At 41.7% G+C, this 60948-nt stretch overlaps 4 protein-coding genes across 4 annotated transcripts; 1 reads left to right on the top strand and 3 right to left on the bottom strand.

Annotated features, from left to right (window-relative positions):
- Positions 1-872: 872 nt before the first annotated feature.
- enc3 (ectodermal-neural cortex 3) lies at positions 873-23757 on the bottom strand. Its single transcript, XM_080736411.1, has 5 exons — positions 23508-23757; positions 21352-21905; positions 19829-20309; positions 18781-19560; positions 873-3466 (listed from the first exon to the last, which is right to left on the bottom strand). The coding sequence occupies exons 2-4, from the start codon at positions 21891-21893 to the stop codon at positions 18814-18816; spliced, it is 1770 nt and encodes a 589-aa protein (XP_080592537.1). The 5' UTR covers positions 21894-21905; positions 23508-23757; the 3' UTR covers positions 873-3466; positions 18781-18813.
- Positions 23758-30002: 6245 nt separating this feature from the next.
- timm13 (translocase of inner mitochondrial membrane 13 homolog (yeast)) lies at positions 30003-34588 on the top strand. The gene is made up of 3 exons (XM_080723742.1): positions 30003-30208; positions 31695-31763; positions 32645-34588. The coding sequence occupies exons 1-3, from the start codon at positions 30098-30100 to the stop codon at positions 32741-32743; spliced, it is 279 nt and encodes a 92-aa protein (XP_080579868.1). The 5' UTR covers positions 30003-30097; the 3' UTR covers positions 32744-34588.
- Positions 34589-35068: 480 nt separating this feature from the next.
- Positions 35069-50024, bottom strand: tmprss9 (transmembrane serine protease 9). Its single transcript, XM_080721214.1, has 15 exons — positions 49881-50024; positions 48990-49117; positions 48379-48446; positions 47854-48029; positions 47603-47647; positions 47031-47144; positions 45796-45961; positions 44558-44832; positions 43658-43800; positions 41410-41692; positions 40053-40166; positions 39801-39969; positions 38656-38927; positions 37469-37605; positions 35069-35414 (listed from the first exon to the last, which is right to left on the bottom strand). Exons 1-15 carry the CDS (start codon positions 50017-50019, stop codon positions 35253-35255), a joined length of 2391 nt encoding a protein of 796 aa, XP_080577340.1. The 5' UTR covers positions 50020-50024; the 3' UTR covers positions 35069-35252.
- Positions 50025-56660: 6636 nt separating this feature from the next.
- Positions 56661-59561, bottom strand: lsm7 (LSM7 homolog, U6 small nuclear RNA and mRNA degradation associated). The gene is made up of 4 exons (XM_080722188.1): positions 59539-59561; positions 59179-59269; positions 58391-58462; positions 56661-57277 (listed from the first exon to the last, which is right to left on the bottom strand). The coding sequence occupies exons 1-4, from the start codon at positions 59542-59544 to the stop codon at positions 57135-57137; spliced, it is 312 nt and encodes a 103-aa protein (XP_080578314.1). The 5' UTR covers positions 59545-59561; the 3' UTR covers positions 56661-57134.
- Positions 59562-60948: the final 1387 nt, after the last annotated feature.

The raw sequence follows: 60948 nt of genomic DNA, 5'->3' as shown, positions 1-60948 counted from the left end.
TTATTCTGCTGGAAATCAGTCTTTAAAGTAAGATCTTCAGTGGGGCTTGAACCCACAGCCTCTGTATCATTAGCTCAGTATCCTAACTCATTAAGCTACTTGCTGCTTGAAACATAATTGTCTTTTTTCTTATTAGACAAACAACAAACAAATTGTGGGAATTTCTCCTGAGGTGTCAAACTCCCAAAATTCACCAGAACACTGGAAATGACATCTACTATGTTAATTTTTTTATATATAAAGGATATTTCCGTGTCTGCAGATGTTGTATTTGATTTTGGGACTCACTTTTTTCTTGAAACCTGCCTGTAGCAGGGACAACCACTCAAGCAACCACACCATTGAGCCCTCAACAGGTATCTCCTCCTGATGCTTTTGAGTTTTTCTCTTGTATTTTAGCCTTGAAAAGACCAAAGTTCTGAACTGAGAGTCTGATCGTTAGACCACTACACCATCTCTCACTAGCGCTATATTATAGTGCTTTTGAGTAATTCTTTTGTATTTTAACCTTGAAAAGGTCTGGGATTGAACAGAATCTAGTCTCATAACACATCGCCCAGCCCTACTCTGAACGCAATCTGGAGGACAGGAGACATGTTGTTGGTAAATACTAGTAAACACTCGTAGCCTTAAATCAGTTTGGAAAGTATTCAAAGCACGCTGAAAAATACCTGTGTGATTATATGGCAGCCAAAGCTGTTTTAGTGACACAGCTGCAGAATTCTACTCATTCTTTGGAAAACAGGACAGACAGAGCAACATGTGTTTCCAAGCAGATGAAGTTTATTGACAAGTTAGAACTTGCAGAAACTGGACACGTCTATTGCAACATGAAGTAACATGTGTTTCATCAATAGCTTGGTGATACAAAATCAATAGCTTACATTTAGAACCACAGACATTCCAGAATCTATGATGCACACTCAGAAAATGTTGCTACAAAAATGCTTTGATTATTCACATTGCCCCAAGCATGGGCCATGACAATGATACAAAAATTAAGACAAAAGGAGATTTCTTTGTACAAATTATGTGCAAATCGAAGGTTTACAACAAATTAATTACAAAACCAATATACACACTATACACAAATGGTTTGTATTAACATTACAAATGCAGAGAGAAAAACATCAAATATTTTGGGGCTTTGACTTGGTCAAATTTCCATGAATGTCCAGAATAACGCTCAAGTTGTGTGAAGTTGTGTGTGCATGCATGTTTGGCAAAATGGATGTTTGATTCATGTACATGGTATTCAAATACAGTCTCGAAATTGTAGGTTGACACAAAACAGTGGTTGGCAATATCTTCAAAAGATTATTAGTGTAATTTCTAAATGGAGCCTAGTCAAAAACGTGTGTAACAATGGTACATTCACAGAAAATATGCATTAAAAAACATGAGCTTTGAGGTCATTTTCATAAAAGAAAAGACTAGGTTAGCCTACTTGGAGCAAATAAGAGGCAATGTATATCTATACAAAAGGATATAATATAACCCTGAGACACAAAACACAGAAAAAAAAGGACATGATCTGCAGCAAGATTGTGACCTAGAATAGAAAACGCATCTTCTTTTTAATCATCATGGGTCACATTCTCTCGGCCAAGTGTTTTAAGTTGAGGAAGAAGATACGGATTTAAGTTGACCAAAATTGAGGGAAGCTCGAGTCCAACTGCTAAAAATACAGAGACAAAGATTGCTTCGGTGCACAAAATCATACGCTACCCAGAAATCTCTGCCTCTGCCTATTCCAGGCACGGCAAAGGCCTTGTTCGGTCAGCAGTCTTAAGTAAATTACACCTGAGTAACAGAAGAGCGGCCAGTGTCAGGGGGAGGAGCATGAGCCACAGTAGGGGTGGGCGATATGGGGATAAATATCGTGGAGACGATACAATGTCTCCACGATATGCCTTTTCAGAGGTATCATATCGTGATACAATTGAGGGAGCCTTGTAAAAAATCCTGTTTAATCGTTAATACAGAGATTCATTGCAGAATTCAACTTAAACCTGCATTTTGGTCTAAATCAGTAGTTCTCAAACTTTAAAATGTCAAGGTCTCCACTTAACTCTGACAGTATACAAATGAAACCAAATCCATTTGGTTTCATTTGTATGCTGTCAGAGTTACATACTTGTAAAGTTCAATTTAGACCTCCCAAAAGGAACCCAGAGAGTCTAGTTTTTGTCAAGTAACTTGAAAAATAACCATAGAAACCAACGTGAAAAAGAATCGTGATAAAATCGTGTATCGTGATACAGCTTGGGAAAATATCGTGATATTGTATTTTTCCATATCGCCCACCCCTAAGCCACAACAATGCACAAGTATATACATGTATGTCTTTATATCAGGGGTCTTCAACGTTTTCAGGCCAAGGACCCCTTAGCTGAGAGAGAGACCGCCACTACATTTTCATCAATTTCATAGATAGATTCATATACTTGTTTGACAGCACTGTCATCAGTCTATTTTGGATTCATGTTACATTCATATGTATTTTCAGGCATTTAACCACTTAAATCATTGATATTTTGTAAACTTGACCTTTCACTATGTACTTGGTCTGCTCTTTTTTTTACCTCTACACCAAACCTATATAGCCGATCTACAAGCTCTCAACACCTCGCAGTGCAAGGCGTTGAGAGCTTGTAGATCTGCTATTTTTGGCTCAGGTTCTCCTCTGAATAGGGATGCTAGGGTTCAAGTTGTTAATTTAAAAGAATTATCCTATCACACAAGGATTTGGTGGCCCCCCCTGTAGCAACTCTTAAGGACCCCCTAGGGGTCCCGGACCCCCTGTTGAAGACCCCTGCTTTATATTTTTACATGGTTAGCGAAATGAAACAAAATGGCATCCTCCTCGTGCCATCGTAAATGAGTCAGTGACAACACTAAATAATGTCCTTCAAGAGTTCGACGAGTCTCAAACTCTTTTTTTTTTCAGATGTTCAGCGATTATACAGCCGGTCAGTTGAGCTGTGCTGGATCGATACGGCCAGTTCTTTCCAACAGTCTGTTAGCCCTGGGAAGAAGGCGAGAGAGAAGGTCTGAACAGCTAAAACCCCGACTCATACTTCGTCGCGGCACAGTGTCACACACCAAGAATATAACGTTTTAAAAAAAAGGTAAGGTGGTGACAGCTAACGAAATTTCCAACAAAGAGGCCTGCAAGGACGACCTGATCAGGATACAGATCAGGTGGGGAGAGTCCCGGAATGGGGGTAGGGGGGGCAAGGAGACAGCAGGCCTCCAGTCACCGAGTCACTGCTGCGCCGTCTCCCAAATCCTGTGTCTTTTTGGTCCTGCAATGCTAGAGGACATGTGATTCATGCTGTGCTGTACGGGCCCGCCAGCAGGAACACCCTCCTCCTTATCCCCCTCTGCTCCGCACCCAGGCAGAATTCCACAGCCATCGAAGGGAGACACACGCCTGCATTCCAGACACCACTGGCTGTCCGATCTGGGAAGAGAGAGGGAGAGAGAGAGAGAGAGAGAGAGAGAGAACATGGTGTTAGGCATGCAAAGAACTCTTGAAGAGCCACTCTACTATGGGAATCCTTCTGATTTGTGTGAAGGCGGACCACATGACTGTAGGGGCAGCCTGGACGTGCTCACAGAACAGAGAGCAATGTAGTCATCCAGACTTACAGATCAGCTTATCACCATACCACATTATCAGGCTTATCCCACATAGCATTAACCCATTCAGAACGGGGAACACATTTTGTGTATCATTATTCTATGCTTTAACTATTGAAAAATAGCAGATATACAAGCTCACAGCGCGGCACCGAGTGCCGCGCTGCGAGCTTGTAGATCTGCTATTTTTGAAAAGTCGTGAAAATTTGAATTTTGACCCGATTCTATAAGTGTCTTTTGAATCCTTCTAAGATTTTTTGAAAAACCCGATGTTTCTATGTCAGCAATCTGGCCAGCCATCGTCAAAGAAAAGGTCCTTTTCACTCAAATGGAGCTCAGTTAGTCTGTTCTTGAGAGACTACTATGTCAGTGGTTCTCCTTTTCATGTGAAGGACCCCCAAAATTATATTTATTTGGCCACGGACCCGCATCTCAAAATATTTAGTTCCAGGGACCCCCCAGAAGAAAAATTTTAGTTACAAACGTTCGCTTTGAAAATACATATATTCAAAGATTTGCACACATTTTCACGACTTTTTCAAAAATAGCGGATCTACAAGCTCGCAGCGCTGTGAGCTTGTATATCTGCTATTTTTCACTGGTTAAAGCATTCAATAATTCTAGGCCTAAATGGGTTAATAATGCCTTAGGAATGGGCAGTATTTAGCCAAAGTCCTCCAGGCATGCGGGATTAGGCAGCTCTAAGCATTTATGTCATTAAGAAATAAATATCCCTCTCAGTGGAAAGAGATCAACATACAGTCTAGCTCTAGGTGATGTATGTGCAATGGAAGGACTGGAAACCTGGATTAAAATGTATTTAATTATTCAACGTTTATCGTACATTGGGGTTTTAGCTCTTTATTCCGTTCTGATTAGCATCTAATTTGGAGTTTCCGAAATTTGTCGAGCGCCGAGTTTTCTGCGCTGCATACGTTGCGGTGAATTCTTTGGGTGCCAGAGATGGAATCTCTCTCATCCCACCCCGTCTCTGTGGCCTCACAGAGATATTCTAGCATCTAATTTTCCCCTCCCCTGCTGTTAAGATGGAATGCCTGATCTTTTTTGGGGGGTAGGAGAGAAAAGGAGACATGAAATGGATCTCTCGTTTGCATATTTTTAACGATGCAAAAAGTTAGCAATGAAATTCTGCCAGAAAAGATGAAGAATGTTAGAGTGTGTGTGTGTGTGTGTGTGTGTGTGTGTGTGTGTGTGTGTGTGTGTGTGTGTGTGTGTGTGTGTGTGTGTGTGTGTGTGCGCGCGCAAGCCTGTGTGTGAGAGATTAAGAGTGTGTGTGTGTGTGTATTCTATTCTGAGGCAGACATATAGAGGCGACATAGCTGTCTCTGCTGGGGGCTTGTTTGGGGGGCCTAATGAGCTCTCATTAACATGGCTGCCTAAGCCAGCTGATAAAACTAAACCTGGACTGAATCGTGAGCATCTGCCACTGTTACTGACAGACTTAAAAACTATCCATGCAAACTAGAACTCCAACCTGCATGTGCTGTGCAGTATTAGGGCTATCATGTGCAACAGGAAGCCCAATGGAAGATTTGATTACTTCTGTGCAGGTGTGCGTGTGCGCGTGTGTCTGTGTGTCTCTGCTCCTCTTAAATAGATACCTTTATTATCCCAAGGGGGAAAATCAGTTGCCCAGAGGCAGCACAGAAGTATAAGGTTATTTACAAAGTTACAGAGAAGTAAGAAAAACGATAATGAAAATAAAAAAACAAGAACAGAGTACAGTAAGAGCAAGGTACGTCAAGAAAGGGAACGAATTATATATATATATATATATATATATATACATACACATAAAGTGTCCTTAGGCACAACTATCAATATAGTACAGTGCCCCCAAATCAAAGTGACCATAACAGTCAATGCTAGTTAGTGCAACAAGTATCTCACCATCATTTCAAACACAAGCAAAAAAAAACACACCCGTGTGAAGTGGAGCTGTGTGTGTGTGTGTGTGTGTGTGTGTGTGTGTGTGTGTGTGTGTGTGTGTGTGTGTGTGTAGATCATGTGTACCGATTTTTGTGACATTTGAAGAAAATATGTAGGAAAAGGAGCAAAAAGTGTGTTTTGCGTTTCCTGCGTTCCTGAAGTAAGGATATGGTTTCTTGTTTTTAAGAAATAGGCTCCTCCCACAAGTTCCGCAAGGCGATTACGTTGTCGCGTCGCTCCAGAGATCGTTTGTGTTTCGTTTTGAGAGGGTCGTTCCCCCTGAAAAACACGTTTTGGCATGAAACGGTTACGTTTTGCGCGTTTGTGGCGCCCCCTATGGGTCGAACTGGAAATGCTTTTGGGGATTTGTTGAATATCCCACCCGTGACTTGTGGTTAAAATTTGGTGTTGACTGGATGTTTCGTTTCTGATTTATGGCTACTTCTTACAAAACGGGCTCCTCCCGCTAACTTTGGAACCCTGTTACGGAAGAACGGTATGGACTATCGAAATATCCTTTGAATATGTTTATCGCATGAGTCCATAGATCATGTGTACCGATTTTTGTGACATTTGGAGAAAATATGTAGGAAAAGGAGCAAAAAGTGTGTTTTGAAGAAAATTCAAAATGGCGGAAAATCTATCATGGCGCAAATGGGCGTGGCCTATATGGGGAGATGCGTCATGACCCAAGGAATCCAGGGAAAAAATATTTTTAATTTTCCGACCTACGGTTCAAGAGTTACAGGCCAAAACGTAAAGTGGGGTGTTATGGCGCCACCATGCGGCCAAATGACACAATTATTTTTTATTTAATCCTTGAAACCATTATGAACCTCCTCTCCAAGTCTTGAAACTCTAGCCCCTATGGTTTGCGAGAGACAAATAATTGAATGTGAGTTTTTGCGATTGCCATTATAAGTCAATGGGGAAAATTAATTCACTAATAAATTAATATCAATTAAACTATTGAACCTTTCTCTTAGCAAGTTACTAGCCCACTATTCCCGAGTAAGCCGGTCGATTTGACATATGGCGCGAGTGTGTGGTGGCAAAACTGTGGGACTAGTAGCGTGCCGAAGTTTAGGAAGTTCAGGCTACATACGGACAGACCCACAAAGCTACGTATAGGGAGCCTGTGTTTCACACAGCTCCAAAAACTCAAAACTACTAACACAACCTAATAGTGCAGAGTGTCCAAAGGTCAGCAGTGCGATATAAAAACAACTAGAAAAAGAAAGAAACAAGAGAGTTCTGTTAGCAGTTAAGTTCTGCTGCCGTTTTAAATCTCTCACAAGTGCACATGATGCAGATACCAGACATCTAAAATACCCATCCACTCCACAACACTGTCACGGTTTCACGTGAGCAGCAGCTTTATATTTAGTAGTACATCGCTCCATTGCCTGGGAAAGGGCCTTCACGTGTACTCAATGTATTGTACAGTAACTGTATACCTGCATTCATGTCCACCTGTACAATCTCAACTCATGGAACCACTTAAGGCGCAATGACACTGGTAGAGGTTTCGGCCGTGTTGTGTTGCTCCAGCGATTAGAAACTGATCATCAAAAATAGTCTCCTGGTTGATTTACGTTGCACGGTAAAAGAACTCAAAGTCATTATTTTAGAACAGGGGTCTACAACAGGGTGTCCAGGACCGGGACCCCTAGGGGGTCCTCAGAGTTAATACAGGGGGTCCTCCAAATTGTTGTGATAGAAACCTTTTTTCTCTTTTTTTAATATTAACCATTAGCATCCATAATCTGAGAACTTTAGCCAAAAATAGCAGATCTATAAGCTCACAACGCCTCGCGCTGCGAGGCGTTGTGAGCTTGTAGATCGGCTATTTTTGGCAAAGAGGTTGGTGTAGAGGGAAACAGAGCAGACTAAGTACAGAGTGAAAGGTCAACTTTATTACTTATTGACGGTTCAAGTGGTTACATATCTGAAAATACAAATTGACATGAATCCAAAATACACTCATGATTGTGCTATCAAACGATGAAACTAGGCCTATATGGAATCTATGAACAGGTTGTGGGGGTCCCTGCTTCATCTCTCTCTCCACTAAGGGGTCCTTGGCCTGAAAACGTTGAAGACCACTGTTTTAGAACATAAAAAAACACAAACAAAGCAAATTCGGCCAATATAGTATAACGTCACAAAACCCAGTAAGGCAAAAAAGAAATAAAGACGTCAACTATGTGTTCATTTTGCTACTTGTGTTAGTAAGAAGACCTGGACTGGATTTGCAGATCCAGATCTTCAAACGGTAAAATCATCAGGGATAATTCCCAACTTTTCCCGACTTTCTGCAGGAGACCATTTTGGATTATTTCTAATAAACGGAAAAACCGAGCAAGATGGACAAGATCACTGCAAGGTAACTACACAAATCTAAACCTCTACCAAAGTGTCATTGCCCTTTAAACCATACATTTAGTTGACCAGATTTCCACAGGATTTATACCAGGCCCCTCCTGTTCTTGCTATATACTAAATATCTTCGCCGGAAATAGCCAATCTATAACGATCACGTCACTTTGTGAGCTTGTAGAATCTAGATCTGCAATCTTCAATAATTGAAACCTTCGGAATAGCTAGTAGCTACGCAAGGATTCACGTGGTAATAATAAGTACCCTAAAATGAATTAATAGTTTCATGAGAAGTTGTATCACATTTAGTTGCGATACACTTAGGGGTGGGCGATATGGAAAAATACAATATCACGATATTTTCCCAAGCTGTATCACGATACACGATTTTATCACAATTCTTTTTTCCAAGTTGGTTTTTATGAAGTTACTTGACAAAAACTAGACACTCTCAGTTCCTTTTGGGGGGGGTCTAAATTGAACTTTACAAGTATGTAACTCTGACAGCATACAAATGAAACCAAATGGACCCTTACGGGTCCATTTGGTTTCATTTGTATACTGTCAGAGTTAAGTGGAGACCTTGACATTTTAAAGTTTGAGAACTACTGATTTAGACCAAAATGCAGGCTTAAATTGAATTCTGCAATGAATCTCTGTTATTAACAATTAAACAGGATTTTTTACAAGGCTCCATCAATGGTATCACGATATATACGATACCGCTGAAAAGGCCTATCGTGGAGACATTGTATCGTCTCAACGATAATTATCACCATATCGACCACCCCAGATACACTCAACACAAACACTCACACAGCCTCACTGTTGTCAGTTCAATGACTCCATCAGATAGCACCTTCACTGACTGCCATTATCCAAACCTCACTCAGTCAGCCATTACACAACAACAGCACCACTGTCACCAGAGATGAGCTCCAGTCTGTTAAACAGTCTCTTCAGATTACTCGTCAGGCCAGGGTCAGTTTGACAGAACCCTGGCTTGTATCAGCTCTCAGCCATATCTAGAAAAACACATTCATTGTATAGACAACACAGAGAGGTAGCCCTAAGCTAGGATAGACTATTAGGAATGCTAGTACACTCTCAGCCCCTGCTTGTAGGTTCCTATCCACATCACATATTTGTGGATTGTGAGAGATCCAAATCTTATCTCGTCATGTTGTTACATATTTCATATAGCGTGATTTAGCTAGCTACATATCTGGCGTTCTCTAATGAGGAGGTGTACAGAAATGTGGTGGCAATGCTAGCAAGTGTTTTGCCTCGAACATACCCAGTATTTCCAGCCTAATGCACTAGAATAACCATAGGACTACTGCTTCGAGATAAGGTAGGACTTCTTCCCAATGTGAAGTCTGTGACCTTCACCGGACCAAGCAGTTGCGAAGGACAAATATGAAATGACTGGTCTGGAACACACAGGTTCTACTTGACTAGTTCTGTCCACGCACGCACACGTATGTTATCTTTCTCTCCCATATGGGAATGTGGCCAGATTGGCTGGCCTCAACATCGCTGAAACACAAGAAAATAATTACCAACCCACAGACATTGGTTTGATGGTAAGAAATAAATGCCTCCAGCTAAGAACACATGAATACAGTGTGGGCACAAGTACACGGTCAAATCCACTGGATTCCACTCTGCACACGCCTACAGACAAGAGGTGAAAATGGATTGAAGTTATTGCCGGTACTACAACAACCCCAAGCGTTATCCCAGCCGTTAAGGCGTGAACCACATCATAAGCTCTGGTGCCTGAGAGCCGCGTACCCGGTTCGATTTCCGACCTTTGTTGCATGTCACTCCCAGACTCTATTGCCTCGTTTCCCCTCTGTCTACTCTACACTGTAACCATCATATCAATAAAACCAAGAAAAGCCTGAAAAAGAAAAGAAGAAAAAAGAAAAAAAGAAAACACTTAAAGAAAATGAAATTTTGCCTAAAACCTTCTCCATCAGTGCCAAGACAAGCTTCAATACAAATCTGATGACTTCCTTTAGAAACTAGGCAGACTTCAGTTAAGACCCACAATGACACTTGCTTAAGGACAGTCATTTCTATTCCCTTTAGCTTTGGGCAAAATCTCGATATTTCGATGTCCCGCTGTTTCGAATCCCCAGTACTCCGGTTAGGGTTAGGGTAAGGGTTAAGGTTTAGACTTATTCACCAGGTTAGCATTCACCTGCGTCGGCAGGTTAACGTTCCCCCACGATGGCAGATTAGCGTTCACCGGCGATTCTGACTACTGGCCACTCGAAACAACGGCACAGCAAAACATCACTACGCGCCCTTAGCTTTGTCATACCACCTTCATCAGCATCCCCAAGAAACCCAATTACCCACACCACCACCACACCACCCCTTCCTTTATGTGTCCCTGGCGTCCGAGAAGGTCTGCATCATGTTTACTAATGACCAGCTACAATTACACTGTATTGACTAACGTATAAATCACGTTTCCAGACAACTGTTCTTTTGCCTCATGAATTTACATTAGTTTTAGGGTTTCATGAGATTTTCAAGCAATAATGAGAGGCATATCTTATCGCCGATGCGGTGTGACAAATCCTACCAAACAGGACGGGCGGAAAACCTGTATGCATGTCCAAAGCAGTTACTTTTCAGGAAACTGCAAATAGAACCCGTGTGACAGTATTTGGGCATGTCTTATAAACTTAAAAAATAACAGGTCACATTGTGACTATTTTCAGTACGTATAAAATGTATTAACTCGCAAATACCTGGAACGCGCCCGAGTCGCGTTAGATTTTAACCACTTTAACCATTATGTTATGCTTTAACTTTAGAAAAATAGCAGATATACAAGCTCACAGCGCGGCACCGAGTGCCGCGCTGCGAGCTTGTAGATCTGCTATTTTTGAAAAATCGTGAAAATTAGTGCAAGCCTTTGACCCGATATTTGACCCGAACTTCTAAATCCTTCCTCTAAATCATGCTGTTCTCAAACCTTTTCATGTCAAGGACCCCCAAAATTACAGGTATTCGGCCACGGACCCCCATCTCAAAATATGTCGTTCCAGGGACCACCCAGGAGCAAAAATTTGAGTTACAAATGTTCGCTTTTAAGTAGATATATTCAAAGACTTGCAAAAAAAAATCATGATTTTTCAAAAATAGCAGATCTACAAGCTCGCAGGTGCCGCGCTGTGAGCTTGTATATCTGCTATTTTTCACTGCTTAAAGCAGTGGTTCTCAAACTTTTTGGGCTTCAGTACCCCCTTTTCCTGATTGCTGAATCCAAGTACCCCCTTTAATCCAGTGACCCATACAAGTCTGTAACTCTGACAGTGTACAAATGGAACCAAATGAACCCTAACGGGTTCATTTGGTTCCATTTGTACACTGTCAGAGTTAAGGGGAGACCTTGACATTTGGTAGTTAGAGAAACACTGCTCTAATGGACAACATTTTGAATAGAAATTACTGACATCAAAAGTCCAGTTTTTATGTCAATATGTTGAAAATAAAAGTAAGTAGTCTGTTTTCTATTCAGTTACAGTAAAATTCATACTTAATTTGGTTTAAAGCTACGTACGTATACAGAGCAGCACGTTCACATACATTTGTCAATATTTGATCATTAAACATAACAGTAAAATAATTGTTTCCATTTTCTCTCAAGTACCCCCTGTAGTACCTCCGCGTACCCCTAGGGGTACACGTTACCCCATTTGAGAAACACTGGCTTAAAGCATTCAATAATTCTAGGCCTAAATGGGAGATAAAAGGTTTCTGCCCGACAGCAACAATAGTCTTGTTCAGCGCAGCATTGCAACTAGCAGCGGGCACAAAGAACACTGCTGTGACGGAACAGTGAATACCAGCCACTCCATCGCTACTTCAGAGGGACAAACATTACATAATGCAGATTAATTACAAAGCGTCTCTAAGCCCAGCTGGCCACTCTGAAAAGACCCCAGTTACTGTATGACGGCTCATCCCTTCTAAAAAGGAGTTAATCAAATTAGTCGGGGAGATTATTCAGCCACTTTCAGCATCTTTCTTTACCCTTTACTTTTTTTTGTCACTCTCAGCATGTTGGAAAAAAAAGACCAATAAAAACTCTATTAGGTTTATGCAAATTTGGGCAGCCGTGCCCGTGCTGAGGGCTGTAACGTGGCAGATTGATTACTCAGGGGAGCGGAGACAGGGTACACGTGCAGGGGCGTCACAAAGGGGGGGTAAAAGTGGGACTGAGTTACTAGGAGCCCAAGGTGGAGGAGCCCTAATTATTTTATACTTTAGCGATTGAAAAATAGCAAATCTACAAGCTCACAGCGCGGCACCGAGAGCCACACTGTGAGCTTGTAGATCTTTAGATAGTGAGATAGTGTACAAATCTTTGAATATATGTATTTTTTTAAGCGAACATTTCTAACTCAAATTTGGCTTCTGGGGGGGTCCCTGGAACTAAATATTTCGAGATTGGGGTCCATGCTATTTTTCAATAGTTAAAGCACAAAATAAGGCACAATAAATAATGCGTTCCCAGTCTAAATGGGTTAAACCCCCTCCCCCTATGAAGAACATTCATGGGGGGCCCCGCAGTGAATCCTTGTACCCAGGGCCCAGAATTTGGCGCGACACCCCAGTACACGTGCGCGTGCTCTGCATGCGTACAGAGAGAGGGAAAGGGATCGTTGTTGTACACAGATGCCACAATAAAAGGCTCATTCAGCATGCGTTGCTGGTGGCCCTCACACAGCCCAGCATTAATAAAACATTAGTATTGAGTGTGTGGGGGCCTCTCTCCTCCTCCTCCTCCATGCTCCCAAACTGACCTCTCCCACTTTACGGCAGCTGTCTGGGGATGAAGTCACCACCCACCCACCCAAACCCCCCACCCCAGCGACCTTTGATCCCTCCAGGTGTACCCTAAGCCAAAGGGACGATTCATACTCCACTTATAGAGCCGAATGTATTTCGGTTCGGCTCTGTCCAAACTACAATATGACGTCATTCAGAGGTTCACCGTCATTAATTCAGCTGTTCGGTGCCACCGAGATTTTGTGACTCCCCGAACCGAAATAAATTCGTCTCTAAAAGTAGAGTATGAATCGGCCCTTACACGCAGAACTGTGCCCACCTCGAGTGTTTCATTTGAAACCCTTAAAAGGAGAGTGCTTGTGTCTGTGATTTTTGTATGCATGTGTGAGTGTGTGTGTGTGTGTGTGTGTGTGTGTGTGTGTGTGTGTGTGTGTGTGTGTGTGTGTGTGTGTGAACACACACACACACACAGTGTGAGGGGAGGTTGGGGCATGTATGAGTGGATGGAGAAGAGGTGAAAATGTGTGCAGAGCAGAGAAGAAAGGGCGACTTTATAAGTAGACAACTAACAGCCATTGCTAGGCCTCTATAGTTCAGTGGTTGGTGGGAGGGGGGGGGGTCTGGGGGACAGAGACCATGCTGAACTTTGTGCAGGAATCTCCAATTACATTCTGTCTGCCTTCACTCTGACACAAACTAAAACTAGACAGACAGGATGAAGCAAAATATTACACTCTATATCCGATAATTGTATAATATGTGTCCACCACTACCGATCATATTATACACATTAGCTATTACTAACGACTACCTTATAAAAAAAACTAGCTATAACAAGTACAGTAAGTCTGCAAGTTCTGCGAAAAAAAGGTGTCGAAAAGGAGAAGTCAAGCTGCGTAACCGATCCTTTTTCGTATTTTTTTGTCTCTGTTAAATAGTAATTTCTTTGTTCCATCTCCTGACCATAACAACAAACATACCATAATACTTTCACATTTACAAATACTTTTCCACCAACAGCGGGCTGTGGTCTGGCCGTGCAGTCTGCGGTTAGTCACATCTGGGGTAATGCAGGGATAGACGCTAGCACGGTGACGACAACACTGGAGAGCGGCTTCATAATAACAACCTAACGAGCGGGGCAGACCCAGCAAAAAGCCTGGACAACTAAAGCCTTGTTTATACTTCGCTGTACTAGGGCTGTCACGATTATGACATTTTACATGACGATTATTTGTCACTCAAATAATTGCGATTAACGATTTAATTGTGTTTTTTGTCGTTGACAATTACATTTCTGTTTAGCTTTTAGGCTTTTAAGTTGCACATGGCAGATATGACACATGACCTAAATATACAAAGAAATTACTGAAATATTTGACAACTTTATACTTAAAAAAGAACATTGATAGTGGAAATAGCAGATCTACAAGCTCACAACGCGTTGCATCGCGACGCGTTGTGAGCTTGTAGATCGGCTATTTCCACTATTTTTGACTTTTGTTTTAAATATATGAACATTTTTCAACATGGAAACGATTATGACGATTATGAAAAATAAACACGATTATGTAAAAAAAAAATCACGATTAGACGATTATGTAATAATTGTGACAGCCCTACGCTGTACTACAGCAGGGGTCTTCAACATTTTCAGGCCAAGGACCCCTTAGCCGAGAGAGAGAGAGATGAAGCAGGGACCGCCACAACCTCAGATCCTCTTCATAGATTCCATATCGTTTCATTGTCTGTGTATCAGTGTATTTTGGAATCGTATCAATTTGTGTTTTCAGATATTTAACCACTTGAACCGTCAATACTTACTAAACGTGACCTTTCACTCTGTACTTAGTCTGCTCTTTTTCCCCCTCTACACAAAAGCTCTTTGCCGAAAACAGCTCATCTACAAGCTCACAACGCCCGTTGTGAGCTTGTAGATCTGCTATTTTTGGCTCAAATTCTCAGAATATGGACTCTATAGTATAGGGGTTCAAGTGGTTCATATAAAAAAGGGGGAAAAAAAGTTTCTATCACACAAAGATTGGGAGGACCCCCTGTAGTAACTCTCTGAGGACCCCCTAGGGGTCCCGGAGCCCCTGTTAAAGACCCCTGTACTACAGTGTTGTCGTGTACAAAAAAAAAAAAAAAAAAAAAGCAGATCTTGTAGATCTGCTATTTTCTGCATGTAACGCCGTCGTTAAGACGGCGTATATAAAATTAAGCACAAAACCCCTCAACCACAAAGCGGCAGTGACAAATCATCGCTAATGGAGATGCAGGCCACACCTTCATTCCTCCCAAATTAGAATAAGGATGGCTGGCTTTTTAAAGGACAGGCCATGCCAGCAATGTGATGCCTGTTTGTGTGAGTGGCGCGGCGGCGGTGGCGCGCAAAGTTTCACAGCTGTGCAAAATCTCACAACATTACAGAAAAACAGATCCGACTGCGATGGTCTTCAGATCCTCATAAACACGAAGATGCAGGCACACAGACACACACACACACACAGACACACACACACACACAGACACACACCCACGACACGACACACTATTATTTCTCTCTCTGACCCTGGTTGAAAGTTGACAGCCTCGGGAGCTACGAGTATTTTTAGCCCCGACGTTAAGTCGTGGCTGCCAAACGGCGCAAAATATAGCCTAACTTCAGCACTGTGCCTCGCTCTTGTTTTTCCCAGTCCCAGAAATCTCCTCGTAGTTTTGCCACCCCACACCCGCTCCCCTCGAGCCCCCCTGTCACGGGTGAGAGGGAGACTAGCGTCTCGGTGCCGCGGCGTCAGAAGGAACAGGGTAGGAGGATGCCTGCTTAACAAGCAAGGCTTCTGGAAATCTGAGCTTTTTCCATGTCAGTTGTAATTAAACATAAAGAGACTCGGGCAGCGAGGACGGTTTGCTACTGTAACTCTCGAGAGCTCAATAAGGACTCGGTGGCCTTGATCTTTCATTGCCCGCCTGTCTGTCTCCATCCCAGCCAGTAGCCCCAGCCCAAAAAAATCTAACCTAGCATGAAAGGCAGTGTATATACCAGGAGCCCCATGCTGGTAAGCCCAGAGTTCCTCCTCATACAGCTGTTTACTGTAGGAACAAGTCAAACATAAGCCCCCTGCTTCTCGTAAATTTGCGGCCCGTCAGCTTTGCTCTCCAGCTGTTGGCGGCACACAAAGGAGCGCTTTTAAATTACTTTCCCCATTTTCCTTAGATAAAGACCAGCTGTCGTAGATAAAGTACAGTAGAACTTTGACCAAACTAAACGTCTGCACCGACAAAATATGCAGAAATGAAGATTCAAACCAAGTATTTAACAGTTTCGTTGATGACATTTCTGAAATGCAAGACATTACACAACTTTTAAGTCGTTTTAAGTTGAAGCCGTCGTTGTTAAGGTGTATGAATTGTGGGTGCTTTTATTATCAATTTACTGCACAGGTTTTTCTTTGACAATCATACAAAATAGTCTCTCTCTGAGCTTAAATAGGCTCAGAGTAGTGAAACGCACACTAACTTGACCCATTTTATACTTTGTGGTCCGATGGTGTGTGAAATCACAAAACAGCCATACTACATATCAGCATATCTGCATGAATGTATACGACATATGTCACAATGTGCAATTCTTTGAATGTTTTGAACACATGTTTTAAGAAAAGTAAAACTAATACTAATGCCCAATTGTGGGCCACAATGTCCAAAGAGGTACTGGTGGTTAATTCATTAATGAAATGAATGAATGAATCAACTAGCTAACTTTGTTGGGACAAGGACACGGCTAACACAGCACTATCTTTATGTGCTCCAGTCCAGTTTCGGTATCAGTGTTTGTTTTCTCTGCTCAGTGACTGAAGCTCTGTGGCACTGGGGAATTAAGTGCTCTTTGAACCATATTGAAGCTAGCATGGCACGCACCTCGAGAGGACAGCGCACTCTTTATGAAGGCACAGCGAGCCCCATTCAGAGAAGGTCAATAGAGGACACCGTGCCTCTTTGTTTGCTTTTGTGGGATGACAAGTTTGACATTAAAAGACTATCACCCTCATTAAGAGAAAAAACTAAAGAAAATGTGCTGAAAGACGAAGCGGTGTTTGAGCCGAATGTAATTTCGTTGACTAGAATAATCTCGCTCCACCCGTTGCAATCAGTGCCAAAACCAGATCAAGGGACAGGGTTCAAGTCATGAAAACAAAACCAGATCTAATATTGCCAGTTCACAAGTCAAAACAACCTGCAGAATATTCACAGTGTTCTCTCCCTATCCATCATCTTCAAACCCCCCCCCCCCCTTTCCTTACCCTGCGTGAAAGCCAATACACCTCAGGAAAAGATGTAGTGTATCATCTCTTATCATGAAATGACATGAGGCAGTGAAAACAGCCACCTGTCTTTTTCATCACACACACGGTCTCCCTCGGGCCCTCGATATAGAATGTTACAGATCACTCAATCACTTTCACATCATCTTGAAATGGATCCTTGCCTTCCTTCCCGGCGCAGCAGTCCCATGTCTAATTGAACTCTATTCTGGTTTTGTTACTTCAACTTGCACCGATTGTTGTGGTGGACACAGATAGTCCATTACAATGTATAATTTTCCCTTTGTTATCCACGGTTAAGGCTCATTCCCACCTGACGCGATAAAGATAACGATATGTCGGCGTTCACATCAATTATGACAGCTTTATCGTTGTGGTGTGGACGATACCATTCGCTTCAAATGAAAACTATATTTTTTTTGTATCATTATTGCGCCCAGTGGGAAAGGGCCTTTACTCTGGCAGTTTCTTAATAAAAAAAAAAAAGAGGTACTGAAATGTATTTAGGACAATAAAGCATTTTAAACAGCAGGTGTCACCTCACTCATAGACAAATGACACCACATCTTAGCATTCATTTCAAAGTAATGACTCATCATCGGGCAATTATTCTCTACCTTGGCCTTGCCCTGCAGTGCACCCTGACGACATGCACGCTGGCCCTGCAAGCACAGACCTGATGGTCCCTGCACCCTCGCTGCTCACTGCATTCAGGGACTGAGCTCTGCTGTAGTACTGTTAGAGCTCTGTCTGTAATTACACAGCCTCAGTGACATTCCTCCTTCACTCTAAACCAAGACTCCTCCATGTTTATTCAACACCCGGCCAGCACACCAGCAGCTAGATAATGTGTAACTGTAACCACTGGCAACCCTGAAAAACAGCCATAGGGGGATTTTTAAACTGACCTTTTCCACAGCCAAGTGTCATAAACATGGGTCCTGTTCAGTGACGTACAAGTTGGGCACGGTTTCTTGAAAGTATTTTTTGATTTAAAACCTTCTTGTTGGTTATTCTACATTCATATTCATGTTATTACTTGCACCAGCAGAGCGCGCAAGTACTACTTTGGGCGCAGTCTGTTTCTGGCCGACGGTACAAAGGCAGGCCCTTTAGCCAATGAGGGAGCACCGTTCTTGGTGACGTCACCACCAACAAGTGCGACCTGATAAGGTTGTCACCTCGACAGGGTGCATTCTAGTTAATTCACCTTTCAAGAGGCCAAAGGCACAGGTAGTCCCCATCACAGGCCCCTTTTTTGTATTCTGTACATATAGTGTACATAATACATAGTACATTTACACTTGTGATTGTGATTATATTGAATGTTTTTTCTTTAATGATATTGAATGTTTTTAAGGTATTGAATGTTTTGGTGCTACTTTATATGTTGATGAATTGAATACCAAATGGAAACAAGACTGCAAGGACTTTTTTGGTGTAAACCTTTTAGACTAAACGTTTTGACTATACTCTTGCTATTTTACATTATATAATCTATCAATCAATAGGCATTTAGAGAAACATATTGGTGAGAAGATAAAGATTAAGATTCTTGCCACAAAAGTACAGTAGAGAGAGAGGATTGAACCCCACTCAAAGGGAACACATTGACAATGACAGTGATAATGTCATGTCATTTTAAGGAACTCAGTGTATTACTCACCAAAGAACCATTGTCATTCCTCTCGCTGGTCCCCTAGGCCGAGAGGTACTTCCATGTGCTGACAAAGGCGGTGGGTATGAGAGAGTAGGGAACACTGGTCACACTGTCCCAGGAGTCAGTCGACGGGTCGTAACAGTCCAGTGTCTTGCACCTCTGAGCCCCGAAGTACCCTCCGACCACGTAGAGCCTGTTCCCTGAGGCCACCGCGTGGCAGCTGATGCGCTTGGCCGTCACGTCGCCGAACTTGGACCACTGGTACGTCTCGCTGTTGAACCGGTAGGCCGAGCTGGCCGAGAACTCCGTGTCGCCGCCGATCACCACCACGTGGTTGCCCACCACCGCGGCGGCCGTGTAGCGCCAGAGCTGCGGGCAGGCGGCCGGCACCGTCCACCGGTTCTGGCACGGGTCGAAGCACTGGACCTTGGGGAACTTGTCTCTGTTGACGCTGGTCCCCCCGAAGGCAAACAGTTTGTTCTTGGCGCCGACCACGGCGGCGTTGCTCACCCCTTCTCGGAGGGGAGCCACGAGCGTCCACTTGTTGGTCTGAGGGTCGTACTGTTCCACCTGTTTGAGCGAGACGGACGGGGAGGCGGGGAAGGAGCCCGTCAGAGACGTGTGTCCTCCCACCACGTACAGGATGTGGTCGAGCTCCGCCGAGCCGTGGCCAAACCTGGCGACCAACATGGGCGCCGCTTTGGACCACTCGTCGTGCAGCGTGTCGTACACCCAGACGTCTTTCGAAGCCCCGTTCTCAGAGCCACGCCCCCCAGTAACATAGACCTGAAACGAGGCGAGAGAAAGAAAGAAAGAAACCGCATTAGGAATAATTTTATACATGTGTATATGCATACACAGTAACACACTACAAGAAAATAAATGATAAATGATATATGTATAATACATACATAATGTACAATATATACACACACGCACACGCACACACACGGTATATAAGTTGTAGAGGGACTCTTCAGTCTTCATAATACATAACATATAACACAAAAATCATGCATCACGCACAGCCTACAATGGATTCTCATTCACATACCTTACAGCCAATGGCACAGGCACTGCACTCTTTCCTCGGGCTGGGGATGTCCGTCTTGGGCGTGATCTCTTTGGTCTTGTTGTCGATCATGTAGACCTTGTCGCACATGAAGGTCTGCCCGCCCAGGAGCAGCAGGGCCTGGCTGACCTTGCGGGGCCGCGCGCAGAACCCCGTGACCAGGCCGTCGTTCTGGAGGATCCTCATCTTGCAGCGCACGGCGTCCTCCACGATCTCGCGGCCCACCTTGTGGCCCATCACCAGCTCCTCCGAGGCCACGTTCTGCAGCAGGTAGGTCTCGGGGAGCAGCGCCAGGCGGACGCAGCGCAGCAGCTCGGGCAGCTCGCTGTGCCGCCGCTCCATGTCCGCCTTGACCCAGTCGATGACGGCCTCGTACACCAGGCTCTCGTCCTCCACCTCCAGCTCCTCGCTGAAGATCAGCTCCTGGACCTTGTCCCGGGGCAGGCTGAGGAAGTCCTCGGTCCTGTAGAAGATAGGGACGATAAGCGATGTTGTAGTCTATCGTGATAAAAGACACTCACGATAATCGTATCGTGGAGATTTCATTTATCGTGAAAACGTCCTCCATCATGCACTGGGATCAATTCACCTTTTATGTGCCGAGCTGCATATCCGGTACAATTTAAACCCTCTATTGGTAAAATGTGCTTATAATATACGTACTTGATACAGTACATACTTGATACAGTCTTTTTTTCACTCTACCATATGTCTTTGTCAAAAAATAGCCGATCTACAAGCTCACAACGCAACGCGTTGCGAGCTTGTAGATCAGCAATTCTTTTGGCAAATGTTCTGCCCCCAGGATAATGGATGTTGGGGATATTTTGATTATGGTGATAATTTACAATTTACAAGACGCTTTTAATCCAAAGGGACTTACAATAAGCAGGTAATACGTCCATATAATAAGCAAGATAATATGTCAGTACATCAACAACAATACAACAAATGCATAGGAATATCAATCTAGAAAAACAATAACATAGATATAGCGATAATATCGTATATCGTGATTTCTTTGGTCACAATAATTGTGTTATGACATTTTCACATTGTCCTAGGGGTGGGCGATATGGAAAAATACAATATCACGATATTTTCCCAAGCTGTATCACGATACACGATTTTATCACGATTCTTTTTCACCTTCGTTTTGATGGTTATTTTTCAAGTTACTTGACAAAAACTAGACTCTCTGGGTTCCTTTTGGGACGTCTAAATTGAACTTTACAAGTATGTAACTCTGACAGTATACAAATGAAACCAAATGGACCCTTACGGGTCCATTTGGTTTCATTTGTATACTGTCAGAGTTAAGTGGAGACCATAACATTTGAAAGTTTGAGAACTACTGATTTAGACCAAAATGCAAGTTCAGGCTGGGAACACATTTTGCTGTTTGGGAGGGGCTTACAGTACATGTACAGTATGTAGCAACATATTTGTTTTGTAGGCTAATTTCTGATTTAGCCCTATTCTACATCGTCCCATCCCATCCCTACCTGTAGAGCGTGGCGAAGTCTGCCAGGCACATCCTCCAGGACAGCTCGTACAGCCGGTGGCACTGGTGGGCGTCCGACAGCAGCATCATGCCCAGGCAGTTGGACTGGTGCAGGTTCTTCTCCAGGAACTCCGCCGCCGCGTCCCTGATGTCGTGGAACTGAAGCATGTCGCCGGCCTCCAGCAGCGACTCGGCGTTCTCCTCGTTGATGAGGACCCGGGCCGAGTAGGCGTAGTCGAGCAGGAGCTCCAGCACCTCCGGGTGGAGCGAGTCGTGGAAGTCCACCTCGGCGTCGCGGCTCTCCCGGAGCCCGCCGCTGAACATGGCCTCGAAGTAGCGGCTGCAGGAGGCCAGGACGGCCCGGTGGCAGGGGAACGCTCGGTTGCCGGCCTTCAGGACCACGTCGGTGAAGACCCGCCGCTTGCGGAGCAGGTTGAGCTGTGTCAGCAAGCTGTCGGCGTGGGACGTCTTGTGGAACAGCTGGATGTTCATGGAGCCGGAGCTGGAGCGCGACTTCCTGTTCTCGTGATTACTGACAGACATCTTGACTTGAACCTGGAGAAAGAAAGACAAAGGGGGGCGGGGGGAAATCTTATCAGTGTGGAAGGAATGACTCATTTCAAAGTTCTGTTTTCCATTTGTCTTGAATGGTTGGGTATAATTCAGGGGGAAGATTGGGAAAACGACACGCTACTCTCACCCTCTCTTAAGCGAGTGCTACAGGTCTGCAAAAAGAAATCCACTACACTCCCTTTTCAATTGAACAGAACTGTTCAGACAGCTGATGATTAAGAGCAATGTAAAAAGACACACATTTTAAAGTTAGTCATACATCTCATATCAGTATGCTCGGTGACAAGCGGAAGTTACCGTCAGACTATCACAGGGATGAAAGGATATATCAGATAAGTAATTCATACAGGAAGGCATGTGTGTGTGTGCACTGTGTGGCAGACTCGAGAACATGATATCAGTGATATCAGTGTGATAAAAGTCTGAACGGCATTAATCTTCTCTTGTTGTATCCTTGGATAATAAGAAAGCATCTGGGTGTCAAACACATCCATGCTCAACACCTCTGTCAACATGTCAAGTCTCTGAATCACCTCAGCAGAATTTTAAGCCAATACATTCCTGCCAAACGGCTCTGTTCTGGCTCACACACAAGACCGTGTGAGTGTGCCAACGGCTAAACTTTCAAGAAGATCTGATCTTTCAACTATTCCTCACACCTCTTTGATGACACCATTAAGCAACTACTGTACAACCGATTAAAAAACATGTTTATTTAGCACTGAATTCAGACTTAGAGCCTCTGCTTCAAGAGAAAACATTCCACCGTGTCTGCTACAAGTACACAACTGAATATATATTTGTTATAACATGATCCCATATCATTACAGCGCCTGTTAATGTATTTAAATGTATAAGTCGACATTGAAGACATGTAAGTCTACTAAATGCCTAAACTGTAAACTGTAACTGTAAAACAAAACCCATGGCAGCTTAGAGAACCACAGTGCAGTGGTTCTCAAAGTGGATTCCAGGGACTCTGTCTGTGGGTTCCTTTTAGGGGTTCTAAACTTTTAGGGGTTCTAAATTGGCCCATACAAGTCTGTCTGACAGTGTACAACTGGAACCAAATGAACCCGTTAGTCATTTGGTTCCATTTGATTGGTACACTGTCAAGAGTTAAGGGGGGACCTTGACATTTTGAAAGTTTGATTAACACTGCCATAGTGCAGTGCACACGACTACAGAACTTATAACCCTTCTAAATAAAATACTGTCTGCAGTGAAACTCAACGTGACAAGAAACAAGAACCCCCAGCCGGACTTCCGTGGTGGTGGGGTGTAGTGTTGGGGGGCGATCTGAACCAGACCCTGCGTGAAATCCAATTCGTTTTGTGCAGTAAATGTAACCCTTTGTCAGCAGGTCGGTATGTGATCAACTTTCCTCCGAAGTTAGCAGCAGCAGCAGTCCGCAACTAACTGCGGCTACTGCTGCTGCCAGCTGGAGCCTAGATCAAAGCGTCGGATGTTACCCAGCTGTAACTAAAGTAAAACATTTCGGAAGTTCACTAAATGGCAAACCCAAGCCCCTACTACCGGTATGTTGGTAATCGATATATAGCGATAAGTATAAATCCACCTTACCTAAGCCTTTTCTTTGTTGACCGCTGGATAGAGCACGGCAGAAAGAACGAAGTTGCTCAGATGTTAGTTGTTGGCCCGTTTCTCAATTTCGACAAAACTGCTTCATTCCGACCCGTAACGTTTGTGGGAAAACAACATGTCCTGGTAAAATGGATGGTTGATAGTAATAACCCATCGCGGGCTTCGATCGATATGTATTCCAATTTCCACCGTACAAACGCGTTGGCAAAGTTGTGGTAGCTTTATCAGATCTCTCCGGGGTAAAACCACAGCCGCGTGGACACCAGCAGTCAGCAGCACTAGTGCTTTCTCTGCGAGAGAGACCAGAGGCATTAGTAGTGTTCCATCTGGCTCCTCCTACCCTTCAGTTCACCAGATACTAGGCTCACATGCATCTTCTCCACTCACACACATCCCATGAAGTTGACTGACAAACACAACAGCCCTATTCATTTCACTTATACAGCATGATGAATAACATGTTGACCACATAAAGATAATCTTCTCAAGCAAAACACCACACAGATAACCTAGATATTGTAGCCTATATTAACTTTTCTATCACAGTGATTCTCTCTAGCCTTATCATTTCAATGACCCCCCCATTGATAATCGATAATCTTTGGGTGGAATCTAAAAAGATTTTCATAGTTGTGGGCTCGCTGAAAGCGAGCAAACGTGTTATCTTCATTATATATCTATCAGTCAAGTTCTCCTCGACAGTACAAAGGCAGGGCCCTTTAGCCAATGAGGTGCAGCCAAAGGGTAGATCTTTGTGCCCATACGTGGTGTTACATGCAAGCCCACACTGTTTCATAGGAACAGTATTTCTAGTTTAATTATTTTATTCAATATGTTATTGGTCTATCACTAGTAAGACGCCTCATGGCGACAAGCGACCTCGCCCTGTCTTGGCCATCTGGCCAGTGATGTATATCGGACCAGCAGTTACCCATAGCCTATGGAGACCCCTGGTACCCATATATGGAGATCCATGTACTGTATATGGAGATATGCTGTGAGAGCCCAAACATGCTTCGCTTACTCAGTTATTTCGTTATGTGAAAGTCCTATGAAGTCTATGACATCTGACATCATACACAATCCCTTTTATGCCCATACATGGAGATCCCTGTCTGCAGAACCAGCCACACAGATATGGGCCGTCTTGGCCATCTGTCTTTTTCACATACTAAACTGCGACCTCCGGTCACAATTATTCTTTTAATGTCTATGTAGGCTACTTTATAGAGTGAAACTGGTCAAAATAGCAATACTTCTACATTCTGGTTTATTTACTTATACATGTAGATTATGAATCATTTAGCTGGGAGCCTGGGAACCCAAGGACTCCATTGTTATATCACTTTAGAATTGAGCTGATATAGTATTGGCTGCACTTGATGCGGGCTACAGCTAAAGGTCATTACTGATCATATGGCAGGTTAAACTCCTTCAGAGCACCATGGGTTATTGTCTCCAGCTAAATTCCGAGCATTTTCTGAAGGATTCAAGCAATCATGAGGTTCATGGAAACTTCTCAAGAATGTCTCACAGTTCCAACCAGACTATTTACTTAACAGCATGTATGTGGTCATGGGTGTATAGGATTCCAAGATACACTACAATGGCTCAAACAATAGAGATGTTGGATATACTGCTGTTCACACCTACTAAAATATATAGAGATACATTTGAAATCATGAAATGACACAGGAAGGGAAATGATTTTCTGGTGTTTTCAGGTTCCAACAATAAAGACTCTGGTAAATGGTGCATTTATCCAAGGTGCTTTTATAGAGATTGTGCATTACATTCACCCATTCACCCATTCATACACCGATGTGGCAGAGGAAACTATGCAAGGCACCAACCTGCGCACCAGGAGCAACTACTAGGGGTTCAGACTAGAGTTTTGCTCAAGGACTCTTCGACACTAACTCTGAGGGAGCCTGGGATCGAACTGGGAGCCCTTCGGGAACCCTCCGTGTTCTAATGGCGGTTTCTCTACCCCTGAGCCACTGCCGCCCCCACACTGTGGTGGACATTGAACCCTGATGGCATCAACACAGAAATAAACTGACTGTGAGTGACCATATGCCCACCCACCCCATTGATCTTCAAAGTCCTGTGGGGGCCTCGGTTCACCACCACCATCAACACCGTAAGCACCACGACCAGCTGGCCAGGGTCGATACCACACTGATCAGGTTTCCTCTCCCTCTCTCTCTCTCTGTTTGTGTCTCTCACACAGTTTTTTGATTCAACTCTTTCTCTCTCCCACTCCTTGTCAATCAACAACTGCTTTTGAAGATCATGAACTGCTGCTGCTCTGTCTGTTTCTTGGTTGTTTGGTACTGTGTGTGTGTGTGTGTGTGTGTGTGTGTGTGTGTGTGTGTGTGTGTGTGTGTGTGTGTGTGTGTGTGTGTGTGTGTGTGTGTGTGCGCGCGCGCATGTGCGCGCGTACGTGCGTGCATGTGCGCGCGTACGTGCGTGCGTAACTGCGTGGCCATGCGTGCGTGCGTGTGTGTGTCTGCTCTGTCTGTTTCTTGGTTATTTAGTACTGTGTGTGCGTGCGACTGTGCGTGCGTGCGTGCGTGCGTGCGTGTGTGCGTATGTGAGTGTATTAAATGGTATAGTTATAGTAAGATACCGGGGTTGTGAACTTGTGACTCTCAAAGTGGGAACTTTAGGGGGTGGGAGGGGTATAGATTGTTTTTGTATCCTTTTATCTTATTCAATTATTGTTGTTTTGTCAACTCAATTTATTTATTACAGTCCCTTCTCACTGGAAGGCACAGTGGCTCAGTGGTTGCCCGCTGATGGGTTAAATGCAGGGGACACATTCTGTGTGTGTGCAAATAAACCATCTATTTCAAACAACAATTTATGTCAGGAAAAAATAATAAATAGGCTACACAGAATAGAGGAAACTGTTCTACAAACACCGCCTTAGGGATATTTCAAAAAAACGTTTGGTCATTTTATCATCTAATCAGGCTTTTATGAACACCCTGGACAGTTTTTAATTTGATTGATTCAATATTTAGATATTTGATGTAAATCCTTCTCCTGCAGGACACCTCCCCATACACACCCATTGTAAGTTCAAACTCCATTTTAACCATGATAGATTAATTAAAAACACCCATTCTTTTTTTTTCTGGTGACTCATACTACCCTCCTAATATGTAAGCAGGCGGTGCTTTTTCAAAAACTTTTTTCATTTATCTTTAATAATCTTTTATTGTATTTAATTTTTTCCATTTTCCCAAATAAATATTAGAAATAAATGAAAAAAGTTACTGAAAAAACACGGCCTGCTCACGTATTAGGAGGGTAGTATGAGTCACCAGAAAAAAATAATAATGTGTGTTTTTAATGAATCTACCGGTATTATGGTTAAAATGGAGTTTGAAGTTACATCAAATGTCTAAATATTGAATCAAGCAAATTAAAAACTGTCCAGGTTGTTCATAAAAGCCTGATTAGATGATAAAATGACCAAAAGTTATTTTGAAAGTGAATGTGCCCCTTTATGGGGCACATTCACAAAACATCTGCTAGGCCATGTTTAAGTGTTGCCTGATAGAATCAAATGCATGTACAAGTGTGCCAATGGGAGATTAAGATTTTAAGAAGATTAGTTTAATGAACTCATGATTGTAATCTGAGGTTAATTCATTTTACTGCACTTTAACCCCCCCACACCAACCCCACCGCCACATTCATTCCTGTGGCTTGGGGCCAGATTAGTGTGTGTGTGTGTGTGTGTGTGTGTGTGTGTGTGTGTGTGTGTGTGTGTGTGTGTGTGTGTGTGTGTGTGTGTGTGTGTGTGTGTGTGTGTGTGTCAGGGACGTGCTGGCCATTGGGAAAAGCGGGACAACTCCCAAACGGCCGGTTCATTCCCGGGCAGAAACAATAGAAACAATGTCGGGCAGAAACAATAGTACATTTTTTCGCAAAGCAAAGCCCTGCTTCATCATACAAGGCCGTGGCACAAAAGTAGCGAGGCGTTGTGTGCTTGTAGATCGGCTGTTTTCACTATAGTTTAAATCATTTTTAAAATGATAAATACAAAACAAACGGTTTTGGGCATACAAGGTTTCCACCCGACAACAACGAAATATAACTCATGTAATTGGCCCACTGGCTTGTCACTTGTCATGATCTGAAATGGCAAATCTTTGAGTAGCAGCAGCGCTATAGAGAGAGATCTCTCTCTATAGCAAATGAGGGCCTCTCCAACTCTTTTTCCCGGGCTGAATCAGGGGCCCAGCATGTCCCTGGTGTGTGTGTGTGTGTGTGTGTGTGTGTGTGTGTGTGTGTGTGTGTGTGTGTGTGTGTGTGTGTGGGGGGGGGGGGGGGGGGGGGGGTTACAAGTACACCATGCACACTGTATAACTGATTGTTAATTGCTCTTAAGGCAGCCATACTGCCAGTCAGACCCCCCACCATTTCTTTTCAAATCCCCCCAGCACCACAACAGTGAGCAGTGGACTGGTTGCATTGCAGCGAGGCGGACAGTAACGGTCACTGTGTTGTTGTCTCTAATGTATTACATGTTCATTTTCTCATGGCAGGTGGCCGCGTCTCAGTGAGGTCATACAGTCTGAAATATGCCTGTTGGAAAGTAACTGAGTACATTTACTCTGGTATTGTAGGCCTACTTGTCAGTGTACTTTTTTACTTTCATTTCTTGATATTATTTCTCCACTACATCTCAGAGGCATTGTACTGTACCTTTTACACCACAAGTTACTTAAACATACCTTAACAATTAGGCTCAGTTTTATACTTTGTCTATTTGAAAAAAGCAGATCTACAAGCTTGAGTACTTTTTTTAAACATAGGTATTTTACTTATTTGACAGGGACAATACACAAAACAATGTATCAAGTTATAAAAACATGAAACCGTTGCATTGTATAGCCTATATTTGCAACTTGTAAGAGTATTTCTTCATTTTGGTGGTATACTTTTACTTTAGGGAAATCCATCTGAGTACTTTCTCCACTAGTGATTATTGTGTGTAGGCCTACTGTATTACATGTAGATTGTCTCATGGCAGCTGGCCATCACATTGAGGTCATCCAGTCTGAAATATACAGTAAGGGGGGTCCTAGTGGGGAGTGGGGACCGCCTCATGTCTGGGCTTCTTCAACAACACCAAAACAATGCTTTGACGTCCCCTAAGAGAGAAGAACAGAATGCTAGTCTAATGACAGTCTGTGTATTGGGGACATGTGAATGATCCTATTTCAATCATAATCCAACATTAAGGCAAGATCACTTATAGGTAGAACCTCTTTGGGTTGGGTTGGGGTTGTGTATTAGGCCTACCTTGCGAATGATGTAGCTTCATAGACAAAACAATTGCTCCATTGATTATGGTCTTATGTTGGTTTTGTTAAATTGTGACTGATTGATTGAATACTTAATTAGAAGTTTGCATAGGAAAAAGTACAGGACAGTAGCCTACAGTTCACTGATACAGGTCAACTAAAAGGATAAAAACCACAAGAGAGCTGTTAGGCTTGTTTGTATTGGGGTCCCTTTGTACTCGATTCATACAATACAAGACTCTGCTTTTAGCCTACTTTACATCTACAGAAGGCCTATATGTTATTTGGTCTTGTTTTTGGTTTTCATTTCCTTTTGACATCAGTCTTAAGCTGTTTTATACTTGTCTGTCTTTATTGTAACAAACCTAGCCCAGCTTGACCCTTCTATTGTAAATATCTACTGTATATAGGCTAAATATGTTTGCACTGTTATTTTGTTTTTATTTCTGACAATATTTCTAGTACTGTGTTCTATCCGTCTGTCATTCAATGTTATATGAGATACATAAAGGTTTCCTGTGCAAATAAGCTGAAAAGCTTACTAGGATCTCCTTTTAGTTGACCTTGTACCAGTGAACAGTACTTTCGTGAAACTGTACCTTTTCCTATGAAACTTCTAATAAAGTCTTCAATCAATCAATTGCCTTTTTTGTTTAAAAACATGGAGGCAAAAAAAGGAAAGAATTATCATTAAAAATATGCCCCTCGTTGACTTTAATTATATGGTTAAACAGCTCTCAAAAATCACTGTAAACAAATACTACTAATAAAAATAACAAGCAGTAGGCCTACAGGTTTTTGTGATGTTCTATATTTTCTGAATCAACTGTTTGTGTGTACGTTTGCATGCCAAAAGAGTTCATTATCAATTTCTAATCAATTTTTCCATTTCTTGTGCACCTTTGGAGTCACATCATGGCAAAGTAACCACACAACCCAAACCTCTGAGCAGTCTTGCTGCCCTTTAAAGTGAAATCCAATCCGCTCCACTGAAACCTCCCTGTGAAAATAATCATATCTTTGAATACAACGCCACCAAGTGGCAAACATGTGTGTTGCGTGTAGCTAACCACCAATCCAAAAAAACTACACTTCCCATTCTGCAACGTGTATACGGAAATGACGCACTCTACCTTCCGGCGCTGTCAAGGGCAACTGGCTAACTTTTATCACTTGGCTCTCACACACACGTGCAGCAAAATAACATTATTAAATCTGAAGTGAAAACAAATATCACAGCTGGAAATGGACGGGTTCGGTTCGGACGTTGGAGCAGGAGGTAAAATGGATTCTGGAACCATCATGGAGCAGGTCAAGGTCCAGATTGCGGTAGCTAACGCGCAGGAGATACTGCAGGTAAGCCAACGTTACAGCACCACATTAGCACTGTTTAGCTAGCGTCCCAATGTCTCTCATTGAATTGCATCATTTTTATATTGTGTTGTGTAGGGCTGCTGTTGTAGTGAGAAAGTGATTGTTAAAGTTGATTAACGTTGGTTGCATTCATAGCTTCATGTCATGCTAGTCTGTCTATCTGTCTTTCAATGTTGTATGAGATACATAAAGGGGTTCCTGTGTAAATAAGCTAAAATAGGATCTCCTTTTAGTTGACATTGTACCAGTGATTTGTACTGTCATGAAACGGTACTTTTTCCTACTGCAAACGGCTAATAAACTCTTCAATCAATCAATCAATCAAGTAATGGCATGAACTAATGCTAGTTAACCAGGCTAGTATTGGAAACAAAGTTCAGGACATATACAACCGTTCCATAGGCCATTGGTTCTCAAACTTTGGCATTTGATGGTCTCCCCTTAACTTTGACAGTGGTTCCATGTGTACACTGTCAAAGTTACAACCTTGTAAAGGTCCATTTAGGTGTCAGGCATAATCGCCTATAACATTTTCGCCAGGTCTTTTCGCGGGGCACTTTTGCCTTGGAGGAGAGTCTTTTCACCTACGTGTCTGAGCCATTTCGCCTACCCTCAATTCTGCTGTCAGACTGTCCATGTTTTCATATTATCTCTTTGTCATTTAAATATTATAGTGACTGTGACAGTGGTGTTACATGTCAAACCTACACACGGCTATCCTATGCACTCCATAGTAATCACATAAATACAGAGCTATTGGAATCAGGTGCGCCCAAATAATTAATTAATCCATGTCCCGATACTATACATTCTTTGGTGCAGTATTGAACAGTATTGTAAAATGAACAGTATTGTAGGCCTATATTGTTTTAACATATAGGCTATACAAAATATATATGTAGGCTATTAGCCTATATAGGTCTATATAAGATATGCTACACCTAAATAGCCTATAGAATCAACCTTGTCTGTCAGATTCACTTGACACCACTGTCACAGTCACTATAATATTTAAATGACAAAGAGATAATTTGCAAACATGGACAGTCTGACAGCAGAATTGAGGGTAGGCGAAATGGCTCAGATAGGTAGGTGAAAAGACTCTCCTCCAAGGCAAAAATGCCAGGCGAAAGGACCAAATGCGTGTAGGCGAATATGTTATAGGCGAAAGTGCTGGTGACCTCCATTTAGACCCCCTTAAAGGAACCTAGAGAGTCCCTAAAATCCACTTTGAGAACCACTGCCATAGGCAATTCAGATTTACAATGACTCTACCCCCCACCCTCTTTGTCCTTCATTTGAGCTGTTGTGCATTTTATACAGTGTTTTAATGCATTTGTGTATTCTAAGTGATGATGTTTTTATTGTTGTAAACTGACCGCCTGTGTGCCAAAGACACATTTCCATTTCATGTTAAATGTATAATGGTCAGTAAAGTTTTCTTTATCTTTATGCCATCATCTTTCAGAGAATGACAGACAAATGCTTCAAGAAATGTGTAGGAAAACCAGGCAGCTCGCTGGACAACTCTGAACAGGTACGTTACAGTGATCCTCCACTTGGCTGTGAGCAAAATATTAACACGAGAACATGTTACAAGAGCACTACCACATCGGTCTCCATTCCGACATGTCTCCATTACGACATGTCTACTTTCCGACACTAACCCTATACCTAACCCTAAACCTAAACTCTATGGAAGTGTTGCCACTCCGACAATAAGTAGTCAATGTCAGAGTGGCGACATGTCGGAATGGAGAGCGCCCCCCTACCACATCATGTCTCAATGAAATGAGTTCAAAGGACCCCAATGTAATCAAGCCATATTGTGCTTTCTTGGGTTTAAATCCCATTTGTAGACCTTGTGACTGAGTGTGACCAGTGCTTAATTTGTCAGAGCGATTTCAGTCGATCTGAATAACTGGCACATTAAAAAGAAAAATCTATGACACCAATGTATGTGTGTATAGGTTGTTTATTGTGTGTTACTGTCACCTATGGAGCACCACATCAGAACAATTACAAGAAATTGAACAACAAAAACAAGAACATATAAAGTAAAGAAAAATGCTGCAACCAAAAAGGTTTCTATTTGGAAGGATGAAAACATAAATGGACAAACAGCAATATTTTGATGGAAAGGGAAGGTCCCGGATCCAATCAAATAGGTACCGGACCCACCGGATCCAATGAAATAGGTGCCGGATCCAATCAAAAAGGTGTTCCCCCTTGTTCCCCCTGGAATTATTAAGCACTGCTTGTATCTGAACTTTACTGTCTTGTGCAAACTGCTAATAAGGTTTTCAATCAATCAATTAATAAGGCCTATTTTTACATTATTATGTATATATATTTCATTGACACTGGAACTCTCTCAAAACAGAGCTTTAAATACATTTGTATCTCTTGTCTCCCCAGAAATGCATTGCCATGTGCATGGACAGGTATATGGATGCTTGGAACACGGTATCTCGTGCCTACAACTCCAGACTACAGAGGGAACGAGCTCGCATATGAGTGTCATCTCCTCACCCTGCCCTCGCCTCTCCAGGGGTCAATCTCCAACTTGACCGGAGGGCTATCCATACCATCTCCGACCACCGGACCTTTTCGTCGGTGACTACAAACTGACGTAACTCGCAACTTCTGAAAAGCATTTCCCCGAATTAAGAGTTCGGAGAGGTGCACGTCGGAAAGTCTAAACTTTCCGACGAAAGGTTAGGTGGTCGGAGACGGTATGGACAGCTCTTTATCCTATAGGAACAGGATGTTGCACCATTGATGCTAAGAACTTACCTGTTTAATACCTCACAGACAGGCGAGCTGAGCCTGTGCATTTTAGCCATAACAATATTGCAATGAACATTTTCATTACACAGAGGATTGTTGTTTGGCTATGATTGACTATTGTTGTTCAAGTGAGTGCATTTTGTTTTTCTTTCTATTATGTAATACATGTTTTATGAACAGATGGTTAACAACTAACATGTAATGAAAACAGCTGAAATCAAAAAGTGACTTATCTTATAAGTTTACTGCATGACCCAGGCCTTCTTTATTGCAATACTTTCTAAGTCGATCTTTTTCTTGTTTTTACCATGATTAGGTCCTCAGCAGAAATGTTTTGTTACCATGCCAAACCTACTCCTGCCACAGTCAGCCCCTAGTGTTTCAGACTGCCTCTGCAGTTGATACAGGTCCTGTGGGAGAGTCCCTTTTTTGCACGTCTTTCAGTTCGAGTGTATCAAAAAAGCACCTCGGTTAAGTTGGAGAAGGAGGCGTGCCGTCTCAGGCAACCTTGAGCCACGTGAGACACCGGCGAGCTAGCGAGCGAGTCGCCGTGTCGAGCGTTGCAAACTATGCAAAGATCGCATGAGCCGACTCAGCGCTGTTAGAAGTTGTAAACCATGTGGCCAGAATAGTCAATCTTCATCCCCCCGACTTTCGGCACCTCCGCGCAGCCAATCGCAAGCTTCCGCGGGTGGGTCTTGCCTTAACTGAGGTGCTTTTTTGATACACTCTTGACTGAAAAGGGGAGTCCCGGTCCTGTGGACTGCTGTTAATGCTGGTTTTCCATCCTACCAGGAAGTTAATTCCATTCACCCAGTGTAAATCTAGCTGTCTAGTCAGCGAGTTAGCAGATCTACATGCACACAGCACGTCCCCAGCGTGACACGTTGTGAGCTTGTTGATCTGCTTTTTGTTGCATGACGCACAAATCCAGGTTTTAGACCAGACAGGATGGAAAACCAGCATTACCTGGGATCCCGAGGATTAGCTTTGGGAATCACTTCCCTAAACACTAGTGTTGGCACAGTCTCCATTCTTTTGTCACAGGGGGCGTGTGACATAGTGAAAAGAGTGTTTGTAGGGAAAAGTGAAATCAAGAAATGAAACGCCGTTGGTCCCCAAAGGCACAGAGCAGTCTTATCTTACGATGCTGTTACTCTACAGACCCACTTTCATTCACCAGAAAGAATTGAGGAACAACTTTTTGTTTTCATAAGCGTGAACCCGACATTCAAGAGCCTCAAAACAGACCTATATCAGAGTACTCCGCGAGAACAAAACTGTTTTGTCTGACCTGTTTTCTCGTCGTCACCCTATCTGCCGGCGTTCACAGTAGTGGTCTTGTTTCAATAGGGTCTGCCTTGCTGCAGACAGGAGGATTGAACCCTTCTCACATTTTGAGCAAGGTTTGTCTGGGAACTCAAATCCTTTTGTGATCCTGTTGACTATACACTCACTGTAAAGATCCAGAGTGTTAAATGGATGCATTAATTAACACAGAGGATTTGACTTAGTGTATCTAAGTTAAGAGTGGAAAAAAGGCCTATGAACACTGTTTTCCATGTGTCTTGAGTGTACCGAAATCAATAAATGATCATTTTAAGATCTGATTTTACCTGTGAATCATTTCCAAGTCTTTAAAGTTGACCTTAACGTGAACCTTTTTTTCACAGTATTAAAATTAACACACATTAACAAGTTGCTAGTGAATGCTTTTAGTACGTTTCCGCTTAGTTTATCACAGTTCATTGTAAACATGGATGCAAAAAGAAGCCAAAATACCAATAAATGAACCACATATATTCCAAAGCCCACACAAATTACATGGCATAATGAATGTTATGACAATAAATAACTGAAATAAATACGCAACATTATGCATGTGCTAATAGGAAGTCCATTGGCCAGAGTTCAGAATGACGTTTCCGTAGGGTTCTCGTATCTCCAGTTCACATTAGAGAAGTTGGTCCCAGGCCAGATAATTGCACCTTAATACAGTTTTAACAGCACCCATGGGCAGTAGATCACACACGACAGGAGTGAGTCAGATCAATGGTGTTTCTTTGCCTATACAGTATGTACTAAATACAATGCGCAACATGCTGACTCAGTCCATTAGCATGACTTAAGTCCTTGTACAGTACAGTGTTCTGGAGAAGAAGCACCAGGATAGTTCATCGGTCTCCACATGGAATGTAGTGATTTTCCCTGTGTATCGTTTCCTTTCTGCATGACTTCAGAAAGGCAGGTATCTCGATATCCACTCCCTGATGGCCGTCACACGTGTGTACACCCCTGGGTAACCAAATCGTCCGCAGCCGTGGCCCCAGCTTGTCACCCCGGCAACAAACCACTGGCCATTGCGCTGTCGACATGTAAGAGGCCCTCCAGAGTCCCCCTAGGTAAAAAAGACATGGGAGAGATAACACCGTCAAAACAGGGGAGTCGAAAGGGGCACCAAGTACTAAAACCTGCACCAAGTTATCAGCCATATTTAACATTGTTCTCTCCTGTCTATGCAAAGAAAAAAAGAGAATAAAATGGTCGACTGGGGAGAGAGACGGACCAAAAAGAAAATGTCACTTGGATAGCTACTGGATGCCAGGTGCTTTGACCGAGACAGGAATGCATCTGGCTTACTTCCATAAGAAGATTACAGAGACTGAGAGGGCGAGAAGGGAAACAACGTAGTTCTAGGGGAGGAAACTCTACTCTCTCCCATCAGATAAGCAGTTCTCACTTTAAGTGTAGCAGAACTCCTGAATAATAAGATTTGAATCTGTCATGTCTGATACATGTTATAACTGCTGATGTGTCATCAAGCCATGACATAATAATAATAAACCTTTATTTGTATAGCACGTTTGGAGGAGGAAGAAAGTGCTTTACAAGATTAGATAAACTTTTATGATTATTGTCTCACTCTCCCGACAGAGAGAAGTAATTGCAACAATGTCCAATAGTACAGTAAAGATGACAGTGGATCTTGTGTCCAATCCGGTGCCGTCAATTAACTATACTGACATTGATAACCAGTAGATGTCGTATCATCAAGGTCTGCATTTCTCGATGTAAAAGTAGGAAGACCTCCTCCAACCACTGCCGATGTACTAGTTACTGTGTATCTATACTATAATTTTGGGAATGTCTGTCTGTCTGTCTGTCTGTCTGTCTGTCTGTCCCAGCGTTTCTCCTCGGTGGCTGGAGCAATTGATCTGAAATCGCATCACCATCAGCATATGAACACACCTGACATAACTGTGAAGGCCGTTTGTCACTTTCACAAATCGTATGCTGTATATTAGCATTTTTATGGTGCATCTATATCTATTCTGCATCTAGCATGAGGCATATCTATTCTGCATCTAGCATGAGGCAACATGTTTAACCAGCTGTGTGTGTGTGTGTGTGTGTGTGTGTGTGGGGGGGGCGACGACACAGTATCTCTGTAGCCATTAAACGAAACGGGTATTTCTCACATTGATGCTCCTACATATTATCATGCAAGCACCAGTTAAAGTTACTTTCCATCCCTCATATACTGTGTGCACAGTGCACATCCCATAACCCACACACTGCACATCATTTCGGAGCTCATATCTTTGAACGGGTAAGGGCTAGTTCTATTAATTTACTCTACCGTTCAGATTGGGTAAACAATCTGGGTTGCAACAACTGACTTTGCTAAGTTATGCTAACCTGATCTCTGTCCAGAAGCAAGTCTTAGAAGTACTTAAAAAGTCAGTCAGGTGCACTCTAAAGTCTAAACTATCCACTCTAAAATAATTATCTACACCATCGCCCCATTTCCCAGAGCACTAGGATAATCTTTGCGTGTGGTGTTAAAGGACCACTTCACCTCTGGGACAACCAGATCCTATTTTATTGTTGTTTGGGACACGATCAACACAATCCTGAGATGTTTTTTGTGTTCAATCTCTGTTTTTAGATATTTTTGTATTTCAGCATGCTACAACTGGTCAAATGATGCATTTTGCATAAAATAAGATCTGGTTGTCCCAGAGGTGAAGTGGTCCTTTAAGCAGGGACGTGCAGTGGATGTTAGAAACTGCATTTATGGTCTGGAGAGGGCACTTTTTACAGACAGATAAAAGGGCAGGGGCTTGAGCCCCCTTTGATGTCTATGTGTGCACGTGCCTGGTGTTAAGGTGCTCTATCCACAAGTTTCCGCGGGAGTTTACTGGAGACTATCCGGACTAAACTTCCGGGTTTAACAGCAGACATACAAGCTCACGTCGCGTCGCAGATGCAACCCGTTGAGAGCTTGTAAATCGGCGCCGGAAGATCGATGCAAACGTTTGCGCAATGCACTATGGGGCGTAGGAAACTCGTGGATAAGCTGTCTGTTTTACCACCAAGATGGCCAGCGTGTTTCCTGAACCCTGAATGAGAAAAGAACATGACAGTGCCACATTGTACATCACATCTTACCAGGCAGGTGTCCCGTCCTCCTTGCATGTAGCCAGCACACATCATGCTGGAGGTCAGCCCGGTGCTGTAGGATTGCATGCAGTCCAACTGGTCAATGACGTTCACTGAAGCTTTTTGCAGTAGGTTAGTCAATGAACCTGTTGACAGAAAAGGAATGAAAATATTACTTTTGGTTAAGAACAAAATTACGGCCAAAATGATTGGTTTTGTGTTAATGTATTTCTATTTTGGTTTTTACGTGCTTTTTTCTTTTTGCCCATTTCTTCCCCAATTTAGTCATTGCCAGTTCACTGTGTGTATTGTGGTCCATGTTACAGTCAAAACCCCCTGTTGGCTTGGGGACAGTGTAGACATCCAAATGTTTATGGAACAATTGCCCGTACCTACCAGAGCTGCCCAGTAGATTGTTAATTTTAAATCTTTATTAAAGAATAATTTCTTCTCCCTGGCCTTCAGTGACCGTTGATGGAACCCTATACTTTCCCCTTACTGGAGCTAATGTTTTGTTTGTGTGTAATTCATTGTTTATATTGCATTATTTTGTTTTTAACCTGTACAGCACTTTGGTTTACCAGAGGTCATGTTAAATGTGATACATAAATAATGTTTGAGTTGAGTTGAGTTTCACCCAGAGAGCATAATGCATGTGGAGGGTACGCTATCGCTAACTTCCCTAGGGGAGCGTGTCGCTGTTACTACATGTAATCTTTTCGACACCCTACTCTAACCCTAACCTCCGTGGTGGAGTGAGTCGCTAACCCTCTGGTCGAAATGATGGTCGTTCGAAAGAGCGCGATTTACCCCTCCCCCAGGTCCTCTCCCTGCTGAATAAGCACCCGCACCAACCTGTAGGAGTCACTAATGGAAGCACAAGGACTCAATCCCTGGCGGCTTCCCAGTTCCCACTCACAAATAGTACCAATTATGTTTGTTGGAGTTCCCTGGCTGTCAAGTTAGGAATTAGGAACCAAGGTCTCCATGCTGGTGTTTTTCATTTATATCAATGATTATGATTTTGCAGTTCATCCATCCATCCATCTTCAACCGCTTATCCGGAATCGGTCTCATTTATAGGTGGTCATGAACCTTTCACTCCCCAAAAATAAATGACTTTTCGACCAAAAACGCGTCTTTCTTGTGAATGTTGATCGACTATAATTGAAATATTAATCTAATCTCTCACTCACCTCCTTCCCTCATGGATCCCCAGCCTGCGATGTAGCACTCTGCGTTCTTGACAAAGCGGTGGGTGGCTGAGGGCAGACAGACAGGCTGGATGGTGTAGGACATGGAGGCCGGTACGGCCAGCTCCAGCAGAGCCACGTCATGGTCCATGGTGGTGCTGTTGAAGCCTGGGTGGAGGATGACCCTCTGGATGGGGATGACCAGCGCTCCCACCCCAGAGCGCAGCACCGAGCCCAGGCTCACCGACCAGCCAGCGGGGTTGGGGTTGGTGTCACTGCTGGATGGGGATGGGGATAAAAGAAAACTCATTTTAACCACTGGAACCCTAGCGTTCCTGTACTGGGCATGTCATAATAGATGAACAACGTTCGAAATAGGCGAATGTTCGGCAAAAATGACCAGCTCACAATGCACTGTGTCTCGATTCATTGTGAGCTTGTGGATTGGCTTTTTTCGAGGAAGAGATAGTTAAAGTGGTTAAAAGGATAAGTCTAATAATTGTATTTTTTTTCTTTTAATCCTTTTCCTACAGTAGTCTAGGAAAATACTATGACTGGAAGATTAATTTCACCTACAATACTTAGAAATAACTCATATGCCAGAAGTCATAGTACTCGTCTTGTCTTGCAAGATGGACACCATATTTATTTGTCTGTCATAGGCTATGTTGACATGGGCGCCGGATGGAGGGGAAAGGAACTGGTTGGAATAACGTGTTCCTTCCACGCGCTACGTCCATCCAGGGGAAATCCCCCCTGTCAGGTGAAAAGAAACAACTTGGACTCCTCATGCATTGAAGGAAGCATGAGGTCAGTCCATGGTCTCCCCAGGCACGGCAGAGGGAGAGCAGAGCCCAGGATTACATAGGCAATTGGCACTGGGTGAAAATGGGTTGCAAAAATCGTGGGATAAAAATTATATTAAAAAAGAAAAATAATAATAATAAATAGGCTATGTTGACATGAAATGAGTCCCTTGAAGAAAGATTGATTGACAAACTAAATTCAAACGTCCATAATATTGACTCAATTATTCAATTAAAACAAATGCAAAATCCAAAAATAATGCCATTCACACGCAAAAGGTCTGTGTTTATGTACAATACAGTATACGGCTGAAACAGCTGTGTGCATGAGGGAGACAGTACCTTTTCAAGCAATGTGCCGCAGTGAGCAACCATTTGCTGTGTATGAGTGTGGCCCCACAACGATGAACTCTCTGATACTGGAGACTGCCGATCCAGGGCCACTCCCCTCTCCGAGCAGTTATGCCACCCACAATCCTATGGGAGCCCAGTGCAGGGCGAACGCCACAATCTGAAGGAAATGCAAAAAGATTGTTAATTTTTCCTTTTATTTCCCATATTATTATTTGTTGGATCTTGTTAGGAGTAACCCACCACAGTTCTTTTCGTCAGCCTGGTTTGGGCAGTCTGCAACCCCGTCACACTCTGGATTGACCTTGCTTATGCAGGAGTTGGCACTACACTGGAAGTTCCCACTGCAGTTCGAAGCTGAGATACAAACAACATAATGTGTGAGTTGTCAAATCGGTGTAACCGTGGTAACATTTATAGTTGGTTTATCAAATTTGCAATCTAACTATTAATTTGCCATCTGACCGTCTGTCTGCATGCATCACTGATACTAAACAGTGTCGCCACCATGGTAACAATGCGCAACTGACATCAACTAAGCCCTACTGACATCACTGACTGACATCACTACAGTGCACAAATTTGGAGATGACCTCACAGACTGGCCTGGACACGGAACACCATACAGGTATATGGGAATAAACTAGACCAGGTCAACCTGGTTGTGCCAGACCCCCTGTCTGTCATCATCATTTATGACATCATGCCTTTTGTAGGCATGTCATCATCATGTCATCATCATATATACCCTTTATATAGAAAACCCGGACAGACAGACCGACATTTGCTTATGTAGGCCTACCCATTTCATGGGTCTGGCAAAGAGTGCCAGCCAGACAGACAGATACAACGGGTATTGCACAACTGGACATCAATGGTTACTATTCTGCCCAACGGGCACCAGTTTGGGTTCTCCAACATTACTTCTGAGACTCCTAAATTCAATGCCTCATCGCACACCCCCGGGCACAGGACTAGTGATTAATACATTATTATTATTTCCCTTGTGGGATCAATAAAGGTATTTCTGTCTGTCTGTCTATCTACAGCAGGGTTCCCCAATTAGTTTTCCCCAAGAGCCGAATTATTCTAGGGTACCAAGCCGAGGGCCACAACATTGCAGGGGGAAAGCCATTGACGGTGGCTTTCCCGCTACTCCAGCGACAGTTCAGATATCGTCGTTGTCGGGTGAAAATCTTGTATGTCCAAAACTGTTTGTTTTGCATTTATCATTTTAAAAATGATTTAAACTAGTGAAAACAGCAGATCTACAAGCACAAAACGCCTCGCATTGCAAGGCGTTGTGTGCTTGTAGATCTGCTGTTTTCACTACTTTTGTGCGACGGCCTTGTATGATGAAGCAGGGCTTTACTTTGCGAAAGAACATACAAATTTGGAGAGGTTTCCACCCGACAACAACGATATACTAGTGTTGTTGCTGCTCTTATATCACCATTATTACTGGGGTTGGTGGGGGCCAGACAGTAGCCCCCCGCGGGCCGCAAATGGCCCACGGGCCGCCTATTGGGGAACCCTGATCTACAGTATATATAACAATTGTTCATATGTTGATTTTAAAAGTGGTCTCCCAGGACATTACCAGTTTGGGATGATCGGGAGGTGACCTCTGCAGCTATGGTTCTGGGTGGAGGTGGCTTATTGTAGGCTCGTCCCACAGTAACTGATACAGCAGCACCCTGGGGGGTTTGATGAGGGACCAGGCTGGGGTCAGCGTAGCTGAGAATCCAGTTGCGGAGCCGGGTAACTCGGGAGTAGACCCCGGGCCTATTGACCTGGGCACAGCCCACACCCCAGCTCACCACCCCAGCTAGGAAGAACCTGCCTGGGGCCTCCTCACACACCAGGGGTCCGCCAGAGTCTCCCTGGTGAAGAAATACAAGACAGGATCTGTGATTAACGGACTTCTTTGATAAGTGCAGTATAAGTGTTTTCTTAGTGTTACCCTTTTTATATTTAACTATATATTCTTGTTTCTGTGTTGCTTTGGCTTGTTTTTTAAGCACTTTGTAACTGTTTTTAAAAGTCCTATAACTTTCATGTCCTGCCCAAGATTCGAACACCCACCACTGTTGTGCAGTAATTAGTGCCAATAGTCACTAGCACGACTGCTTATTCTGGGCGATATTGCCTTTTCACCTTTAGGCAGTACTACTAGTGGTCCTAACCAACCACAGGATCTAAATATCTCAATAGATGAACAGGTAGACCAAATTCAATTTAAAACTATATTTAATTGTATTTTGAGAAGTTGTCAAAAACACATTTATGAATGTTTATTGTGAAAGATATAATGGTCAAAGCTGATATAAAAAATAACTTACACAGTATGGGTTTAATGAATACTCCTGTGATGCGTTACATTGAACTGGAGTGATGTAATGATATATTACCTTGCTATTGTATTGATGTATTACCTTGCTTATTGTAAATTGCTCTGGATTAAGAGCGTCTGCTAAATGCCTAAATTGTAAATTGAGTGGGATGCAGATAATAATCATCATTTTCGCATCATCTTCATTTGCAGGGAAAGGTTTACCCATTTCAACCTAGTTCTGCATTCACGTCAGCAGCCCACGTTATGACGACACAGTCAAGGAACAGCCCACAGGTAGGTTTTTAGGGCGTAACCAGTGTCATTGTGCAATTTAAATCCTGGGTGCATATTCCAAATAACAAAAGAAAGTAACACTGATCTGTGTATTTATAGAGAAGCTCACCTAGAAAGCAAAAAGTATTGTCATCAAATGTAAGCAGATAGCCTGTACTGTAATTTAATACTAATGACCTTTTTTATGGGAATGCCTGGTAGCTGAAAATAATCTCAGCTGATATAACACACAAATAAAATAATTTCCTATTTTGCTTGATTATATATTTTATCCGCCCTAGGCCATTTAGACCTGATGCTGATTCCCATTATGGATGGGAACACATTTTTGTGATTTTACCCCTCAGGCTGGGAACACATTGTTGTGTATGTACAGTATGTAGTACATTATCTTTTGAAGAAATCTTCTATGAAAGCCAAAGGTGTAAGCTATCAAATAGTTTTGGAATTTTGTTTCTAGCTGCTACAGAGGCTGAGTAATACGTTTTCCAGGAAATATGTGGGTAATATGTGGGTAATTTTCAAATCGGACAAAATGGGTTAAAATAAAACTGCTTTCTAAAAGGATTTAAAATAGAATCCTGTTGTTATATACATAGCTATATACATACTAGCAACATCTAAAATGACACAGATGCATTTCCTGGTATTAAAGGTATAACAACGTATAGGCTTTCTCGGTCGCTAGATGCAGAATAAGTACTACATTAAAATGAATCGACTGAAACTCTGCAATGTGGGCTATTCTTAATAAGCATGCAGGCGCACTACACTATGTCAGTGGTTCTCAACCTTTTCAGGCCGCGACCCCCAAAATAATCATAATTTGAACTGGGGAGTTGGTATTACATTTAGTTTGACTTGATCTGTTCCATTGTGAAAATAGCCGATCTACATGCTCACAACGCCTCGCAACGCGAGGCGTTGTGAGCATGTAGATCTGCTATTTTCACAATTTCTGACTCTAATATTTGGCAATTTGACCAATATGTTGGACCAGAGGTACTAAAACTGAAAAAGTCTTTAAAGTCCTTAAATTGTCACTTGCAGATACCATATATACACTAATACTGTATGTTGGTCTGTTTACTGTTGAGTGACAAAACAATGTTAAAATTTAGCTAACCATCTGGGTGCCCCCCCTGAAATAATTTGGGGACCCCTCTGGGGGTCCCGACCCCCAGGTTGAGAACCACTACACTATGTGACCCATACTGACCTGACAAGAGTCCACTTTGCCCTGCAGGAAGCCAGCGCACATCATGTTGTGAGTGACAGCTCCTCTGTAGACGGAGGACTTGTTGCACATCTTGGTGTCTATGATCTTCACCACTGCCTTCTGCAGTGCAGGAGGCACTTCCCCTGAACAACACAATGCACCGGTTACTTAATGTATAATATACATTTAATGCTTCAAGAAGCCTGAATTTACATTCTACAAGAGGTTAGCACAGTGACGGCTCCAGAGAATTGTGACTGGGGGGAGGGGGGGGGGGCTATGGGGGGGCTGGACTTTTTAGAGCAAGGGCTAATGAATTTTGGCAACAAACAATAACGAATACGGTAATACCAATACAACAAACGAGATTCTCTCGCTTAGGGCAGTGGTTCTCAACCTTTGGGTCGGGACCCCCAGGGGGGGTCACCAAATTATTTTGGGGGGTCCCCAGATAATTAACTTAATGTGAAACATTGTTTTCTCACTCAAAAGTTGAAAATAGCCGATCCACATGAACGCCTCGCAATGCGAGGCATTGTGAACATGTAGATCGGCTATTTTCACAATAGAACCGTGTTATACAAAATATTTTAACTGGGGGTCCCCAGTTAAAATATGTTTATTTTGGGGGTCCCCAGTTGAAATAGGGTTATTTTGGGGGTCGCCGCCTGAAAAGGTTGAGAACCACTGGCTTAGGGTATGGATAACTGAACAGACTGTGGACTGTAGGTGATCGGATAGGGTTTTTGTGACATGCAGAACAAACTGTTTACATAGAAGTCAGTCAATTGCCTTTCACATATTCCATAAATATGTTTCATCACAATTGGGTTTGTGGGGAGGGGGGGGCTAATCCTTCAGAATAGGAATAAGTAAATGAGTGAACTCTGAAATACTCACAGGTGAACTGGTGAAGTGCCCCCCACCCTGACACCATGCAGTTCTGTCCTGGGACAAAGGTGTGTGATGGGGAGGGCAGGCAGATGGGCTGGACGTAAGGACTGAAGGTGACAGGAGTCTCCAGCTCCAGCACGGTCACATCGTTGTCTGTGGTCATAGGGTCGTAGTCCGGGGACACCGTCAGAGACTTGATGTTGATGGAGACGGCTTCGGTCTCCTCGCCACTCACCAGGTTGGCCCCCACCAGGGCTGACCACTCTTTGGGGTCATTATCCCTACAGCGAGGGAGATGAAAAGGACAATATTTAAGCCAGGGGTCTTCAACGTTTTCAGGCCAAGGACCCCTTAGCTGAGAGAGAGATGAAGCAGGGACCCCCACTATTATTGTATAAAATTGTGTTGCAGATAAAAAATGACAGACTTGTTTGACAGCACTGTCATCATGTTGGAGTAATGTGTATTTTCAGACATTTAACCACTTGAGCCGACAAATACTTCTTTTCCCTCTACAAACCTTTTTGCCAAAAATAGTCGATCTACTAGCTTTACAAGCTTACAATGCCTCGCAGCATGAGGTTGGTATTAAAAAGGTATTGAAAGTCCTTAAATTGTCACTTCATAAATGTGCAGATACCCTGTAAACACTTATACTGTATGTTGGATTATTTACCGTTGAGTGAGAACAAAAAATGTACATTAAGCTAATCATCTGGGGACCCCACAAAATAATTTGGGGACCCCACTTGGGGTCCCGACCCCAAGTTTGTTCCCACCCCACTTCTCTAGATTTTCTATTTTCAAATATACCATGTATATAGGGTTAAAGTAATTGATTTGTAAGGATCTATCAAAATTGATAAATGTTACAATCTGTAAGATAAATGCATATATTAAATGTAACCCCAGCAACTTCACCCAATTGCACGTTTCAAAATAGAGTGATATTACTCTGAAGCACGGAACTGGTCTACAGACTTTATGATTGTCCCTGTTTTGTCAATGATAAACTACAACTAGGAATCCAAATGTGAAAACATTCTCAGAGATTATAATTGTTATAGGAGTAGTAACACGTCTCTAAATTTCCAAGCGTCACCGCCAAAAGAGGGAAAGAGCTTTAAACAATATGAAAACACCACTACCTCTAATAGCATGCAACATTACAATGATTCTTTAAAAAAAAACTACAAGATGACTTGTAGATTGCATTACCGGTGATTGACGTAATGGTAGCATACCTCTCGAAACAATGTGCTGCGCTGACTAGCCAACGTTCATTGATGATGGAGGCTCCGCATGTGTGACGTCCGTGGAGTTTCAGACTAACTTGCCACGGTAGCTCCCCGCGCCGAGCATCCTCTCCGCCCACAACACGACTTCCCATGGCAGGGCGGGTGCCGCAGGCTAGGGGGAGAGAGTTGGAGAGGTGGCGAGAGGGAGGCAGTCAAAGATAGAGGGAGGAAAGGAGAGAGATTAAATGATGTGAAAGAGTTATTCATTACTGTTTAAAGAGTTAATATATTTTTTCTTTTTTTGAGCGGTGCTAACCGCACCAATATGTGACATTGTCAATACGTGACATTGACAATGCGTGTATGTCTGAGTGTATTTCCATTGTATCTATAACTATTAATTTACTGAATGTCTGTCTGTCCGTCTGTCGCCTGTCTGCATGCTTACATCACTGATACTAAACAGGGTTGCCACCATGGTAACAGCCGCATGCTGAAACAATGCCACTGACGGACATCAGTCAGCCCACATTTGGGCATCATTGACATCACCAATACTAAACAGTGCCCACACTTGGGGATGACTTCATGACTGACATCACTGATACTAAACAGAGCCCAAATCTGATATACCCGAATGCTGAAACAGTGAACAAATTTGGAGATGACTGACATCACGGAACACCATATAATATGGGCATAAACGGGCGAAACAGTGCCCAGATTTGGAGATCACTGATACATCTTAAATCCTGCTATCCTACGAGCCGATACTTTCACCTCAGTACACAACACAACCACGGGCAAGGACTAGTCAAATACTGATGTTGTACGTTTTCCAAGTGTTTTTCCATGGTATCAAATACCAAATCCTGATGTGGTATGTCTCTATCCTGTGACATCATGTGGGTCTATATCATCATCATCATCATCACCACTCAATTCACACTGGTGTGATCTTTTACCTTGCGTTGTAAATTGTGCTATATAAATAAAGTGGATTGGATTGGACTCAAGTATCAAATGATTCTTATTTACAGTATGACTTGTTTATGCTGCCACTGATAATGGTACTTTATATATTATGCCATTAACATCTACAGCATATCACATCAGAATGTAATATAGGGTATATATATACTATAGTATTTATGCTATAATATATACCTTATATCATCATGAGAAAATGAGAACTGAAAACCAAGTGACCAGGTGAGTATGAAGTTTGAAGAGACACTCACCGCAGCGAGCTTCATCAGAGCCATCGGCGCAGTCAGAGATGAAGTCACATTCTGGGTTGGATTTGGTGACACACTCCCCATTGTCACAGGTAAAGGTGTTGGCAGGACATCTGGCTAGAGACAGGAGAGCACAGCAGTGTCAGCCAGGTGAGTAGCTAAACAAGTTGAGTGTTGACGCAAACAAGGTAATCTAGTGGAGTGCATAGCTGAGCCGTTTCAACTCCCTTGTGGAGGCAAATTTGCACCTGAGGGACATACAGTTATGTTATGTTACACCACTGTTACTATAATGTATAGTACATGTTGTTGTCCATTGTCGACATAAGCTACATAGTTAAAATTGACTTTTCATCCATATTAATAAAAATAAACAGACATCATTAAAAGCCTGCTTTAAGCTAAAATGTATAAACTATGACCTGCTAAAGTATAAATATAGCATAAACCTACAGTATGTACAAAAACATTTTGAAGACAGGGCAATTTCTGCTAGTGGCTAGAACAAGCAGCAACACACAGATAAAGAACACAACATTTGACTGTATAGTGACACTTGTAGAACAAATACTCACACATCATTTCATCTCCAATAGAATAGAATGACTTTCCACTGGCCCCTTTGAAAAACAGATAATAAGATAACGGTAAGTTATTTATGCTAATGCTACATACATCCAATCATTCAACAAAACTATTACCCTATTTCAGCAACATATTATGTAATATGTATGAAGAGTCATTCTAACATCATACAATTGGAGACCCTTGGATCACACTGGATCTATTACTATACAGTCAACTGAAAACGTTAAAGCTTAAGTACCCAGTAAAATGATAGAGTTGATCTCTCCAAACTCCGGCACCACCAGGGGTTTCCCATGCAATGCTGAACTGAGACCCGCTCTCAGCAAATCCTGGACAAAATTCTCACTGTATGGCTGGAGCTTAGATACCTTGAAGACCAGCCTAAACGTTGCCAGCACGTCATCGTTGATGTTACTAGAAAGACAAGAGAAACACACAACAAGAAAGATAAGATGATAATAATAATGGAATTAAAAGAAATACTAAAAACGAATGGGATAAAGATAAGGCCCCATGAGCAGTGGAGCGTAGCTTAGTTTCTGGATTTATAGAATGTGCAACAAGGCATAATTGTATATATACGGATACATTTGTACTGTGCAGCATCAATTTCAGCAATCCATACAGTATTAATTACAGTTTAGAATACAATTGTTTATTTGGTTTTTCATATCTATTAACATAGATAGATAGATTTATATAGATAGATAGATTTACACTTCTTTACACAAATAATAGCTACCACTGTTTTGTTCTTACTTACCCATAGGTAACAATACTGCAATCAACATAGTGATGTGATGCTGATGAGGCAATGAAGACATTTTTTATCTGCAAGAATACAGGGGGGGTTCACAGTTAAACACAGTAGTGCATGGGTCTTCAACAGGGGGTCCTCAGAGTTACTACAGGGGGTCCTCCAAATCTTTGAGTGATAGAAAGTTTTTTTTCTTCTTTTTTATATTAACAACTTGAACCCTAGTGTCCATATTCTGCGAACTTTAGCCAAAAATAGCAGATCTACAAGCTCACAACGCCTCGTGCTGCAAGGCGTTGTGAGCTTGTAGATCGGCTATTTTTGGCAAAGAGCTTTGGTGTAGAGGGGGAAAAGAGCAGACTAAGTACAGAGTGAAAGGTCAAGTTTATAAAGTATTGACGGTTCAAGTGGTTAAATATCTGAAACGCAAATTGACATGAATCCAAAATAAACTGATGATCATGCTGTCAAACGATGAAAATATAATGGGGTCCCTGCTTCATATCTCTCTCAACTAAGGGGTCCTTGGCCTGAAAACGTTGAAGATCCCTGCAGTAGTGAATGAAAAGTCAGTTATTACCGTGCACCTTGAGAGGTGAAAGACAGTTGTTTCTAACCTTGTTCTTTAAAACTGAGGACAGCACTATAGAGTATCCAGAGTCCTCGTCCTGCAGTTTGGGGTCATACTTCAGACCCTTTAATTCCACCGTCTCCGTGAAGTAATGCTGCTCCCTCACTACGTATGCTGAAAATGACACAAGACATAATAATAATAATAATACAGGATTTTATACATCCATGAAAAAACGTAATGTTCATTGCTCACCATTACAAAAACATACACTTTATAATGTTATTGTTTAGAGCAGTGATTCTCAGGACCCCCAGAGGGGGCCCCAAATTATTTTGGGGGGTGCCCAAATGATTAACTTAATGTGCAACATTACAACACATCTAAAATGGCAAATTAAACATTGGCCAAATTGTCAAAATATTAGAGACTGAAATTGTGAAATTAGCCTATCTACATGCTAACAACGCCTCGCAACGCGAGGCGATGTGAGCATGTAGATCTGCTATTTTTCACAATACAACCGAGCTATTCAAAATGTAATGTCTCAACTCTTAGTGCTCGTCAGGGTGGGGGGTCCCCAGTTAAAATATGATTATTTTGGGGGTCGCGGCCTGAAAAGGTTGAGAACCACTGGTTTAGAGAATAAAGCACATCATCATCTCCTTTTTAGAATAAACTATTACAAATGTTGTTTGTAATAAACATGCAACAAGCGAAAAAGCCTGGCAGAGATTGTGTGGCTTTGTAGATTTACACTGAATTGAACACACTGTAAACAAGATTACACATTACTTATTACATTCATTCATTCATGATTTGTTCCTCTCGTGTAAAGCACAGCAATAGGCCTATTCATAATGAAAACATAACTCAATCCACACATTCCATGCCACATCCGTGAGATACTATATTGAGAAAATGTAAGTTGACCCACCTATGAGTAGGCCAACGGTGACCCCGAGAAGGAGGAAGACGAGGAGGAAGGCTAGGAGGATGCCTCTGCAGCAGCCAGGCTTAGAGGAAGAAGAGGAACCTGTAGAGGACCACTTCTCTCCATCTTTCTTCAGCTCCATGGTGGATTCACTCTTCATAGCACCAGCCTCAACTCCACTGTCTTGACTATCGCATTTGCCCCAAACACACCTTGAGAGAGAGACTGAGAGGGGACGGCGACAATATAGGCTATCATTCTCTGTACTGGATATCACCAAAAAAAAAAACAGGTCAAAGAAGACATAAAGGATGTCAGTATAGTAGGTTGTGTGTGTAGCCTACTGTGTACAGTCACAACGAGATGTAAGGAAACACCGGCGTGCGTATTCCCAGCGGAACTGCATACATGGACTGTTTTGACCTGGCACATTTTAGGCCTACATCACAGACAGTGATGCAAGCGTCATGACCCGAGGCTGTCCTCAAACAACAATAACATGCATGGGCGGGATATTCGTGTGCCTAAATGTCCCATTTACAGTACTGTAATCCAGACTTGGGAAATTCACTTGATATTACTATCTGATCAGACTGATCTCATCTGCATGCATACACAGAAAATAAACAAAGTTCTGGACCGCGGTGAAGTTGGATTCAGGTTGGATATTCACCCAGATGGATATTCGACATTTTTAGGGACCGTCCACAAATTACAGATTGCATTTAAAAAAAAATGCAATATCTCCTAGAAAAAAATACCTGGACACACCAAAATACATCACAAGGTCCATTGGACATTCCTACACGATGCACAAATTTTATTTTGAAATTTTCCCTCAAAGTGTATTTTTGACGATTTTTTGAAATCTAAGAAATTGAATAACCTTTTGGTCACATGACTTTTTCAACAAAATCATGGTTCAGATAATTTGTTAGGAAGTCCTACATGACGCACACCTTTTATTTTGAAATTTTTCCTCAAAGTCTATTCTCTAAAAAAATTGAAATCTAAGAAATTGAATAACTTTTTGGTCACATGACTTTTTCAACAAAATCATGGTTCAGATAATGTGTTAGGACGTCCTCCATGAGGCACAAATTTTATTTTGAAATTTTCCCTCAGTGTATTTTTGACGATTTTTTGAAATCTAAGAAATTGAATAACTTTTTGGTCACATGACTTTTTCAACAAAATCATGGTTCAGATAATTTGTTAGGAAGTCCTACATGATGCACACCTTTTATTTTGAAATTTTTCCTCAAAGTCTATTCTCTAAAAAAATTGAAATCTAAGAAATTGAATAACTTTTTGGTCACATGACTTTTTCAACAAAATCATGGTTCAGATAATGTGTTAGGACGTCCTCCATGAGGCACAAATTTTATTTTGAAATTTTCCCTCAGTGTATTTTTGACGATTTTTTGAAATCTAAGAAATTGAATAACTTTTTGGTCACATGACTTTTTCAACAAAATCATGGTTCAGATAATTTGTTAGGAAGTCCTACATGATGCACACCTTTTATTTTGAAATTTTTCCTCAAAGTCTACTCTCTAAATTTTTTTGAAATCTAAGAAATTGAATAACTTTTTGGTCACATGACTTTTTCAACAAAATCATGGTTCAGATAATGTGTTAGGACGTCCTCCATAAGGCACACATTTTATTTTGAAATTTTCCCTCAAAGTGTATTTTTGACGATTTTTTGAAATCTAAGAAATTGAATAACTTTTTGGTCACATGACTTTTTCAACAAAATCATGGTTCAGATAATTTGTTAGGAAGTCCTACATGATGCACACCTTTTATTTTGAAATTTTTCCTCAAAGTCTACTCTCTAAATTTTTTTGAAATCTAAGAAATTGAATAACTTTTTGGTCACATGTCTTTTTCAACAAAATCATGGTTCAGATAATGTGTTAGTACGTCCTCCATGAGGCACACATTTTATTTTGAAATTTTCCCTCAAAGTGTATTTTTGACGATTTTTTGAAATCAAAGAAATTGAATAACTTTTTGGTCACATGACTTTTTCAACAAAATCATGGTTCAGATAATTTGTTAGGAAGTCCTACATGATGCACACCTTTTATTTTGAATTTTTTCCTCAAAGTCTACTCTCTAAAATATTTTGAAATCTAAGAAATTGAATAACTTTTTGGTCACATGACTTTTTCAACAAAATCATGGTTCAGATAATTTGTTAGGAAGTCCTACATGACGCACACCTTTTATTTTGAAATCTTTCCTCAAAGTCTACTCTCTAAAAAAAATTGAAATCTAAGAAATTGAATAACTTTTTGGTCACATGACTTTTTCAACAAAATCATGGTTCAGATAATGTGTTAGGACGTCCTCCATGAGGCACAAATTTTATTTTGAAATTTTCCCTCAAAGTGTATTTTTGACGATTTTTTGAAATCTAAGAAATTGAATAACTTTTTGGTCACATGACTTTTTCAACAAAATCATGGTTCAGATAATTTGTTAGGAAGTCCTACATGATGCACACCTTTTATTTTGAAATGTTTCCTCAAAGTCTACTCTCTAAAAAATTTTGAAATCTAAGAAATTGAATAACTTTTTGGTCACATGACTTTTTCAACAAAATCATGGTTCAGATAATTTGTTAGGAAGTCCTACATGACGCACACCTTTTATTTTGAAATCTTTCCTCAAAGTCTATTCTCTAAAAATGTTTGAAATCTAAGAAATTGAATAACTTTTTGGTCACATGACTTTTTCAACAAAATCATGGTTCAGATAATGTGTTAGGACGTCTTCCATAAGGCACAAATTTTATTTTGAAATTTTCCCTCAAAGTGTATTTTTGACGATTTTTTGAAATCTAAGAAATTGAGTGACCTTTTGGTCACATGACTTTTTCAACAAAATCATGGTTCAGATAATTTGTTAGGAAGTCCTACATGACGCACACCTTTTATTTTGAAATTTTTCCTCAAAGTCTACTCTCTAAAAAAAATTGAAATCTAAGAAATGTAATATCTTTTTGGTCACATGACTTTTTCAACAAAATCATGGTTCAGATAATGTGTTAGGACGTCCTCCATGAGGCACAAATTTTATTTTGAAATTTTCCCTCAAAGTGTATTTTTGACGATTTTTTGAAATCTAAGAAATTGAATAACTTTTTGGTCACATGACTTTTTCAACGAAATCATGGTTCAGATAATTTGTTAGGAAGTCCTACATGATGCACACCTTTTATTTCGAAATTTTTCCTCAAAGTCTACTCTCTAAAACATTTTGAAATCTAAGAAATTGAATAACTTTTTGGTCACATGACTTTTTCAACAAAATCATGGTTCAGATAATGTGTTAGTACGTCCTCCATGAGGCACAAATTTTATTTTGAAATTTTCCCTCAAAGTGTATTTTTGACGATTTTTTGAAATCTAAGAAATTGAATAACTTTTTGGTCACATGACTTTTTCAACAAAGTCATGGTTCAGATAATTTGTTAGGAAGTCCTACATGATGCACACCTTTTATTTTGAAAATTTTCCTCAAAGTCTACTCTCTAAAAAAATTTGAAATCTAAGACATTTAATATCTTTTTGGTCACATGACTTTTTCAACAAAATCATGGTTCAGATAATGTGTTAGGACGTCCTCCATGAGGCACACATTTTATTTTGAAATTTTCCCTCAAAGTGTATTTTTGACGTTTTTTTGAAATCTAAGAAATTGAATAACCTTTTGGTCACATGACTTTTTCAACAAAATCATGGTTCAGATAATTTGTTAGGAAGTCCTACATGATGCACACCTTTTATTTTGAAATTTTTCCTCAAAGTCTACTCTCTAAAATGTTTTGAAATCTAAGAAATTGAATAACTTTTTGGCCAAAAAGTTATTCAATTTCTTAGATTTCAAAAAATCGTCAAAAATACACTGAGGGAAAATTTCAAAATAAAATTTGTGCCTCATGGAGGACGTCCTAACACATTATCTGAACCATGATTTTGTTGAAAAAGTCATGTGACCAAAAAGTTATTCAATTTCTTAGATTTCAAAATTTTTTAGAGAGTAGACTTTGAGGAAAAATTTCAAAATAAAAGGTGTGCATCATGTAGGACTTCCTAACAAATGATCTGAACCATGATTTTGTTGAAAAAGTCATGTGACCAAAAGGTTATTCAATTTCTTAGATTTCAAAAAAACGTCAAAAATACACTTTGAGGGAAAATTTCAAAATAAAATGTGTGCATCGTGTAGGAATGTCCAATGGACCTTGTGATGTATTTTGGTGTGTCCAGGTATTTTTTTCTAGGAGATATTGCATTTTTTTTAAAATGCAATCTGTAATTTGTGGACGGTCCCTAAAAATGTCGAATATCCATCTGGGTGAATATCCAACCTGAATCCAACTTCACCGCAGTAAGATCTGGTCAGATCAACTTGAAGACTATTTAAGCACCATGATGAGCACGTTGCAATGTAGCCCTGAATACATGACTATCATATACATGATAGTCAGTCATGTATTCAGGGCTAGTTGCAATGAAGCCAACCACCTCATTTTAATAAACTTGCTTTTTGATTGCAGGTTCACTGGTTGGCATTCAGGCTATTGAGCGCGTAAAACAGTTGAGGGAGGCCATCTTGCCACCCGTTTAAATGATATAAGTAAGTTAAAAGTAAAAACATTTGTATCACTATGTTTGTTACAGCTTTTTGGCGTATAATGCCCACCTATGGAGACCTGGAGACATGAGCTAAACGCACCCGAGCGTTTACGCACATCAAAGCCAGGTGCGCCCTGCCCCAGAGGGACATAAAACAATAACGGCTTTATGTTCTACAACTAAACTCACTCACCGCTCCTGTGTGATAGGATAGCCTACCTCTGTGCGCTGACATTCACAAAATCCCTCTCTTCACAGACAGTGGAGGACAACGATGCCGACAAGATAGATAGATGGATGGAAGAAGCGACAGGTGGCAATAGGTCCTCTGCCAAGGTGTGTTGTGTCTCTGGGTCTGGGGACAAGTCGCCTTTATCTAGTTCGGGTAGAAATCCCAAATTTGTCCTCCTCCCACAGCTCCGGATCCCCACTGGTCGCAGGGACGTATTTTTGGTTACGCCTGGGTGTACACAGGCATTTGTCCGATTCTTGTGATTATTCCCATAATCCTCGAGTAAATAACAACACCCAACACTACCATCCTCCCCAAAAACACACAGAAACAGAAAAAAACACAAGGGGTAGGGCGTAGGGGGGAAAGAACGTATCCAAAGGATGGAAAGCTCAGTCTTCGTCAACATGCAGCCTGGCCATGCTCCCCTGACACAGTGACTGAACACTAGCAGAGGAGGAGCATAACCTCCTGGAATTCTCTCTCTGCCCCCTGGCACCATGCCCAGGGCTCACTGCGGTTGGCACAACCATAGTCTTCTTTTACCTGGATTACAGCCTTCCTAGAGGGCTTTCTTTCTATTAAAGCCCTTCATCTACAGAGCCATCTAAAAACATGTAATATTGTGAAAAAGTAAATGTTCTTGAAACTTTCATATATTCTAATCTAGATACATTGCACTTTCAGTGAATTATTCCAAACCTTTTGTTAAAAGTTTGACTTTTCATGGCATACAGCTCATGAATATCAAATGTCCATATTTCAAAAGATAATATTACACAAGACCACTCAAAACAAGGATTTATAATAGAGAAATGTCAACCTTCTAAAGTCAGAGTTGCTTGAAGTCAAAAGTGGGAAGTTTCCGAAGTCAGTTATGATTTGGGGTGCTATGGCATCTGTATTCTGTAATGATGTGTGTGCTTCGTTCGCAACTGGTAAAAACCTAGCCCAACCCTACCCTCCCCTGCCCCTTCCATATAGGCTACTTACTGTTTGTTTAGACTTACTGTTTTCTTTTCTTTTTTCCTTTTCTTTACATATCTACTGCATAGTACTGTGTTCTATTTGTCTGTCATTCAATGTTATATGAGATACTTTAATGGTTTCCTGTTGAAATAAGCTTAGTCTTTTCATGGATCTCCTTTTAGTAGACCTTGTACCAGTGAACTGTACCGTCATGAAACTGTACTTTTTCCTATGCAAACTTCTAATAAAGCCTTCAATCAATCAATCAATGCTTGTTTACACAATATTCTATTTTCTCTTTTTTAGATGATCTGTATTCACTGTTTTAAGATGTCCACTCGGGGTAAAGAATAAAACATAAACATAAAATAAAGAAAATACAATAAAGACATACAGGCAGATGACAATTGAGTAATCTACATTACAAAGCACTGATTTTAATATTAGCAATGTTTTACCACCACCAGTTCCCCAGTCTGTAAAGATACCGTAAATACAGACATTGTTTTTACTCCATTGTCAGTTGTACTTGCTTTTTAAAAACTGTGCAATTTGAGCAATATTTTACAAATACATTTGCTTTGCCATGTTTTAAGATCGAATTGAAGAAGACACACCTTTCAGTTTACATTACCTCACCCAGCTTATAGAGCTTCCAAGCTGATGCAGTAAATACAATTGTCTCTTTGTTAGTGTGCAGAACAGCTTATCTCCACACACAACACACACTCCCTTTATCTCTATAATACACGTTAACTTAGATCGCAATCAAAAACCTCGCTTCCTGAAAGGCTGTTCAACTCTGGATACATAAGTATCACTATGAGAGAGTACCTTTAGAGTATGATATGCAAAAATGCTACCAGCTAGATGTCTTTTGAACTCACACAGGTACACGTTTAAATTACAAGAGAACACACAACTGACCAATGAGTTTTTAAGGGTATTTTATTATCAAAACAAAGAACAGTAAAAAGTTCACTTATTTTAGATAAAAAGAAAACATGGAACTATAGACACTGCCCTGCATCTAGGCTCTTTACAACTCAAAATATTTATTAATGAAATTTCCACAACACAAATAGAAACAAAGGTGTCTTTTTTTCCAACCAACATATGACTCAACGCAACTTGAATTTGCTTTGACATATGTACATAATTGCCGTTACGTGATTTAAGAAAACTAAAATTATGGTTGTGAAACTAAAACAACGTTTCACAAACTGCATAATGCATGTTATGTATAGAATGGGATCGTGTCTAGTCCGTTTTAAGCCTCAGTCAAACTCCATTGCGAGTCGGTGCCGCGTGCCGAAAATCACCTATCTGCAAGCTCAGCGCACGCCTCGGCTTGTAGATCGCCTATTTTTTGACGCATGACACCGACACGCAACAGAGTATAAATCAGCCGTCCTGCTGCTGGATGAAGGGGTTGGGTATCGCCTCCATGCCATCCTGGGGGCAGATAAGCACCACAGAGGTTCCTCTGCAGACCACCAGTCCCAGCTGCCTTGTGTCTTCTGTCAGCTTGAGCTGGTCATCTGGGTCTGTATGGAGACGGAGGAGGGAATGGATACAGGAGAAGAATTTATCAGGTTTTGTTCATTTGTCCCTTTGTAACTGAGAGTGCAAAACAAAGTCCATTTGGTTACATTTTCACACTCGAAGAGTTAAATTAATAAAACAGCGGTTCAAGTGGTGACACTTAAACAATGAGCAGTCACAGCAGGGGTTCTCAAACTTTTGAATTTCAAGGACCCCCATTTTGAGTGTACTACACATGGGACCAAATTAGGGTGACCATATATTCAGCCGCTCAAACCGGAACGCGAACCACTGTTCCCTAAAACCGTGACCCACAAAGCAATGCACACGGTCACCACGCACGCGCGCGCTCATTCTCTAACGTTTTTGCGCGCTCATACAATCCAATCCAATCCACTTTTTTATATAGCACATTTTACAACCGAGGTTTACAAAGTGCTGCACAAAAAAAACATTAGCAAAATACACATACAGGCAGTGATTGATTGACAAAAAGCCTCAGCGTTGAATTCAGACCATATTCAGACATGCAATGAATTTGTTCATGTTTTCTGATTGGTTAGGTAGGTCAGGTGAGCATGTTTTTCATGAAAAGAACATGATACATGTCTATGCAACCACTGAAAACAGCTACTATTATTTTAATTCAGGCGAAAACTGGGACAATTTTCTAGTCAATGTTGAAAACCGGGATATTTATTTCCTCTTTCTATCTGCAAAGTGTTTGTTTCCTAAAAAATCCACCGTAGACATGTTATGAGTTACGTTCTGTCAATAAATCCAAGCAGGCATGTTTTTTGTTGAACTTTGGAAGTGCTTGTCGCAACGTCCTGCCGCCTCCTGCATTATGTGACATTTAGAACCAGGTGGTACACAGGACCGTTGAGTGACTTCCCACAAGGGCTATACTAATTTCTTAGTAATTTCTTGACAGAAAGTAGCTCATAACATGTCTAAGGTGGATTATTTGAAACAAACACTTTGCAGATAGAAAGAGGATAATTAAGCTTTCCATCGATTCGCAAAATTGGTGAGTTTGATGTTGTTTAATACATTCAGATAGCAACAAAAAAAAAAGAAAAGAAAAAAATGACTATATGTCTCTCCCTACATACCTCGCATGTATTCGATCGTACCATCCAACACCAGGTTCAACAGAGGATCAAATCCTTTCAGTACACCACTGGCTGTGAACGCAGTACAACAACAAATAGATCAGAACTCTGGTTCTCAACCTTTTCAGGCTGCAACCCACAAAATAATCATTTAAACTGGGGACCCCCCACCCTGCACAAGCACTTGGAATTGTAAGAGTTGGCAATGGCATTACATTTAGTTTGACTAGATCTATTACATTGTGAAAATAGCCAATCTACATGCTCACAACGCCTCGCATTGTGAGCATGTAGATCTGCAATTTTCACAATTTCATCCTCTAATATTTGACAATTTGACCAATGTTTGACCAGAGGTACTAAAAAAGGTATTTAAAGTCCTTTTAATTGTCACTTTATAAATGTGTAGATACCCTCTACACTTAAACTTTATGTTGGTTTGTTTATCGTTGAGTGAGAAAACAATGTTGCACATTAGTTATTCATCTGGGGACCCCCCAAAATGATTTGGGTCCTGAGTACCCACATGTTGAGGACCACAGGATTTGAATACAGTACACACAACGATTTCTAATTCTAGAACTATAGTTCTATAGTTACAAAGTTGTCATTAGACTATAAAGTCCAATGACAACTTTGCATTGCATTCATTGTTTTATAATCACGGTCGGTAGGCCATGTCAATAACATTAACACAACCCAACATTGTGGCTGCAGCACCAGCTAGCTGCTTGGCTAGCCTTAGCTTCCAGCTCTAATGTTAGGCTACACAGTACACACACACACACCTTCTCGACCTCCTTGAAATTTCACTCGAATCGGTTTGTCGATGTATTTTGACAGGTCAAAGATACTCTCCTTCTTTTTCTTCTCTTTATCCTGCAGACCAAGAGGACACACACACGCGCGTCATTTATTCCACCAGCACATACACACACACAGCAACACCGGGTTAGCTGCATGCTAACAGTTAGCAGCATGTATCTGGGTTAAATATTTGCGTCTCAAATTACACGGTGATGTTTTTTCTTCCCATAGTGAGTTCAAAGAACAAAGCCACCCTCAACCTGAAACATAATTATGTATCATTGTTTAGACGTTATAATGGTGAAACGTTCCCATTTGAGAGGAGAATCAGTCGAACTCACCGCCATGTTCGCACAGGGTGACACGGAAGTTCAACTATGACCCGTCAGCTCTTCCACCAATCAAATCACCGAGCGCATCTGACGTAGCAAATAAAACAGCACAGACACGTATTTTATATTTCAGACGCTTTGTTTAGCAGTCTATGCTGGACCTCAGGCTGGTATAGATTCACTAGTGGACACACATCAATATAATCGTGTCAATGTATTGGTTCTAGGCCAGGCCAGGGGAGAACGGGGTAAGTAAGATGACAGATGAGAATGATGATGAGACACTTTTCACTCAATCGAAAGGTCAAGGATGTCCACGATCACAACACCTGCAGAGGCAGTTCCACTAAACATGTTCAAGTGTTCAACCTAGACTGTACTATCCGTCTGTCTTTCAATGTTGTATGAGATACATAAAGGGGAAGCCCACAACAAGTGGTTCCTGTCAATCCTGTGTAAATAAGCCGTAAAAGCTTACTGGGATGGGATCTCCTTTTAGTTGACCCAGACCTTGTACCAGTGATTTGTAGGCCTATTGTCATGAAACTGTACTTTTTTCTATTGCAAACTGCTAATAAACTCTTCAACCAATCAATCAATCAATCAATCAATCAATCAATCAATCAATCGTCAAAGAAAAGGTTCACTTGAAACCGGAGAAGTCTGTTCTCGAGAGACTACTTTTCACTTGACCACTGACCAACTGTGGAAGAAATTGGCTTAACCAGCACTGCCACCTGATGGTCAAAATGAGTAAATAACCTAAACGTGTGCTTCATATAGGTTTCCAAAGATTTGCAATACATCTGGCGTGGCGTCCATGATGATTATGATTGATTGATTGATTGATTGATTGATTGATTGATTGATTGATTGATTGATTGATTGATTTATTAGAAGTTTGCATAGGAAAAAGGTACAGTTTCATGACAGCACAGTTCACTGATACAAGGTCAACTAAAAGGAAACTCAGGTAAGGCAAGCTTATTTCCGTTGAGATCCTTCTCAATAAAGGAGTAGGCTAGCTCACCCCCAAAATGTATGTTTTCCTATTGATTAGTCACGCCATGGAGACTTGAGTTCAATAATATTTGTTTGTATTCGTCGCATTCCTAAGACAAAAGCAATGATTACAGTAAATGTATCCCCATTGATTCTGGATGGGGACCCAAAAGCATGGGCCTGGATGTGGACCCAAACAAGGCCCTGGATGCATCTGAGTCAGAATCAAAGGCAAAGGGGGTACAATTAGGGTCAAGGGTCAAGTAAATTTACCCCCATTGATTCTCACCCAAATGCATTTGGGTTCCCTGCCAGGGCCTTATGTGGGTCCCCATCCAGGCCCATGCATTTGGGTCCCCATCCAGAATCAACGGGGGTAAATTTACTATAATCAGTTGTTTTGTGGGGCGCCCGCTG

The sequence above is a fragment of the Nannobrachium achirus genome (assembly GCF_963921795.1).
Source record: "Nannobrachium achirus genome assembly, chromosome: 1".
Classification (NCBI taxonomy): domain Eukaryota; kingdom Metazoa; phylum Chordata; class Actinopteri; order Myctophiformes; family Myctophidae; genus Nannobrachium; species Nannobrachium achirus.
The sequence above is the reverse complement of the archived record's forward strand: the minus strand, read 5'-3'. Positions and strand labels throughout refer to the sequence as shown.

Excerpts from the sequence above, each read along its gene's own strand:
- lsm7 (XM_080722188.1), bottom strand. Across the intron at positions 58,463-59,178 it reads ATTTCAAGGAGGTCGAGAAG|CCAGTGGTGTACTGAAAGGA; the intron begins GTGTGTGTGTGT and ends CTGCGTTCACAG. Across the intron at positions 57,278-58,390 it reads TACGATCGAATACATGCGAG|ACCCAGATGACCAGCTCAAG; the intron begins GTATGTAGGGAG and ends GTCTCCATACAG.
- enc3 (XM_080736411.1), bottom strand. The coding sequence starts at position 21,893 with ATGTCTGTCAGTAATCACGAGAACAGGAAGTCGCGCTCCAGCTCCGGC. Across the intron at positions 20,310-21,351 it reads GACTTCGCCACGCTCTACAG|GACCGAGGACTTCCTCAGCC; the intron begins GTAGGGATGGGA and ends TATCTTCTACAG. Across the intron at positions 19,561-19,828 it reads CCTGTGCCATTGGCTGTAAG|GTCTATGTTACTGGGGGGCG; the intron begins GTATGTGAATGA and ends GCCTCGTTTCAG.
- tmprss9 (XM_080721214.1), bottom strand. The coding sequence starts at position 50,019 with ATGGAGCTGAAGAAAGATGGAGAGAAGTGGTCCTCTACAGGTTCCTCT. Across the intron at positions 47,145-47,602 it reads TATTGGAGATGAAATGATGT|CCAGATGTCCTGCCAACACC; the intron begins GTGAGTATTTGT and ends TCCTGTCTCTAG. Across the intron at positions 38,928-39,800 it reads GCGGCACATTGCTTGAAAAG|TGACACCAACCCCAACCCCG; the intron begins GTACTGTCTCCC and ends CCCATCCAGCAG.
- timm13 (XM_080723742.1), top strand. The coding sequence starts at position 30,098 with ATGGACGGGTTCGGTTCGGACGTTGGAGCAGGAGGTAAAATGGATTCT. Across the intron at positions 30,209-31,694 it reads ACGCGCAGGAGATACTGCAG|AGAATGACAGACAAATGCTT; the intron begins GTAAGCCAACGT and ends ATCATCTTTCAG. Across the intron at positions 31,764-32,644 it reads CGCTGGACAACTCTGAACAG|AAATGCATTGCCATGTGCAT; the intron begins GTACGTTACAGT and ends TTGTCTCCCCAG.